At 33.7% G+C, this 72089-nt stretch overlaps 1 protein-coding gene across 6 annotated transcripts; it reads left to right on the forward strand.

The window, feature by feature from the left end:
- Positions 1-7991: 7991 nt before the first annotated feature.
- On the forward strand, positions 7992-16609 carry LOC149567293 (potassium transporter 1-like). 6 transcript variants are annotated; one of them, XM_089820461.1, is made up of 10 exons: positions 7992-8470; positions 8660-8812; positions 12275-12518; positions 12639-12887; positions 13231-13281; positions 13486-13746; positions 13905-13957; positions 14048-14162; positions 14297-14551; positions 14665-16609. In XM_089820461.1, the coding sequence occupies exons 2-10, from the start codon at positions 8780-8782 to the stop codon at positions 15723-15725; spliced, it is 2322 nt and encodes a 773-aa protein (XP_089676587.1). In that variant the 5' UTR covers positions 7992-8470; positions 8660-8779; the 3' UTR covers positions 15726-16609. The 6 variants fall into 6 exon arrangements, with proteins under 6 accessions (XP_089676587.1, XP_089676588.1, XP_089676586.1 ...); XM_089820462.1 differs by having other exon boundaries at positions 8329-8470; positions 8674-8812; XM_089820460.1 differs by having other exon boundaries at positions 8330-8470; positions 8654-8812.
- Positions 16610-72089: the final 55480 nt, after the last annotated feature.

The raw sequence follows: 72089 nt of genomic DNA on the forward strand, positions 1-72089 counted from the left end.
ATATATTTTATAAGGGGATGAACCTGCTTGCAAGGCAACATTTAAAATAATAGTCCAGGCACCTATTAACCGTGTAGTTTTGTCCAATATGCCATCCATTGAAGAAAAGATTGATGGAGCTTCTAAGATAGTGTCATTTGAAGAATCACCTCTTATGTCAACATACTTGGTGGCAATTGTTGTGGGGAAATTTGATTATATAGAAGGAACAAGTGCAACAACAAATACAATTTGTGTATATACAGAGGTTGGAAAGACATCTCAATGTGAACTTGCCCATATCATTTGTTGGTTTGATCCATGGGAGATAAGGGTGCCCTTGAGAAGAGTTTAATGGTGGCTAGAAAATTGAACCAAGCTATTATACAACAAAATTCAAAGCTCCAACATTTAAAAAAAATAAAAAAATCAAATCACAGATTTGAACCTCTACTTTTAGTGGCAACAAACAAGAAACACTAGTAATGTGTTTTAATAGTGTCATTTAAATTTTTTTGGAAACCCTCTATACCCATATTTTTTAAACAATAGAGTTTTCAAAACCACAATAGCAAATCATGAAGCTTCATTTTTGTTTCATATCAGCAATATGTTTTAATTGTGCCGTAAAAACCAGTGAAAACCCTTAAGCTCTCACAATGGCGGCAGTGAATCATAAAAACAACAAATCTCACATGGCGACTGCAATAGAAATGTGCCCAACAAGAAGGAAAAGATTACTGGTCAAGCATATACCTAGCAAGAAAATCCGAACAACAAATCCAATCATGATAGATCAAACATGACTTCAACATAGTGACTAAAAAAGAGTAACAAAATCAAAGGTATTACCTTTAAAGAAGCGGAACCGCAACAATAAAATCATGACGGTTTGATCCTTTTTCAGTTTCCAATCACGAATCATGGAGTTGGCCATCAAAATATTAGAAGAAAAAAAACCATGACTAGTAGCTAGGGTTTCAAAGAATTTTCTTTCCCTTCTTCCTAGTTGCCATTCGAATGGCACAATGCCTTATGTTTTTAGTTTTTTATTTGCCCCTCAATCATTTTAAAATCTCATATCAGGTCCACTTATATGAGCTTGTTAAGACAATTTCATATTTAGCATAGTTTGTATATGTTATTAAATATATTTTATTTTGTTGCATTGATTTCAAATTTGTAATTGTTATTATTTAGTTGATGTTTTTATAAATCAACTAAATAATAATAAATTCTTATGCAACAAAATAGTGATTAGGAGGAAGATTTGAATTTAAAATTCAAATTTAATGCATCTTGTGAACAATTAAGGGGGAAGTCAAATCTGTTTGAGGACAAGTGGAGGGAATCTAGGGGATTGTTGAGTCAGTTTAGAAGTGTTTTTGACTCAGTTTGAAGACTTTAATGACATTATTAAAAGTGTTCATGATGGGTGATGAGATGGCTGGACTATGTCATCAAGTACATGTCTTTTGGAGTCATTTTAGGTGCTATTTTTGGGGCTATATTCCTGATTTCACCCAAGTCGGCTAAATTAGCATGTATTTAGTGAGTTTTTTTAACTCATTTGGAGGGAGTTCTCTCTTATGCAATTTGGGCTCTTAGTGATTTTTCTATCCTTTGGCATATTTTTGCATGATTCTATAATTCATTTTTTTGATATTCAGAAGCTATCTTGGAGATAGTTTTGGCATAATTCTTATCATCTTCTTGTCATTTGCAGAAGTGTGTTCGTGTGATTTGATAGAATTGTTTGTGAAAGCTTCATTTTCCTTTCAGTTTTGTCTCACTTTTGTATGTATTCTATGATAAATGTATGGTACAGGTTGCAGGTTGTGTGAGCAGATGTAATGTGTTCTTCATCATGAAAGTTTATTTTCCTTTGTTGAGCAAACAATCATGTCAACCTTTCTGCAGAATATTTATGTGCATGTCTATGTTAGGCAAGTTGTGTGAGTTTGAAGATTATTTCATTGTTTTCAATTGTAAAAGTTCTCTGAATATCACAAATTCTAGGTGCATCGCCATCGGTTTAGTTTTTCTTTTCAATAATCTCTATCCTTTTTCCCAGAAGTTTAAATTAGGTTTATGGAAATGTCACTGAATATTCAATAGGAGCCGGCCTAGAAATTGGAGGTTTCACTTCAATCGCTTCCCACCAAGAAGTGATTCCCATGTTATGCCAGAATTACTGAACTATTTCAGTTCAGTAGTAGGTGCAAATTTTGGAACTTGACAGTTCCAATTGCTTGTGAAACAATTGTCCTTGCCCGAGTTAATCTCTCAATTTTGCATAGGGGTGGGAATCCTTCCCAAGAGTCTGTCCAGAATCTAACCTCCTTACCATTTGCTACTTGCCATGTTACTTTGTTGAGAATAATATGATGACATTTCAACATAAAATTCCAAGCTATAGAGCCTTGGGGGGGAGATTTAGTTCTAAGGATACTTAGGGGATCAGAGGAATTGAGATATTGTTCTGAGAGAGACCTAACCCAAGAAAGTTCAGGATTACAAATCATTCTCCAAATCAGCTTTACTCCTAAAGAAAGAGCTTGAAGTTTAATATTTTGGATACCAAAGCCACCTTCCTCCTTATCTTGGCAAATTTTGTTCCAAGCCATTAAGTTGAATTTCTTTTTATTATTAGCTCCTTGCCAGAAGAAATCCTTCAAGGATTTGTTTAGTGAATTTCCCATACAAGTAGGGGGATTTTGAAGTGACAATTGATAGATAGGTATGTTAGATAGTACTAATTTTAGCATAGTAGTTCTTCCTGCTAGAGAGAGCCATTTTCCTTTCCATGATTGAATAATTTTTTTTTTAAAAATTCCTAATAGGGGCTCCCATAATTTAGCTTGATTAGATGAATCATTTTAATTGGAAACCTAGATATCTACAGGGAAGGGAGACTGTTCATATATTAAAGATGGAGCTAATCCTCTTTTGAGTTACTACCTTTGTATCAAAAAAGAAAATTTTAGATTTAGCTCTATTGATTTCTTGTCCACATACCTTTGTATATTCTATTAGTTTACAATTAATTATGTTAGCTTCTTTTTCACTTGCTTAACCATAGAGAAAGGTATAATCAACAAAATTTTGATGGGTTTTTGGTTTGTTGCTATTGGCAATCTTGAGCCCATTTAGGGACAATTCCATCTTCTGTTGTTTAAGGGACCTGCCAAGTGCTTCAAAGAGTAAAATGAAAAGAAAGGGTGATATAGGATCTCCTTGTCTAATACCTCTAGATGGGGAGAAGAAACCTTTCGGGGTGCCATTAATGAGAATCAAGAATTTTGGTGTAGAAATACATTAAAAAATTAAGTTAATCCAAGGTTTTGTGAACCTAAAGGCCTATAGGAATTTGCATAAAAATCTCTAGTTAACTTTACCATAAGCCTTATGTCCAGTTTGATAAGCATTCCTGGTTTTTCACTTAATTTAAGTGAATGAATTGTTTCTTGGGCAATGATCATACCGTCATAAATCGATCTTCCTTGAAAAAATCCAAATTGTTCCTCACTTATGAGCGTAGGGAGGAATGTTTGAAGTCTTGATACTAAAGTTTTGGTTAAGAGTTTGTAGAGGGTATTATAGAGGGCAATAGGGAGTCACTAAAGTCCTTACAATGATCTAATTTTAGAATGAGTGCAAGGAAGGTATGGTTGATATCTTTTAAGTATTCTTCCAGAATTCCTCATACTTTCCAAAGCCTTTGCAATCTCCTCCCCCATGAAATGCTAACATTTTTGAAAAAATAAAGTTGGAAAGCCATCAGGTCTTAGGGCTTTATTTGGATTCATATTAAAGAGGACCTTAGTTACTTAATCTTTAGAGAGTTTATTCATTAGAAACTGATTTTCCTTATCACTACTAATCTTGGGAATGGTTTTCAGAAAATTTCATTTGTCTTTATACGATGACTCTTCATTTAAAATATTTTGAAAATAATTTAGGGCCTCTCTTGATATTTCCTCTTTATCTTCTAAGATATGGTCTTCTTTTGAATGAATTTTGGTTATACTATTGATTGATCTTTTGACCTTGGTGCAGTTATGGAAAAATTTGGTATTCTTATCCCCTTCTCTATGCCAAACTTCCCTTGATTTTTGTCTCTCGTATATTTCTTCTTTTGCCAAAATATCTTCTAGTTTTAGTCTTAAATTTTTTTCCTGGATATATATTTTTTCATTTATTTCGTTGTTCATTATTTCTAGGTTGATGTTGTTTAAGGCTTCTTCAGTATCTCATTTTAGCTCAAAGATGTTTTCGAAATGATGTTTATTCCATTGTATTAAGTTAATTTTAATCATTTTAAGTTTTTGGACTACTCTAAGCATCCTATATCTCTCTAGTATTGTTCCACCAGAGTTCTAATAGGTTCAAAAGGTTTTCATCTTTGAACCACATTTGTTCCACTCTAAAGGGTTCCTTTTAGGTGTAGCTTCCTTTTCCATTCTTAGGCAAATAGGGAAGTGGTATGATCCCAAATAAGGGATGGTTTTTGATGTGATTTTGGAGATATTTGTTAGAAGGTAGCCATTATAGAAGAATCTATCAAGTTTCTCTGCTACTTGGTTGCATCCTTGTCTTCTATTGTTCCATGTGAATGCATTATCTTTAGATGGGACTTCAATTAACACTTTGGTTTGTATCCATTGATTGAAGTCAGATGCTGCCTATGGTAGTTTATCCAACCCTCCTAATTTCTCTTTTAAGGATGTAATAACATTGAAGTCCCTTCTTAGAAAGGTGAAGGTACTATATTGATGAATATGTTGACTAATGTCAACCCATACCAATTTTTTCCAAAATTAGTTGTAGGGCCATAGATGTTAATAAGCTTAAAGGTTAAAGAACTATTCCAATCAACTACTTAACCAATTATTTTCATTCCTTAAGGTATCAACTTGGTAAGATTTAGGGTTCTAGATGACAACTAGCCCTCCGGAGGCTCCTTCTGAAGGGACTTCTATTGCTTTCCTACAACCCAATTTTTCTCTAAACTTTTCTAATTCTAAGTTACTTAATTTGGTTTCTTGGATTAATGAAAAATTAGGTTTATATTTATTAATAGATTTTTAAAAAAGGTGTTGCTTGCTAGAGGCATTAAGGCCCCTAACATTCCATGATAGAATCTTCATACCTCTTTGGGAAGGCTCTTCCCCTTTCCAACATCAAAAATGTCAATAAGCTTTGTTTGTCCTTTTGTTGTTGCACTCCTATTTCAAAGTTCCTTGTGTGATTTTCTTTCTCTCTTCTTATGGATCTTTGTAACATTTGGACTATTAAGAGTCAACTCTGATTGTTCTATTCCTCAAGTGTCTCATTCTAGATTGAAAGCTTCAACATCTCTTCTTAGGTCTTCAAAGGTGTAGTTCTCACCCCCTAGTTCTAGGAGTTTTTGAACCAAAACTGCATTGTGTTCTTCCATTCCTTCCTCATTTATTTCCTCGCAAAATGCTTCATTAATTTCTTCTGTCAGTTGGTCTAAGTATTCCATCTTATCTTAACTTGTTCTGAGATTTCATCTTCTTGTGGAAAGATTTATCTTGCCACCATCGTCAACTCCTTTTCCTCTGGAATATTATTGTTGTCCTATGCAATTTTGTCCTTTATTGTCCTCTTCTCTGGTGTTTGCCAAAATTTTGTGAGATTTTTGTCTTCTTTTGTTGGGGTTACCTTATCCTTATTATCCTTTGTCATTGCTTGTTCTCTATTTAGACTGTCTCTTAGTGACCCCTTTACATTATTTTTTGAGACTGGTGCTAAAAAGAGTCTTGCATTCTCAATTTCTTCAATAGTGGTTACTAATTCCTTAATCTTATTATGAGTAATTGCTCTATCAACTTTCTAATCCTGTTTGCATGAGGTAATTAGTTGGGTTTTTCTCTTCTGATTCTTCTTCTTTTTATGATTTTTTATCTGATGGCTATCTTTCTTGGTTGTGTCCACTTTACTCTTTTCTTAAGTTTTCTGTTGAGCTAATACTATTTGGTCAATAGTAGCATTGATTCTTAGTGTAATTTCTTCATTAAGAGATTTAATGCTTGATATATTCTCTATAATTTCTGATATCTCTTCAATTATTTCCATATTGCTTTCCTTTAAGAGTGAGGTTTATTGATCCAGGCCTTTTAAGAATTCTAAACCTTCATTATATCTTGTCTGGGCCACTTGGTTGAAATCTGCCATATGTTTGATTTTCGACAATTTCCTTATATTTTTGTGGTAACTTTGTAGAATTGTCAATTCAGTTACTTTGCCTTTCTTTGGCACTTCCTTAATGATAGAAGAATTTAGGGCTTTTGTAGTTTCTTCCTCTAGAACTTCTTAAAACCATCTATGGGATGGTTTTTCTGCTACAGTCCTTATTTCTGGGTATTGTTTCGCCAATCTAGTATCCACATTAACTTCTTCAAAGTTAGAAGTATTAATTGTTGCAATCTGTCTAGCTTTAATAAGCATTATGTTGTTAATTATTCCTTTGTAGATTGAATAATGAACTCCATAAATAGATCTGTTAGAAATAACTTTGACTACCCTCTGATAGTACATATTTGGTTTGAGACAGACCAAGAGCTTTATTGTGCTAGTTTTATCATTATGAGGTTCATAACCCAATAGTCCTCCTAGAGCTTCACCAATTTGAATAAATAATTTTATGTCATTGAGCTTCGAGGAATATTATCTAATGTAATTCACATTGGTAAATTTAGGGAAGTTGTCGATTCCTCATTATAATTTGGAAACCATTTTAAGAAATTTAAACTATGTCCTCTAAAAAAACAAAGAGAATTTTATAATAAAGATTTTTTTATTTATCTTCCTTGCTTTCTAAGTAAGTTAAAACATCAGAGATAAAGGTCATACTTACTTGTTCGTCGAAGAGGGTTTTAAGCCTTTCAAGCATATCTAATTCGGTCGATTTTGGTCTAGTCTAGAGGGCATAAATCCCCTTTTTTCCATAGTCAAACCAGAGCTTCTCGCTTACTTCATCGCTAAAGATTACCGTGGGTGCTTCAGTTTCTTCCTTTTGGTTGCCCTAATTTGTAGTTGCCATATCCGATTTTTGTTTGGGGAAATTGCCAAATTGAAAAATGGGTTTTGATGATGGAGTAAATTTTGATTGCAGTGTTAAAGAGGGTTTTTTGGTATTTGATATAATCAAAATATTGTTATCTCCTAAGATGAAAGGGGGTATAGGGTAGGGAGTGGAGCCAGATCTCCAAGTTTTTGGACTGTATCTTTGTTGGTTTTGCGCCTTTTTTGGATAAGCCCTGATATCCATTGAGCTCCATATACCGTTGGTTATGGCCTAGTGGTACTTGGTTTACTTCTAAGATTATGCTAGGCTGCATAATCTTATTAGCCATAGCTTTTACAGGTTGTCCTGCCCTTTCTAGGTTGTTGTCGATTTACTCTTGATTTTTTGCATATCGGGTTTGGCTGAAGAATATCCTTTGTTTGTTGGTTAATTTTGTTGCTCTTGATCTTTCCCAAGGTTTTGTTCAGGGATTCAGTTTCGTATTTTCTGATATTCTTCTTGTTTATGACCTGTTGCCATTCTCTCCTTCCTTGCTGGGTATTGCCCTGATTTTTGCTACTCTAGATAATTCCTTTTGTCTAGCTTTGTGTGTAGCGATTGTAGCCTTAAAATTATTCTATGTTTTTTCTGCTTTCTTTTCCTTAGCTAATGCATCAAATATGTTGCTCACCAGCAGAGCAGGGGGTCTATATTGATAATTGCATCGTGGTTTAGGGTTAAATATTTCACAAGATTTTTTCACTAGTTTTTTCGATGAGATGTTCACATATTCCTTTTCTTATTTATTAATCGCCGAACTTGCTTTTTTCGCATTTTTCACTTTGATCACCATTTTTTGCTTTTTTGATATAGAATGATCACTTTTTTTAACCCTTTAACACTTACTAAATTCTTCAAGAAACTTCATTAAAACAAATTACATAATCTAATATATAATTTAAATTCTATGACTACTAATAAGCTTACCTAATTTTTCTCCCATCAACATTAGAATGTCCTAATGTTAAGTCAATATTAGAGTAAGAAAGAAAAAACGGGGCAGGGTAATTCTATCATTGGATCTTTGAAACGATGACTAAGGATCATTTGACCCAAAAAGGGAGTCGTAAAACACGCGATGGATTCGGTAAAAAAACATGAACTCGGGAGCCAATGACACGTGTCTGCTGCTAACCCTAAAATCCAGAGTGTCCTAATCAGAGCCAGAGAGGACGGGGACCCGTACAACACCACGCACACGTGCCAATATCTCATTTACCCGCCGTCGCCAGACCCTTTAAAGTATTTTGGGAAACCGCCGAGCAATTTCAGTTTCTGCTTCCATTTTATGTTTTTGGTTGTGTGAATGGATCCAATGCTGTTCTATCTCATTCACCGAATTCTTCCCATTTGGACTTGGGAAGGAGTTAAACCGTCTGTACACATTTTGAAGAACAGGTAACTCAAATGATTCCATTTCAGTTTTTTTCCCTGTACTGTTGATTTTTTTGGTATATAAATGATAAAATCCCCCCTTTTTTTCAACCTGGATAAACCCATTTGCCTGTTTATAGTCTTGCCTTCTACTTTCTGCTTATCTTCTTTGCATGAATTTGGGGATTCTGTACTTTGATTTTTGAGGGTCAGCGTGGTATATTCAGCGCACGCGAGTTGATTTAGAGCCAGGGCTGGAAGTAGTTTTGTTGTGGTGGGTTTTCATATATGGTGGAGATTATTTAGTAGGAGTCGGAGTAATCTCTGAGCAGAATGGATCTGGAAGCAGGGCCACATGCCACCAAGGTACAAATGAATTAGCATTCAATTTTATTTTTTTTAAATTTAAGATTTTTTTTTGTATTTCAGTTGCAATTTATCTATGTATTCAAAAGGGTCTGTATCTATTGTACAAAGAGAATTCCCCACCGACAGTCATATTTACCAGGCATCATGACTAATGGTATCTAGCTGGTTAGCGCGTGCTTGATTTCATGTTGAAGAAAATCAATTATCTGTGCAAGTGGTTCTAAGGAATGTTAAAAATCTTCAGTTATAAAAAAGCACTTAATCTTTCCAATCCCACATGTGACATACCACAGCCCATGCTGAGTTTGCTTAGAACTAAATGAGTGTCAGCCAATTTTTAGTGAAACCCCAGTAAAGAAAATTTTCATCTTCTCACAATTGTTTGTAGGTAAATTTTGTCTGTAAATTGAAAAAAATTATCAAATTTTGTCCCGTAGTGTTTAGGTTTTGTTTGCACTGATAATTTGTGATATTATTGGATTCCATTTGTGCAGAAGTATTCTTTTCAGAGACATTCTCCAATGCCCTAATCATTAGCGAAGTAGCCACTGCCTCCTCTATAAGTTGCCCTGATGGTTTCAGAGCTTGTCTCACATTTGTGACCTGTAAAGTCGATTTGATTCCAAAGTGTTTTGGGCCTTGGGGAAACCATAAACTTCTAGTTACTGAATCCCAGTCTTGATGACTCTGATATTTACCATTAAATGGTGTACCATATAAATAGGTCTAACTGTTCAAGGAATGAAAAATTGCAAGAAATATATGTGTTGAATATGACATTGTCATCAATTGCACAAGAACCAATAACGGCCTGAGAGTAATGGAAGAATACCTCAGCCATGCCAGAAGATTGCATTCACTTTTGCTGAGTTTAAGTCATGAATCTGTTTGGAGCGCAGCTAGATGGAGGATATTTGGCTTACACTATTAAAAATCTTGTATCCAGGTTTCCAGTATCTGCATATTCTAAATTACAACTGAAAGTAAACGTTGATAGAAATAGAACCTTGTGCTTGTGCTGGGAATTTGTGTTTGAAAAATAACAGCTTTGCATCTCAGGTTTCATTCAGAAACATGGAAAAGATCATGTTATTGAGTAGTTGTAACCGTTATCGTTTTTGGTTAGGTAGAAGGGATACTTTTTATCTCTTACAATGTATATTTGAATCTCTGATTGACAATATATGTTTTTCACCTCAGTGAGTATCACCTAGATGCAATGAGCAATAAGTGTTTCATTCATTCTCATGAGAGATAGGTTCTTGTGAACCATTACTCATAAAACACGGGTCAATAAGTTTACATGGGTCAATAAGTTTAACTGGAAAGCTACACAGTTGAATCCTGATAGCAATATCACAATTTGATTTGCAGTGTGAAAAATGTCTCCTACTTATCAACATGTGTTCTGCTCATGATCTGCTAAATTCATACCTTGTTGAAGACCGTAACTAAAACAGTCCCTCTTCCATTGACAATAATTTTTCCAGAGTGATGTGAGTTCACTTTTCACTGTTCACATTAACAGCCCCGATGAATAAATAACTGAATTCTTTGGTTCATGTTCTTGACATTTGATGGTCAAAGTTTGTTGGCCCTACTTATTATTACAGTCTTTTGGGAGAAAAATTTTACATTGAGAAAGTACTAGTAGAAGTGGAAGATGCTTGCTCGTTTCAGAAACCGGTTGGATTTAGTCTTGCAAGTTTTCTCACAAATAAATTTGTTTGAATGATTTTTAATGGAAGTTATTGGTTATACCAAATTTGAAAATATCATTATTAAGATTCCGTTTATACCCCAATTGTTTTATAAAATTTATTACAGAAACATGGGTTGATCAGTTTGATTCAAGAAATGTCGCAGTTGAATCTTGATAGCAATATCACAATCAAAGTTGCACTGACTGTCTCAGGACATCACCTCATATTGTGTAATCTGTATTAGCTGATATGATTTGAAAGTGCCTTTCGGCCTTTGGAAAATCATAAATTTGAAGTTTCTAGTCAGTGAATCCTGATCTTGATGTCACTGATATTGATCATTGATAGGTGCATTCTAGTAAGAGATATGATATTCCAGGAATGGGATTTAAAAGAATGATTCTCTACAAGAATATCAAAATTTTATGAAATCCCTTTGTATACTGAAACTGATTTTTAATGTTTTGGTCTGAATAGTTAATCCCATCTTCAGGTGAAAGATAATATTGATGCACAGTAAAGTCAAAATTGGACTCCCTATAGGGATAAGCTCAGAGAGTGACAGTTTATTCATTAATTACGTCCAATAAATATCTCCAAACACACAAGATGTTGAAAATGAGTTTCAATATATACAGAGATTCTAGTCAGTGAATCCGGATCTTGATGTCACTGATATTGATCATTGATAGATGCATTCTAGTAAGAGATATGATATTCCAGGAATGGGATTTAAAAGAACGATTCTCTACAAGAATATCAAACTTTTATGAAATCCCTTTGTATACTGAAACTGATTTTTAATGTTTTGGTCTGAATAGTTGATCCCATCTTCAGGTGAAAGATAATATTGATGCACAGTAAAGTCAAAATTGGACTCCCTATAGGGATAAGCTCAGAGAGTGACAGTTTATTCATTAATTACGTCCAATAAATATCTCCAAACACACAAGATGTCGAAAATGAGTTTCAATATATATAGAGATTCAAGAAATGTTTTGTATCTGTACTAGGAATGGACTGTACAAATCTATGACTTACTGAATGGTCCTCTGTTGATTTGACATTGTCACCAAATGCACAAGAAAAAATGGAGGTCCTGAGATCAATGGTAGAATGTATCTTTAATGTCTAATGATTTTTTTTTCTTGTGATGAGCATAAGCCATTCATTAGTGAGGAGGCCAGGTGCAGGATCTGTGGATTATGGTTACTGATAACTCAGTATGAAGGACTTGTATTCAGGTTCATATTCTGGTTTTTTTTGATACTTGTTGTGGGTATTGTTGCCATGTTCCAAAAGTCAGAGGATCTTTCACTGAGTAGTTAGTCTTTTAGCTGGGGAGAAGATTAGTTTTTCTTGTAATATATACTTAGATTTCGAACTGAACTTGTATGTAGTGTGTACTGCTCATTATCTTCTTAAAATATCAATTCATGCCTTGAAAAATACCTGGATTACAACAGTTTCTCCACTGAAAGCATCTTGTCCAACATGGCGCTAGTTAAAAAATGGGGTACATTCAGATTTAAAAGGCAATTTTTTTGTCTTATCCTCAACCTTGTATTCTTAGATATAGAACCGGGCTTAGATTTGCATGGCTTTATAGATATTTAATTTGCTGTGAAGTGAAGAAATTGGAATATATTTCCTTGATTGGCAAAACATGTATCAGTAATCAATGGTGTGTGCTAAATGCCCCATGAGACACTTTATTGTTTTCAGGATCTAAACTTTGTCTCCATTTGTATCACAGAATTATCAGAAGGATTCATACAAAACTATTTTGACTCTGGCTTATCAAAGTTTGGGAGTGGTATATGGTGACCTAAGCACTTCTCCTCTCTATGTTTACAAAAGCACATTCTCTGGAGGATTGAAGCTCAAGGAAAATGATGATGAGGTCCTTGGGGTTCTTTCCCTTATCTTCTGGACTTTTACACTAATTCCCCTCTGCAAATACATATTTTTTGTTTTAAGGGCAGATGACAATGGTGAAGGTACACTTTGAACCATGTGCATTTCTCACAAGCAAGTCATAATCTTGATTTTTTTGTTCCTGTGTTTTCTGCTTTGCGTGATTTTCAATTCATGGGATTCATTGCCTGATTTAAGTGCAGGTGGGACTTTTGCCTTGTACTCATTACTTTGCAGACATGCAAAATTAAGCCTTATGCATAATCATCAACCTTCAGATGAGCAACTCTCAACATACAAGCTAGAAAGTCCTCCTCGAGATACATTTCAGAGTTCTGCTATAAAATCATTCTTTGAGAAACATCGTAGAGCCCGCTTGATTCTCCTCATGGTAGTCTTGCTTGGAACATGCATGGTTATCGGCGATGGAGTGCTTACACCAACAATCTCAGGTATGCGTATTCATGATGCTCTTTATTCCAACATGTTGCTCTGAAGCTTTTGCCTGCAAATGCATTTAACAACCACTAACAGAAAAAAGTTATATTTAGGCATTCGGATTTTTTATTAAACCAGTGTTTGAAAATGAATAGATGATATATTCCATTATTCATTCTGCAACGTAGCTTATCCTACACATTTGCATTGATGACCTTGATTGTGCTCAGCTTTCTAACAAGAAAATGTTTTTCAAGTCTCAATCTTATAACAATGAACTGTAAAACCATGACCAATGCTTGTCATAAGCGAGCATCAGAAAGTATTATAACATTTTCCTTTTTGTGAATTTTGCAGTCCTCTCAGCAGTGTCGGGTGTCAAAGTAAAGTTCAGCTGTCTTCATGAAAGTAAGAAGAATTTCTAATTCGTTTTGGATCAACTACTATAGCTACAGTATTCAATTCCAGTTGGGTTTGAACATTATGCACAAATGGTGATATGTTGCGAGTATGCATATTTTGTTTCTTCTTTCAAGCAAGTTCTTTTGCACACAAATTTTGCCATCTATTAAATTAAGTCTGAAGCTTTGATGATCTGATCTGATTTGACAGATCACATTGTTGCCATTGCATGTGTCATCATAGTGGGACTCTTTGCACTCCAGCATTATGGCACACATAGGGTAGGATTTCTCTTTGCACCCATTGTCCTAGCCTGGCTTGTCTGCATCAGTTGCATTGGAATTTACAACATAATCCACTGGAATCCGAGTGTGATCCGAGCAGTCTCGCCATACTATGTGTACATATTTTTCAAGAAGACACGAGGAGATGGCTGGGCCTCCCTTGGAGGTATTGTCCTTTGCATCACAGGTTGGTAAACATTTCTTGCTTGTGCCTTACAATATAGGACAAAGTTGCAAAATCAGTGTACATTTCAAGAGCATTATTGATTCATAGAACTGAATTTGGATTTCTATAGAAACTCCTTACCAGTTGTCTGATATTTATGATTCTAATTTCATTGTCAGGTGCTGAGGCTATGTTTGCAGATCTGGGTCACTTTTCCCAGTTGTCAATCAAGGTAAATGAATGCTCTTTATATAATGCCAAAGTGAAGCATTTAACATATAATAAATTACCAGTTGTCTGACAAACTCATATACCAAGGCAGATAGCATTTACTGCTGTTGTCTATCCATCTTTGGTTCTTGCTTACATGGGGGAAGCTGCATTTCTTACCAAAAACAAGAATGAAATAGAGAGCAGCTTCTATAAGGCCATTCCAGGTAAACAACATTATTTATCTTTCAATTTTTAATAGATATAGCAGCACATATAAAAGTTAGATACAAGAAATAACGATTAATTGAACTTAATTGTGTTTCAAGATTTGACATAAAAGTATTATTTTGTCCTGTAGAACCTGTTTTTTGGCCTGTTTTCATTGTGGCCACCATGGCTACTGTGGTGGCAAGTCAGGCAGTCATCTCAGCAACCTTTTCTATAATCAACCAATGCTCAGCTCTAAGCTGTTTCCCTCGTGTGAAGGTCATCCATACTTCCAATAAAATACATGGGCAGATATATATTCCAGAAGTTAACTGGATCTTAATGTGTCTCTGTCTTGCTGTTACTATTGGCTTCAGAGACATAAGCATGATTGGTCATGCCTATGGTATGTATCAGATCGCTCTCACCTTTGATTTGACTTCTGGTCTATAAGTCCAGATTACCAAAGAGAGTAGGGTTATCAATTATTTTGACTGAAATTACCTTGTTGATTTGCAGGATTGGCTGTCATTACTGTCATGTTTGTTACAACCTGCTTGATGTCTTTAGTGATTGTTACAATATGGCAGAAAAGCATATTGGTAGCCTTGATCTTCTTAATCTTTTTTGGATCTATTGAACTTGTTTATGTCTCTGCATCTTTCATCAAAGTTCCCAGAGGAGGTTGGCTTCCACTGGTGCTGTCCTTAATTTTTATGGTCATCATGTTTGTTTGGCACTATGGCACCACAAAGAAGTACGAGTTTGATTTGGAAAACAAGGTTTCCATGGAAAGAATTTTGAATCTGGGACCTAGCCTTGGGATAGCTCGCGTGCCTGGGATTGGACTTGTTTATACAGATGTAGCAACAGGAGTTCCTGCTGTCTTTGGTCATTTCGTGACAAATCTGCCTGCTTTCCATCAAGTCCTAGTGTTTGTATGTATCAAATCAGTTGAGGTCCCAAGAGTTCCAATGGAGGAGCACTTCCTCATAGGCAGAATAGGTCCGAAGGAGTACCGCATGTTCAGATGCATATTAAGATATGGTTACAAGGATGCGCATTATGACAATTATACCTTTGAAAATCAGCTAATTTTAAAAATTGCTGAGTTCATTCGAAGAGAAAATGAAGATCATGAACTTGCAGATGACAATGAAACTTTGAATGATACAAGAATGACAGTAGTTGGAATGCCTGCACAATCTTTGGCAACAATAGTTACTTCAGATAAAGTAGAGGAAGTCCACTCTCCTTTGGTTAGATCTCCTGTTAGAATATCCCCTGTAGATGACTTTCTACCTAGAAAGAAAAAGGTGAGGTTCCAGCTCCCTATGAGCCCCGAGATAAGTCCTAATGTCAAGGACGAACTTGAGGATCTTGTTGAAGCTACGGAAGCAGGTGTTGCCCATGTGCTGGGTCATACTTACCTCAAGGCCAAAGAGTCTTCTTCCATCCTTAAGAAATTTATTATTGACATTGCTTATACTTTTCTGCGTAGGAACTGTAGAGGGCCTAGTGTTACTTTGGGCATTCCTCACACTTCTTTACTTGAAGTAGGTATGATCTATTACGTATAAGCGCACAAAAGTCCAAAGGTAAGAAAATATTGCTTTTTCAGATCAAATATCCACTCTTTACATTAAATTCCAAAGATGGAAAAAGTGGATTGTTTTGGCAAGATATCTTTTTGCAGGATGACGACAATTGTCTGGTGCAAGGGCAAGATCAAGTTCTTTGAGTTTGATGGAGCTACTATATGTATCTTCTGCAAAAGTATACTGTACATTTTATCTACATTTTGTATTTGTTACTTTACCCACTCAGGTAAAATTATGGAGGGCTTTTGCATCATGTCAAAAAGAAGGAAGATAAACCCATACAAATTGCAAGTTACCATATGCAATGACTGCGATATTCTTTGATTCCTCAATATTTATGCTTCAAATGTGTCAAACGGCCGGACTGATTGCTGTTCAGACAAAATTTCACGAAGTGTAAATCCACTCCAAGGAAGCCTATCAGTGGAGAATGGTATATGTTTAACCCACCTTTCAAAATTTGAAGACCCTCCACACCACAGTGATCCAATAATGTCATCAAATGAGTTTGAAAGTAATACAAACAGTATTAACCAGGAAAAAACACTCTGGTCCATATGCTTTAAAACATTGTAAGTTTAATGCGGCGGTTTAGTTGTTGATTTTCATCTAGTTATGAATGTTGATAATTGCAACTGGCAAGTGGAAACATGTTGAGGTTTTACAAGTTGGATCGCAGTGCGTTTCTGGCATCTGCTTATAGCTTACTTTTTAAGTTTCAATGCTTCGGATTTCTGTACTAAGGGCGTTTAATTTGACATTAATCTCCAGAATACCTGATAACGAGTAAGGAGAGCACTGAGCAAATCAATTGTGACATGAAATAAATACAGTAACAGCTAAAGCAACAACTTTTGTACAAATGTGGAAAGTTATTAATGTATAGAAATAATGCTAAATCACAAAGAATAAACAACTCAACTCAAAACATAAAAATTTGGCATTAATAACGACATTTAATAAATGGTTGAAACTAAATGAATTAAACAATTGGGTTTAATTTTAGGTTTTACGAGGATTAATTGTCATAGATTTTTTCAATTATTGGTCGGTGTGCTGGAAAAGTGGAACTTCACGTTTATCTAAAGACGCAAAATATCAGTTTTGTTTTAGTTCAGTTACACCCTTGAAAATTGATCTTTGCATTCGTAAAATTCAAGCTTATCTGTAAATTTAAAGTGTGCTCTCTCTCTCTGTGGTAACATTGATCTTTGTACTTGTAAAAATGAAGTTTATATCACTCTCGTAACATTGATCTCTGTATTCTTAAATTTGAAGGTTATAAGTAATTTTAAATTTAACCATAACTCTTGTAGTATTGATCTTTGCACTAGTAAAATTTAGCCTTACATGTGATTAAATTGTGCTAAAACTGGTGTCTAGTTGATGCCTGGAATGCTCTACTTGTAAGGAGTGGTGTCAAGTACAGATGTTTTAGAAGTTTTATACTCAATAGATGCTCTCTTTTGGTTAAACGTTTATTGATGATTTTAATAATTTGATAAAGTGATAAAAGTCAAGAAGCAAGCTAATGCCTAGGATATTGATGTATGAAATAATGCGATGTTGATGTTCTATGTTTATGTTATTAATGGATCGAATGAATTATGACCTAGTCCAGAAGACAAATTTTGTATTAAATTTGGTTAGTAATGGGTAGTTGGTCAGAGTTACCAAAGGTGCAAATTTAAATTTGAACTTTTGCAAATCTAGCCTAGGATATCTATTTCCAAATCTACAAATTTGATTTAGGATGGTCCCATATCAATAGACTAGCACTTGCACCAGAAGGAGGTGCAAGGGGTACGCCGATAGTTATTTGATTTCAAAGTATAATTAAAGGTTTGCATAATAAAAGTAAGTTTACAAAAGTGCAGTTCTACAAATATGTATCGTTGTAGAAAGTTGTCTATTAAGTAGTAGCATCAAATAGTGTTTGTGGCTTTTGTAGGTTCTAAAAAACCATAGCATGAACTGCATGAGAAGACAAAAAATTATAGTATTGCTAATTACAAATCTTTTCTATTTCTTTAGAAGGTGAAATGTTATAATTCATAAGTGACAATTATCATGAATTGAGGAAAGAGAGTAATTTAACAACTAGTTCTTTAAAAGTGGGCGTGTAGGTTATTCTCTTGGTGTGAAAAAAGCATTTAAATAAATATAAAATATAAAATCAAGAGGAAAACAAGATGAATCTTAAAACCATACAATGCATGCCAAAATTGATCGCAAAACTTGCAAAACATAAATTAAGACCATAAGCAATAGCTTTCAAGAGTTAAATTGCGTGGATTTCTCTCTCCGTATTTGCCAAACTCAAAATTCTAAATAGGCAAACAAAGCTTAGAACATCTCAGTTTAGAATTGTCTGCAAACACAAGCATGATATTCTGAGTTCAAAATAGTAGTGAAGATTCTGAAAGTAGGTACTTGTAGCGTGGGCAGTTGTGGATTATAGTCAGTGGACTGGCCGAATGCTAAGTGTAGTTGAGTGGAGACGATGAATAATATTTGAGTTCTTTTCCCCACCATGAATCTGATTCGGCTTCCATGGGCTTTGTGGATTGGGGGTTTTGTGGGTAGTCCTAAGATGTCAGCGATTGAGAGTTGTTTCTGCTGGATTTAAGAAAAAAAAAAAAATAGTAACTTCATAAACTATAATATTATATTGTATAAATAATATAACACATTTAGTTTTAAAATTCTTAATATCATCATTTTACTTATAACAACATATACTCACCTCATGCTTTTACATATTAATTAACATTTGAAAATATCCACAACTTGAAACATAACTAGAGCACAATAACACTAAGCATCAAAATAACTGTCTATAAAACCTCTTTATATTTTTATAATTAATATGGGCAACCTCTTCTCTCTTATTTACTTCAAAATTTAAAAGCATATTTCACTATTGCCGCAATATCATATATATAGAATATTTCATAAATATTTTAGCGGAAAGTAACTCCTCAATATAGAATATATAGAATGTTTCATCTATTTTAAGGAAACTAACCCCTCAATATAGAATATTAATGAAAATTTTGATAAATGTTGTTGTGAATGAATATCTTCATTCTTTTTCATCTTATCTCTAACATTATAATTGGATGAAAAAAATGAGCATGATTATTCTAGTGTTGTTTGCATGAAGTATCATCAACTAGATTGTTTTAACAAAACACATAGTCAATAAGGCACATGCTAAGCTCTAGAGAAATAAGGAAAACACTGATATAATATTTATCAAAAGGAATTGCATATGGATGTGGTTTAAAAGAAGTTATTACTATTAACTTTTTAGATGAGAGTTTTCATTTTAAAGCATTATTCTTATCATATGATTCTAAGTAATATTTGCGAGCTTTCAACCTTAACTTATCACATCATCAAAAAGTGGGATCAACATAAATTTTGGAGGTGTCATTCCTAGAGCTAGTAGGAAAAGAAAGGAATCTCATTTGTACAAGGAGTTGGAAGATGTTGAAACTTTTGCTTAATCCTTTCTATGTTATAGGGAATGTAAAATGTCTCCAAAAAAATATAAGATCATTCCTTTATGAAGATTATTAGAAACTCAAACAAACATATCATTTTAAGGATAAAAACTAAAAGAAAGAGATAACAATTTTTAAGGAAATTGGGTTAAAGAGGATTACAAATGATGTTAAGGCCTTTGAAATTATGTTAAGACTTTCAAACTATTAAAAGAAGTTCAACAATATCAAATAGTTCTTAGACTTTCAAACTATTAGGAATCCATGAATATCAAAGAGATTTGAAGACCTTTTAAAATTTTAAAAGGAGACCATGAGTAACAATAATTTCATAGACTTTCAAAATGTTGAAAGAAGTTCATAAATATCAATGAGTTCTTTAGACTTTGAAGCTATTAAAAAAGAGTATCAATGAATCAATGAATTCTTAGACTCAAAAAATGTTAAAAGAGGTTCATAAATTTTAATAAGTTCTTAGATATTATAAATATTTGGAGTCCACTAATATCAATGAATTCTTAAAACTTTGAAATTATTAAAAGAAATCTATGAAATCAATGAGTTCATCCAAAACTGTTGAAAGAAGTCCCATGAATATCATTGAGTTCAAACTTTCAAACTAATAAAAAGAAGTTTATAAAATAAATGAGTCCCATTAATATCATTGAATTTAAAGATTTTCAAACTAATAAAAATAAAAAGGTATGAATGACTCCAATTTTAGTAATGTCCCTTTTTATCACATTTTTAAAATAAAATATTATATAATTCTTTTAGTTAATTTATGGAGTTGTAGAGATATATGAATAATTTGTTTAGTCATTGAAAGAAACACAACAACATTTACACAGTACAACCCTGCCATGTAGAAGATATTAAATTTGAACAATCAGTTTTTTCACATAATTGACAACCACAAACAAATATAGTCAAGTATATGTTTTCCTCATCTTGGAGATATGATGGATAATGTAAATTAAATCAAACATACACTCCTATACCATTGGTATCTTCTGTTATTTACAAATTTGTAATGCAACCGGAATGAAATGTGAAGAATCAATCCGGTGAATGGACATTCCATAGCCAAGTTTTACATCTTTTGTTCTTTACAAATTTGCTATGAAATCAAAATGAAATGCAAAGAATCAGTGATATGACGGAAATTAAGAATCAATGTTATGACAGAAAATTCTCTTTGAGCTTGGGGCTGCCTGATTGATTTCATCTGGTTCAAAGGTCACCAATTTGGGAAGTACTGTGTTAAACAAGATATTGATTGAGTTGGCATTCAAGACCAATTCCAAAACCTCTCTTTGAGGCTCCATACCCTCATCCAATCTGATTCTATGAGCTGGAGATCCATACCCTGATAATAGTGCTTACACTGCTTCAATGGCGGATTTCATTTCTTTGTTTCTTTGTCTTTCTTCTCCAGTTGATCTTTTGTACTCAAATTCAGCTGAGAAAAGATTGTACTTATCTGATAGGGTTGGTGGCCAAGTTGACAATTCTTATGATATTATTCTAAGAATCTCTTTCATGTCCGCATTCTTGTCTACCAAATCTCTGATGCTTTGCCTTGCTGATAAATTTAGCCTGCCCCTATTTTTGAAGTTCTCTTTGTTTCTCTTGCTGGAATCCCTCGATGGTTTGGTGTCAAAACCCTCTTTTCTCTCTAGAAGAAGAGGGGAAATGCACAAGTTTAGTGCTTTTTGGGCCGTTGAATAGAACTCTGTGATTCCTATAGAGAAAAAACATAAAGAATAGTGTGATTTAAACTAAATTTGAACAAACCCCACAAATATAAATTTAGATTAGACTGATTTCAAGCAGGCCCCCAAAGCCTAAATCCAATGAAATTAATTTCAATTAAGGACACCATATTTCTTTGAGCTCTTCATTGGATGTAGCCGATGTATTTTTCTGGATGCATTAGGTGATGATCTTGAAGTTTTGTACAAAGGGGAGAAGGCTTTCGCAACTGTAGAGGACTGTATACTGGACAACTGAGTGGGATTGTATTTGGCTGAGTTCTCTAGACCACTAAGTGCTGGACCACTAAGTGTGCTACATGATCAGAAGGTGCTTGATGCTAAAGTGAGATTAAAAAAAACTACTTAATAATAGTTTGAACCCATTCTCTGGCGGTAGCCAATTTTAGGTTGCAAGCAACCCCTATTGGCTAAAATCATCTTCACCTGCAATGCAAAATCGTTGAGATTCTACTAAACGAAATTAAAGGAGCAGAGGCATGTTTACTAGGCTTTGATAGAGAGATTATATCAATAAATTGATTTGATTGGAAACATCCGAAATCATGTCATTAATAAGGCATTGAATGGGAAAACTTTTGTAGGGAGGAGTCCACCTGGAGTCTGGCTGAACTAGCGAGCCAAACGGCAATAAAGAACTAAATTTCCATGAGTGCAAGTCCTCTATCATTTGAACATTTGTTAAAAAATAGTTCCGTTAGCCCATAACAAAAGTCCCCCACAAGAAGAGGGAGTGGGGACATGAGACAAACACAAAGAGAGAAACTTTCATGGAATTGCAATTGCAATACCAATTCCCCGGTAGTAGGATTTGAGACATGGCATGGGCTTTCAGTAGTTATTGAAACATCAAATGTTAAGAAACTGAAACCCTTTTATCTATTTCAGATATTAACAATGGCATTTTTATAAAGAGACTGCAGAGTAGCAGATTCAGGGTGCCCTTGTATAATTCGGGCAACAAACTTGGTCTCGCTCATAATCAAAATAGGTTAAAGTTGCATCAGATTGACCTTCCCCTCTCCATTATTCATTTCATATCATGCAAAACTGTCTTGCCTTCTACAAACATTGAAAGCATGAACTGAAAAAAATGGCACTATAGAATAAGCATCCACATGAATGCTATTGTAATATCCATACAAAATGCCATAATAGTAGAGTAGCTAAACATCTGTATACTTCTATGCGCTGGAAGATCATAAATAAAATCACTTAATGCAAGTAATTAGATGGTCATTATAGACATCTACAAGCATACCTTGAATTCTAAAGCAACTGCAATCCAAAAAATATGGGTAGTAGTTTGTGAATCAGAGTAATGCATACCAAAATTTGCGTATAATAGGGGCAGGATTGCTTTCCTGAACATTGAGGCGGTTTCTCAACAATAATCAGAGGCCTAACAAATGCTAACAAACTGAAAGCTCCTTCTTTATCTTTCTGAGACATTAGCAATGGCATTTTTATAAACATTCCATAGGGTAGCAGCTTCAGGATGCCCTTGAATGATCTTGGCGAAAAACTTAACCTCGAGCATCATAAACATTGAAAAAATTCGTGTTGGATTATCCTCCCCTGCTCCATTCATTGCTCTCTTATTTTGCAAAATGAAAAATCTAGGCCTCATTACCTTTTCCAAACTCATTGACGACAGGCAGGGATACTTTGCCACAAAGTCTACAGAGAGTTCCATGTGATTGAGCACAAAGTCCATCTTTTTTATTAGAACTTTGATGCGGATCATGACCACTGCACTCACAACGTGTTTGTACATTTTGCTTTCCTTGGGAATGTCAATCCTACGAATGAGATCAAGTTGCTCGGGTGAGAGAGAAGTGTGATCAAAACCCAAGGATTTACTAGCAAAAAATGGTGAGCTCTATTCCACAAAAGCCAAAATCCTCCCAAAATGCGACCTATTTCCTGCAAGTTCTTTGTAACAATAAGGGGGTTACTTCTAATAGCTCTGATCGAAAAATCCTATGTGGGGAATATAGTCTTGAGAAGCTCAAGGTTGGAGCGAAGCATCTCTAGCTTAGCCGTCAAGATCCACAGCAACTTAGTTACAATTTTGCTTATATTTTTGCCCCCAATACCAAAATCTTTAAGCAGTTGAAGCTTGGGCTCCAACGATCTTTTCATATTTGTCACCAAAAATGAGGGTTGAGATCTGATTATGCTTGCAATTTGATGTTTAGTGTAACCAAATCCGTTGAGTATGGACACGACCTCTTCAACATTATCTAGGGATTTCGGTCACCACAATGAGGGCCTCTGTTTCAGTTTTTTTGCAGCATCAGTTGAAGAGATGTTGAATCTAGTGGTAATGAAGTGCAAGAAGAGATTTCACGAAGGGGCATTGTTGTTGTTGGCATCATTATTGCAATTTGCAAGCACCGAGAAATTAGTGAGCGACTGGGATAGGGTTTGGAAAAATAGGCCGTGCCGCACAAGTGAGCAGAAGAAGAGCTTGACAATCATGATGGAACAAAGCGAAGTAGACAAAGAGTGAACAAGGGTTTCCTACAATCAAGGGCTTCAACAACATTGACAAACTAGATTGGATGAATTGTACAGTACAACTGGATTAGATCATTCCTAATGGACTCCGTAGTCATTACATGTTTTCTTCTCCCCTCATCTCCACCTTCCAACAGAGAGTAGAGGTGGTAGATTATTTGCAATGTTAACATGGAGACCAGTAATAAACTGAAACCTGTAATGATGTCATTATAGTTGTTTGCTGAATAATCTGAAACCATGATCTAAAAAGCGTTTTCCAACATGACTTCCCGACGTGAGACAAATTCTGGTTGGAGTGAACTCCAATGAGAAAGCCTATCGGCTAATTAGTAAGAGATAAATGAAAACTAGGGTTACGCAAATTGGATCAAGATAGGTCTAAGATATTTACCAATTAAAATACACTTCTATATTGGTCAGTGCATCAAGGAAAAACATGTCAAAAAGGGCTAAAAAGGGAATGGTAATGTATGTAATTCATGATTTGATTTGTTAGTACTTAGACTTGGTGATTTTTGTGTTCTTAGATTTGATAAGGGCTAAATTGAAGATCAAAACCTCTCTAGCAAGGATTTTATGCTAGTCATTGCATTAATTGGAAGTTAGTGAGAAAGGACCCAATTAAAAGGGACCAAAATAGGGTATGCAAATTTTAGTGTTGATTTTTTTCTCCATTTTGATTTGTGTATAAAGTGAAAAAAAAACATGTCAAAGTAAAATGTAGTAGTCAACATGAAAACAATACACAACAATCTTCTCAAGGAAAACAAGTTTGAAAGAAAAATATTCACTTCAATAAAAATAATATATTTAGAGGTAGTTATAAGTTAAGTTGCAAAAGCGTAGTGGAAAAACATTCACTCACATAACTCTGTATAAGTTTTGTGAACTTAATCTTGAAGCTTGCAAAGAATAAAATGAAAAAATCTAATAATGTAAGTTGAGTAGTTAAAAAGTGGTAATAGCTACAATTTCTTAAAATGTTAATCAAAAAGTAAAATAGTTGAATGGTTCTACTTAACATGGAGATATAATTGATAGGAGGGGTTATTGTCCATAACAATGTAGATTGTGATATTGCTATTAGGATTCAATTGTGTCATTTTTGAGTAAAATTCATTGACCCAAGTTTCATGAGTAGTGGTTCACAAGAATTCATTTATCATGAGAACGAATATAATACTTTTGCATCTAAGTGATGCTCAAAAAGATGAAGTGCACATTGCATCTAGGTGATATTTACAAAGGTGAGGCATTAGGCCTTCTCAGGAAGGCTCAATGGTTCGCCTTTGTGAGCATCACCTAGGTGCAATAGGTGCTAATTGTTCCATTCATTCTCATGAGAGAAGGGTTATTGTAAGTAACTACTTATGAAACTTGGGTCACTTAGTTTGTCTAAAAATTTACATAGTTGAATCCTAATAGCAATATCACAAAGATATAATTATTTGAAGCTCAAATTGTTGTGCATTTATCCTTGAAGTCAACAATAGGAAAATTATTTTACTTGGAGCAAAAGTAATTGTCCAACCAGAGCCAAGCAATCTAATCATAATTACCAGTAAAATACTAGCGACATTATATGTCTCTCCTTATATTAGTTCTATACAAGGATGTAAGATATTGGAGGAGTGGGGGATCAACTTGTGGCATACTGGTGACTTGGGTGTATTGTAAATGGTGAAACCAATGTTCAAATCCTCAATTGGCCCACATAAGGGTTAACATTGGTTTGGGCCATTCTTGTTGGATGTATGAAGAGTGGTGGTTGTGCTATTGGTTGTAGAGAAGTTTGGAGGTAGAGGTCGAGGTTGGTGGTGTAGAGGAGATGCGTAGGAACTTAATGGACTGATGGGTCAAGCTCTCACTATACTAGAGTGGTCGTGTATGTTTTGACTCATAGTTGAGTGTTTCTTACATATCCACATTCTCCTTGTCAAGTGTTGCTTTGTGAACTGTGTTAAACCCACATGGGTCTTTCAGTACTATGTGCATGGGGTCCCTATTGGGTTTCCATGTTTGTGGGTTTGAATTTTTGGGTTTGGGGAGGAGGTCCCCTAGTTGTGGCCTCTCCTGGTGTGGGCTAGACTAAAAATTCCAGTGATTAACTTTCCAAGAAAAAAGGAAGTTGACCGAGAAGAGGATAATTTTTTTTAAAAAGATAGCAATATGACATGATCTTGAGAACATATGAAAGGAGGATAAAATAAACATCTTAATGCTACTATTTAGAAGTGCCTTAATTAGCCAAAAGATACATGAAAAACATGTGAAGGAAGAAATAAGTGCTTCCAATGTTGCCCAAATGTGTATATGCTCAAGCATTAAGATTTTTAATTTCCCAATATGTGACAATGTAAACATAAGATAGACATGATGCCAAAACACATAAATAACACAAGTGGGTATGTAAATTTTCACATATAATGTGTAAGTATTTAGACCTGATAACAAAAGAGAAACATTATATGAATATGATCCATAGGGTAAACATGAATAAAACAACATTAACATTTAACCAAACAACTACCATAAAGAGAATTCTCCCAACTGCAAAATAATGTGTAAGGAGCATTGAACAAGACATCAAACATGATATAAAAGGTGAAATAGAAATAACAAATGTAACAAAGAAGGTGAAAGGAAACATAGATAAATTATTAATGTCCAACAAGAGGCCACAAACGGGCCTAAGGGATTGCAAATACAAGTAGGGGCCAACAGACAACAGGACCACCAAACAGTGTCTGCAAAAGGACAAGCACAAAAACCAAAAGAAGAAGTGAGCGAGAACCACCCCAACAAGGAGTAAGGATCCAAGCTCAAAGAAAGAAAGAGAGAGAGAGAGAGGAGAAGACAAAGAAAGAGGAAAGGCAAAGATGCTGCCACCTAGGAAATGTCTGTAGCCTTTTAAGATCTACTTTGATCTCGAATCCCAACCAGCAAGGAAAGTGTCACAAATCACAACCTTGAGGTTTCTGATCACTGCCCATTTACCTTCTTGTTTGATAGCCACGACGAGAGCCTGAGCCTCCTTAAGTTCTGTCATTCGTGATCTGGTGAGATCCTCATCAAGATAAGTCTTGATGGGGAGAGAGAAGAGTTTCCTCTTTGTCCTAAGTGCTCGAAGGCGGTCAACAAGTGAAAGGAATCAGATAAAGAGGGTATTGTCATGTCCAACCCAAGCACAATCCAATGAGATGTCAGTAATATCTAGTTGGTTCTTAAGGAAGGAGTAGCCTGCTATAAGAGGCTCGAGGCAAGGAAGAGGGAGACCACGGACCCTCAAGTTTAGCTCACAGGAACGCCTGGCCCTTTCATCTTCTATCTTAGTCTGGACTAGCTTCTCAATGCTGGAGAGAGTAGTTGAAGGAGGAGGGGAGGAAGAAATGGGGTTGCTACAAATAGATGCCCATGATTTCAACTGTTGTTCTATTTCAGTCTGTACAGATCATTTTTTCTTATCGAGTTCCTCTTGTTTCAACTTAAAATCATGGATAGCCATCATTTGCGTTGTGTGCTTGAGCGTATCTTGAATTTTATCGAGGTCGGTGACCGGGCTCTGTTGTAGGCAACCATCAAGTTGGTCCTTCAAATCCGTCCATATACCTGTGAGAGAGTTGTCTACGTGTTGTTTCAAATCATTAACTGTCTCGCGTAGGGACTGCACGACATCACAAAGAGTTTGATTCTCAAATTCAACTTCTTTCAATTAATTACAGAGCTTAAGAGAGAGTGAGGATGCCGCAACGTCTTTTAGGGCTGCACGGTCAATCTCAACTTTTGTCATGCGGTCAAGTAGCTGCTGGAATGTGATTGGGTATAAACAAAGGTCTGACAGAATGTCCAAACAAAGGTCTGACATTCTGTCAAATGGTTTATAGGAAATCCCATAGACACAAACACAAAAGCAAAAGCAAACCCTGGTTGGATGATGTTCAGAATGACTTATCAAAAAGCCAAACAGAGGCACGGAGGCACAGTTCACCATTTAGACATTCTGTCAAATGGTTCACATGCAAAGAACCAAACACTGCCTTCTCCCCCAACCCGTGTATTATGGCACCTGCGTGCAAAAGGCCGACAGTCATAGCTCACGGCAAGGAGAGTGGACTGGCCTTGCAACCGGTACTGGCCCTGGCACACAGCTCGGCTCACGGCAACAACTCAGGAAAGAGATGCACTCACGGCACGGTGCATCCGAGAAGCAGAGCAATAGGCTTGATGAGGAGAACAGTTGAAGGTTCACGGCACAGGGTTCTGCAGCAGTCGAAGGTTCATGACCATGAGCGGCGAAGGGCATCACGACCATGAGCAACTGCTAAGGCATCAGGGCATCACGACATTCACGACATTCACATTTTCAAGCACATAATCTTTGTCAGCACATAAGATTATGATAAATTGAAGGAAGGAGATTCACAACATACTTGACAAGGTTGAAATTCAAATAAAAATAGGCTATGTAACCTAGGTAAGTAGAAGATCGATCATGAAAAACATGAGTTACTGTAAATAAGTGCTGGTTTATAAATTTTGCCATCTAATTCTATATTCTTTCACTTGGACAAGCACAAAATTGCTTCAATAGTATATTAGTGTGATGTCCTTCTACACCCACTCCCTCTTAGTTTACAAGGTGCAAATACCTTGTATGCATTTGCAATGAATTAAAAGTATGGATGCTTTAAACCAAAAAGTTTTAAAGGGCATATAATTTAACAAAAACTTGAAAGCAAACTAAACAAAGAATCTTCTAATCAAATCTCACTCTTATGTAATAGTATGATGGGGATGAGAAGAGCAATAAAACAATTCCAAGTATTGAAAGAACATGCCATTAAACATTGATATATACATCGGAAAACATTTCTTGAAAGTAAATAGTTTGAGATGAATTAATACATAAATTTTCCGCACATAATACTAAAATTAAATCCATCCAACATAAGAAGAAAGAAAATCCTTCCACAATAGTACACCTGATGAAGGGTGCTCCCCTACCACAAACACATAGTAGAAACATAGAAACAATAACAGTTTGTGAGAACAAAATATGGGCTTCTTATTATCTCTACAAATGCGGGATTACAAAATTTTGAAATACAATATGCAAATCCACATGGACGTCTTCTTTACAATAATTTGCAAGATAGAGTTGCAAACTATCACTTAGAGTTGTCCTAGAAAATCTATGGACTTTCCTTATATAGGCAAATTTACACCGCTCACAAAGGTTCTAGATATCAAATCCTAACCCTTGAGGCTGACCAATTCTAAAATTACATATTGAGTCAGCTCAAAACAATTATGACATTTATTTTGGAATTTTTAGGTAGCCCAACTTTAGAAGACCATAACCTGCAAACTGTTGAGTTGATTGGCTATTATGACCTCATTTCGAAATCCTTGACCTTTGATCTCTAGCATACAAGTTCTAGTCAGCTTCTTTTTGGAGCCCATCTAGAGCTTCTAAGGTCTTCAAAATTGAGCCTAAAGTTTTTGTACCAAAATTTCACATCAAAAATCTGCAATAACTTTACAAATACCCATGATATGGCAGTGCACCTCAATTGGTTGGCTCATATATCCAAAATGAACCTCCACCTTTGAAATTAGAATATTTAGAGCTCATATGATTGACTTACAATGTAGCAAGCCTCCACAAACTACAACTCTGCACTAAGACAACACTTATTCAAGAAACAAAAAGGAAATATTTTTGGGTGATGCAAGATTGCTCTTACACCCAAGATGCTCCTGCATCAGACACTTGAGGTAATTTGAGAAGTGACCTTGTCATGTATCAGGTAATCGGAGGAAAATCAAGATGACCAACCTCCTCCCTTGCTAGCCATGATGAATTTTGTATTGGCCTCCCTTTCTATTTGACTAGATACTCTTCATATGTTATGTTCCTTGTACTTTTGCCAACACGACTATCTAGTAGCTCCTCAATCTGCTTTGAAGTTGAAGTAGTTGTTGGAATACTCCATTTCACTTCTACAACTTCATCTCCATCACATCCTTCATGATATTCTGTTAGATTTGAGATATTAAATATTGGTAAAATATTTAGCTTAGCAGGCAACACTACTTCATATGCATTTCAAAATCATGTTTTTCCAGTATCTTGCATGGTCCAAACTTCTTCATTTTCAATTGTTATATGTTCCCACTTGAAAACACTCCTCCTCAAATGAACCATGACTTCATCCCCTACCTGAAATTCCTAATACCTCCTTTTCTCATTAGCCTTAGCTTTAAACTATTTTTTCATCCTTGTAATGTGCTTCCTCACCTCCTCATGGATGTTCTTCAAATGTTCAGCAAAATCCCCATCTTCAACACTAGTTATCTCTCATTTATCTAACTTCCTCAATTCAGAAGGATTTTTGGGATTTCTCCAATATACAATATGGAATGGTAATTTACTCGTACACCTATTGACAAAATTATTATATACAAATTCTATTTGTGGTAAAATGAAATTAGACCCTTTTGGCTTATCTCCTACCAAACATCTCAATAAGTTTCCCACACTCTCATTCATAGCCTTTGTATGTCCACTAGTCTGTGGATGATGTGATGTGCTAAACTTCAATTATGCCTTCAACTTCTTCCATAATGCGCACCAGAAATACCCAACAAACTTGGTATATTGATATGGAATTATACTCTTTGGCAAACCATGTAGTCTCACCACTTCTTTGAAAAATAACTCCACCATTTGAACAACATTACTAATATTCTTACAAGAAATGAAATGTGCCATCTTTGAAAACCTATCATCCATCACAAAGATTGAGTCATGCCCTCGTTGAGTCCATAGTAAACCAAAAAATAAAATCCATGGTGACATCCTCTCATGACTTCTCTAGTATAGGTAATGGTTGATACAACCCTATATTCTACTTCACTCCTTTCGCCATTTGACATACTCAACAACTCTGTAAAAAATTATTGACATAGCTTGCTACAATTATGGCTAGTAATAATTCTCATTGACCAAATCAATAGTTTTATCTCTACTAAAATGTTCAACCAATCCTCTACTATGCTTCTCCTTGATGAGATTCTCCCTTATGGAAGTTCTTGGTATGCACAATTGTCTTCCTTTGAATAACATATCTTCCTAGATTATGAAATCCAACCACTTCCTCCTATTAAGTGTAATAGGTTATGTACAAGATTTCCAATCTTCACCAAAATCAAGATCTTCAAGATACAAACGCGTGAGCACTCCCTTGAATCTAACCACCTCAACTTGCATCTCAGTCATCAAAAGTTATCTCCTACTAAGAGCTTCTACAACTTTTTCAGACTTCTCACTCCTGTGTTTCAAACAAATTTATAACTATGCAAATAATCAATTGATTTCAAATGCCTTTGGTTCAATTTTCATTGCCTATTCAAATATTGTGAATCTTGATGATCATTATACAAAATAAACTCCTTAGGAAGAAGTTAATGTCTCCATGTCTTCAATGCTTGAACTATAGTATAAAATACCTAACTATAAACAATATATTTTCTTTTGGCATAATTCAACTTCTTATTGAAAAAAGCAACAAATCTACCCTCTTAACTGAAAACAACTTCTATTGTAGTACCACTAGCATCACAGTCTACTTGAAACACTTTATTAAAATATGGAAGTGCTAAAATAGGTTGTTCTATAACTTTTAGTTTCAACAAATTGAAACTCTTGTCTAGTTCTACAGTCTATTTAAACTCTTTCATATTCCTTCTCATTATTTTAGTCAAGGGTCCACAAATACTACTAAAACATCTGATAAACTTTCTATAAAAAGTAGTTAGTTCCTTAAAATATCTTACCTCCATAGTACTCCTTGGAGTAGGCCATTTGAATATAGCTTTCACTTTCTTAGGGTCCATTTTTAGACCTTTTATTGAAACTAAAAATCATAGACCTGTACACCAACTCCTTTTTCACAAAGCTACACATTTTCAGATATATCAAGAACTTTTCTTCCCTCAACTTCTCAAACACCTTACAAATATTCATCATAAACTCCTCCAATGTCTTACTAAAGAGCTAAATATCATCTAGGTAAACAATGAAAAACTTGCCAAAAAATTCTTTGAGTGCCTCATTCATGAGCCATATGAAAGTGCCTAGTGCATTGGCTAGCCCAAAAGGCATGAGTAACCACTCATACAATCCTTCCCTTGTCTTGAAGGTAGTCTTCCATTCATCTCCTTCTCTGATGCAAATCTAGTGGTAAACAATCTTCATATTTGTCTTTGTGAAATACACAACACCACTCAAATAGTCCATAATGTCATCCATCCTCAACAATGGAAATATGTACTTGATTATGATCTTGTTGATAGCCTGAGAATCTCTACACATCCTCCATTCTCCATTCTTCTTTGGTGCTACTAATACAACACATGGACTCAGACTCTCTTGAATCAACCCCTTCTACAATAACTCATGCACTTGTATGTTGAACTCTTCACTTCCCGTTGGTGTCATTTTGTGCACTATCTTGTTTGGAAAACTAGCTCCTGGAATCAAGTACATCTAGTGATAATCTTTTGCATTGGTGGTAATCCATTAGGTACATTATTGGATACAATATCTAGAAATTCTTCCAACAAATTTGCAACTTCTATAGGTACCTCTTCTACTTATTCTTTACCATCTTTTTGAATTATAGAAAAACACATATGCTCACACCTCATACCCTTTAGGAACTTCTTTCCATTAACAATACATATTATGGTTGCACTACATATCTTTTTTTAAAAACTTTATCCTTCAATGTCTTCAGCTTATGTTTCATATCATCATTTATCAAAGTGTAGGTGTTTACATGGCCATCATGTATAACATGCTTATCAAACTACCATGACCTATCAAACAACATATGACATATGCATATCTTGGTAGCTTCCAATATTGAACTTTACTAGGCACTATTCATTGACTATGACCTTGTGGTCATCCTGTACCTAGGCAATATAGTATGGACGCAAGTGTTTGTGTCTTTTTAGCTTTAACTTAGTGACCATATTTTATGAGATCAAATTGTTAGTTCTTCCACCATCAATGATCACATCATAACACTTATCTTCACACTTGCACCTAGTGCAAAACAAGCTCCTCTTTTGATCAGGTTCATTCTCACCACTCTTTAGTACTCTTTTATTAACTAGGACAACATCTTCAAAATGTGATGATTTGGCATCTTTATCAACATTCACAACTTCTTCCAGGCCTTTGGTTCTCCTATCTGTCAATCCTCAGCATTGGGACATTTAAATGCCCTATGCCCTTCTTGTCTACAGTAAAAACATGTTCCCTGGAAACTTCCTCTTCCTCTTTGATCTTTATTGTTTTGATCATGGAAATGATTGGAATTGTTTCCCCTTTGCTCCTGACTGGTACTTTTGGTCTCATCTTTTTTCTTTAAATCTTCATTTTGACCTCCATAAGACCATCCACCAAAACCTCTTCCACTTTGCTAGCTCTCAAAATTCTTATTCAACTTATCTTCTACTCTTAAGGAAAATTGGTATGCCTCCTCAATACTATTCATTCAAACTGGACTTAACTTCTCCTAAATGGTTGGCCTCAACCCATTAAGATAAGGGGCAACTTTCTACTCATTAGCTTCTGCATGGCTTGTTCCTAATGAGAACTCAACAAAACTCTTTAGTATACTCCTTAACAAATCTTCCTGCTTGCTTCAACCCTTACATTTTCTTCAATGGATCAAGCTCACAATCCATGAGAATGAATTTTTGCTTCAACTTAGCTTTCATATGATCCCATCTAGTGATTTTCTCCTCCCCTCTTCTATTTTGTTCCAATTGAATCTCATTCCACTAGATCTAAGTTGCATGACCTTTAGGTTTGGCCTTCACACATTTGACTCTATTAGGATCCTCAATATCTTCATACTCAAAGTATTCTTCTAATTCGTTCATCCAATCGATCAATTCCTCTAGTTAATATTTTTTGAAAATGCGGGAAGCTCAAATTTAGGTCTTTTTCCAATAATGCAATGATCCTAAAAATCCTTTCTTCTTTTGGGTTTATAACTTTTTCATCTTCAACATTTTCTTCTTCTCTTTCATTTTCACTTTCATCTCTTATGAAAAGATTAATTCCTCTATGCATTTTCTCTTCCACTGCTTGCATTTGTCTCTGGAGGGCTCTAAAATCCTCAAGTGTGAAACCTCTATCTCTAGCACCACACTCTCTTTATGGAGGAATTTTCACATTTATGTTGAAACCCTAGTACAAATTGCCTCACAATCGGTGATATGTCTACACATGCAACCCAAGCCAAAATCTTGATGTAAACTACCTCATAGTCAACAATATGTTTACATACTTAGGAGCTCTATCTATGATACCACTTGATGAAGGGTACTCCCCTCAATACCACAAACACATAACAAAAACAAAGAAACAACAACAATTTGCGAGTACAAAATATGGGCTTCTTATTATGTCCACAAATGCACAATTACAAAATTTTGAAATGCAATATGAAAACCCACATGGTCACCTTTCTTACAATAATTTGCAAGAAAGAGTTGCAAACTATCACCAAAGCTATCCTAGACAATCTACGATCCTTACTTATATAAAAAATTTAACACCACCCAAGAAGGTTCTAAACATGAAACCCTAACTCTTGAGGTTGAACAACCCTAAAATTACATATAGAGTCTGCTCAAAACAATTATAACATTTATTTTGGAATTTTTGGGTGGCCCAACTTTGGAAGACCATATAACTTACAAATCATTGAGCTTATTGGCTTTTATGATCCCATTCTACAATCCTTAGCTTTTGATCAAAAACACTTGACTTGTACAAGTTCCATTTGGCCTCATTTTGGAGCCCATTTAGAGCTTCTAAGGCCTTCAAAACTAAGCCTGAAGTTTTTGAACCAAAAATTCACACCAAACTTAATGATTGCTCACGATATAGTAGTGAACCTCAATTGGTAGGATGATATATCCAAAATGAACCTCCACCTATAAAATTAGAATGTTCCAAGCTTGTATGATTGACTTACTAAGTAGCAAGCCACCACAAACAATGCCTCTACATTGAGACATCCCTTACTCAAGAAATAGAAAGAAAATAATCTTGGGTGATACGAGATCTCTCTTACACCTAGGATGATCCTGCATCAACACTTTCTCTAATCTCAATAATATTGCTTCAAAAATATTGATTTTAAATACATCAAAGTAACTGATTAACACCAATAGATTTTCACAACCCATGTATCTATGCTCTAGCTTCTGGATATGATTGTGTGTGAATATTTTGTATCAACATTTTTTATCACCCTCTATGATCCATCATCAAGATGAAAGAGAGCATAGTGAGTGTAATGTAAAAAATTAAGAGGGGTATGTGAATGTAGTAAAAATCTCTTGAGTTATTGTACACTAGGGAAATCAAAGAGGGACCTTCAAGAATAACCTTCTGAAGGGAATGCACTAGATTAACACTACCCAAAAAGGATGCAAAGGGGTGTCAATGACAAATTAAATTCTTCTTCCAAGATGTATATTCAAAGAATCTCTTTCTATAGAATTTTCTTTCCCTTTAATGTTGTGTGATTAATTGATTTGATTAAGATTTTACTTAGTGCAAGCAAATTTGGCCAATTGGATTGCAATTAAATATAAATCCATTTAATAGCTAACCACATGAAAGTATTAGATCTAAGACATCAAAGTAAGTGCTATCAAATTTCTAGATGAGGAATCAAACTTATGTTGAGAGCTAATAGGAGGGGCCAAATCAAATCTGAAAAATGATTGGTAAACTCTGTTAAAAAATAGAATAGAACTAGATATGGATCCCTGAAACAAAGATCTTCATATCTTTAAAATCTAGGAGTTTCTAGTGAAGTTCTACCTAGAGGGTTGAGGTCAAATTAAGGTCCAGGATGACCTAGGTTGAGGTTGAGGTTGACCTCAACCTTCTCTGCAAAAAAAAACTTAAAATCTAAAAGTCCAATAGAAACCTAAAACCCTCATTCTAGAATTTGAATTTGCTACTCTAAAAACTTGTAGATGTGCTCCTACACACATGAAAATTCTATGGATGGATTTAGATATGATATCCACAAAGTTGTATGACTTCTTGTATGTAGATTTATGTGTATAATGATAATGTCAGATGTAGGATGCCTCCACAAGTGTAATAGATCTATAAGTGTTGAATCATAGAACCATGGATGTAAGTATGCTCTTGAATGCTTGAATGTGGATCTCCTTCCTTGATGGAAAACTCAGCTATCTCTAATGAAGAAAAAATCTATATCTCTTAAATTCCATGTATGAATGGTGACATAACAATTTGGGCCTTCAATCAATTCTTACTTGCTAGAATTGAACTCCTTAAAAGCTTGTTTGCACTTGAATGAAAATGTTTATGGATCATGTGAATTACTTTCATATAGATTGGCTATTTTCCATATAATAATGGATTCTCAAATGAAGTGAGTAAGCCTCCTCTTATAGAGATTTCAGAATCAAAATTGAAAGGTCCAACTGCACAAGGTGGGAAAACAAATTGAAAAGCCCAAGTTGGCCCAAGGAGCCTGGGGAAAAATGCCTTTGTTTGAGGTTGAACTCAACCTTAGAGCAGGAGACATTTTCTTTAGAATGCTCTATAGGATCTTTGGGATGGCTTAAAAATGGTTGGAAAAAGAAAAAACCTCATACAAAAAGTAGAAGATCAAGCATAAATTCATCCATGTTCTATGAGATCACCAAAATGGAGGGCTAAAAGGTCTTGCAAAGTCGTGTACACTTTTAAGATGATAAATTTAGCCCCTACTTTAGTGAGACCTGAGATGAACTAATAGTCAAAAGTAAAGTAGATTAGATGCATAAGATGATATTGTCATGATTAAGGAGACAAGGAAATAATCAATCCCCAAATAGACTTGAGTCCTTTGCACATGCAAAATCACAACAAGAGAGACATCGCTGACAACACAACAAAATAAAAGAGGATTACGATTATCTTGCCTAATAAAATTTGTGTCTCTTACTATGAATGAAATTTATAGTATAGTAGGTTTTTGTGGTATTCTATTTAACCCATCAGGACACACCCTTAAGGATTTGTGTCTTTAAAAAGGGAAATATAACAAAGGACAATCCAGGCATAAGGACATGTATGTCCTTAAGGGATCAAAAATTGAAAATGTAGGAATCAAGCCTCAATGACTCTTAGTAATCCAAGGAGGGATCCAAAAAATATGCAAGGATCAAGCCTTAGTGGATTGTTAGTAATCCATAAGAGGATCCAAAAGGTGCCAAAAATCATAGAACATAGCACATGTGTGTAAAATGTGAGAAAAGTGTATGTGCCCATGTTAAAGTAATTTCTATAGTTCAATGAGATAAAATTCTTTAATAAAGCATATATTCGTCCACTAGAGAAGTTTTCACTATGAAAGTCCTTGAAGCAAGGATACATTGAGGGAAATGAACACATGAAAAAAAGAGTGCACATAAGGGATCTAAAAACTCTAGGGTGAGTATGATCATATGATAATACATGAAATATTTTATCAAAATAAACTCTTATCATTCTGTAAAGGAAGTAGACTAGAACACAATGGAAGAAAGGTTACATAAGAGTTATGAAGAAGAGTCTTTTTGAGCTGATATTGTGGATGGCAAAAAGAATTTTGTGCTGCCATGTTGCATCATCTCAAGCAGACTACACAAAGGCACATGTAAAAAAAATGACACATATATAACACAACACAAAACACCATATATAGGAAGAGAGATACAACTAGAAGAATGATCACAACATGCTTTATTCCTTTATCACCTTCTGCTGAAAAAGAAACAAGGGTCATTTAAAGAAATATAGACAAAACATATAACAATAAACACATCATGGGAGAAGAATGTTGCAACAGGAAAATACATAAATACCACCTCACAAAAGGATCTTGTTAACTGTCTCTCTTGTCCCCCCTTCCCCTATCAATCTATAATATTTAGGGAAGGTGATAAAATTGAATGTAGAGAAACATCAAGCACGATAGAAGGAACATTAACTAGTTCTAACCAAGGATTGTGTTGTGAAGCTAGGTCACTATGTTTATTAATACTAGGAGTGATTGATATTTGTTGCAAAAGTATATATGGTAAATCATGATTAATATCAATAGTCTCATATATATCATCAGAATCATTAGAATGCTTATCATTGTTAATATCAATAACATCATCAAGAGTATCTTCTTCATCTAGATTTATCATAATATAATCTAAAATATGAATAATATTATCATGTTTATTAATTTATCCTTATCCATATCCACCTCCAAAAACTTAGTTATAGGGTTCTCAAAGGGAAGTGAAGAAAAAGGTGTATGAGATGGTGAAGCATTTGTGATACGTAAGTGTGAGCTTTGGATTTAGATTGAATTTTTAATTTATGATCACATACATGGAAGTTATGTTTTTCTTGGTAGATACTTAATGTGGCATAGCATCAATCAACATTGGGTCCTTTTCTTTTATGATAGAAGAATTGAAGAAACCACACTATGTTGAGGAAGAAAAAATATGACAATGGGCTAGAAAAGTTGATAAAGGAGGAATTGGTGGAATGGGAAGAAGATCACAACTAAGGTCAAAGGTGTTTGAAGCTCAAAAATATTCTAGATTTTGAATGCTTAATAATATTGAAAGAGATAATTAAGATGAGTTGGTGTTGTTTTAGATATATAAGGCCAAAAGAAATCAAGGTCAACATAGTTTTGAGGCCTAGAGGGATGATTAAGACTTTGGTTAATGGTCTTGATATCACCATCATGGGGAAATTTAAGATATTTGTGAATAGGAGAAGGTACAAATTGAGTAGCAAAGATCCAAAGAATACCAAGCTTGAATTGATATTGATTGAAAGGAGGAATAACAATGAAGATAATAACCTTAACTCTACTGCAAAGTTCTATAGGAAGAGAGATAGAAACTTGAGGACTATAGAGAAAACCATTACAAGTTAAAATCCATACATCATATGTATCATAGAAATCCATTTGCAAATTTGTATTAAAATTATGTTCTTCAATTATAAAAAATTCCATTAAAGAAGGGTTAACTAAGATAACACCATGAGAAGGAATATGAGCCACCCTACCAATATTGTAAAGATGACCATCTAGTGCTTTAATCATCTCAACATGATAAAAGGAAATACAAGGTTTAATTTCAGTTTGACATTGAATTTTAAGTTGAACATGCTCAACATGGTTAACAACATGTTTGGCTTCTTAAACTTTATCATTGAAAATAATATGTGTAACAGAAGAAGAGGGTTGTGCAATAGTATTGATAGAATGAGATGATAAAGGACTATTGCAAATTTTTAAATTATGATTAGGAGGTGTAATATATTCATTTTTATGATTAACATAAATGTATATAGATATATAATTAGAATCATTAAGATCTTGAATAGAATTCTTCAAAAATCCCCTTTCAATGTGATGACCAATTTAACAATGGTATTGGAAAAAAGTTGCGGATTAAAGGATCTAGGAAAAGGTTTTCTTAGGTCAATTGCTTTGATAGGAGGAAGCTTACTAGTGGTATCATTAAGTAAATTCATCATCACAGTATGCAAAGATTCAAATAATAAGGTGTAGGTATGATATAAAGGGTTAGGGAGTCACATCTTTAGATGTTGCTACCACTTGATCATCTACTTTATTGGACGATTTGTCTATCTCGATGAAGTTTTTAGGCTTCTGAAAATTATTAGGATGAGGGGAAGAACCACTCTTATCAATACTAATAGGGACCATTGGAGTGTTCCTCTCAAACTTACTCACTTTTAGTTAATAATGATGAAGCATAGTCCATAGTGGTGAAAAAGAGGTAAATCTAGTAAAAAGAATCTTATCTCTAATGTCTTTTTGCAAATTAGAAGTAAAGATGAATTGTATATCAACATCAAGCACATAATAAGAAATATGAGAATGAAAATGTTTAAATCTTCCAATAAATTCATTAACCCTTTCTTTAACACCTTGTTTGCAATGCATTAAGTGGGTCAAATAAATTTTAGGAATGGTATTATTTTAAAATTATTGAATGAAATCATTTACAAGTTTTTGAAAGGAATCAATGAAATAAGGAGGTAAGGGGAAATACCATTGTAAAAATTTGTCCAAAAAGTTTCCAGTGAATGACTTAGTCATGGGAAAAATCACCACACGAGAAAATTACAAGATCAACTTCATCACTATAAGTCTCAATATGCAAGAACTTCGCATTTGGAGGAATAAATAGTCAAATAATGTCAAAGAACAAAGGAGTAGAAATGTCACATGTGGGAATTTGAATTCGGATTGAGTCAATGAGACAAGTTGTTGTTTCAAGGAAGAGATAGTTTGAGCTAGTCTATTAATGGTGGGATCACTAGCAGAAAAAAATGGAACATATACATTGGATGTATTTGGAAACCTATGTGAAGTAGAGGGAATGTTGGAAGAAGCATGAAGCATGGTAGAAGTAGTAGGAAGTGGATTGGAATATGTTAAGGGGACATTGTGGTAGGAAGACACAGATGAAGGTAATGGGAAACTTGTGGGAAGAATGTGAAAATCAAGACTCGTAGTTGTAAGATTAGAATCTTGGATTGAAGTGGTAACAAGTAGTGGCACATAAGTAGGAACACTAGGAATAGAAGTGGAAATTGGTGAATATGTCTTGACACTCAAAGGAGGAACATATCTTATCTCTTGAAAACTACCCACTAACCTATTAACATTAAAATCAATAAGATGAGATATGCTACACAGTAAGAGAATATCATGCTCATCATTGTGAATAAGTTTCCTTAAAGATTCTATGGCAAGAATGGTAATGAGATTGTGAATCTCTTGACCTAACTATTTTTCCAATTTCTCAAATTCATTAGTAAGATTTTAGAGTTGAGTAGGAAAATGTAAGACATCATTATTATAATAAGAAGAATTGTTTTCCATGGTAGGATTATATTCATGATGGGGCATGTTCATCTCATCAAGATTTCTAGGAAAGAAGAAAGATTCAGGGTTAAAGAAACCCATGATTCTACAAATTCTTCTAATGGGAATACTATAGGTGGGACTCAAGGTGATAAAGTTCATACACAAATAGATAAAGAAACTAAAAATGTAGCAAAGTTATAATGTGAAGTTTGAAAAAAAACAATACATATAATGTAGATCTAACTAGCAAATGAAAGCAATGAAATGCAATTTTTTTTTTTGTAATTTTCTCTTTTAATGATGAAAAATAATGCTATAAATGAAAAGTAAATCTAATCACTAGATGAATTAATTTTGATATAATTGGAAAAAATGCAAGATCTAATTAACCATGAAAAGGGGAAATACATCACACAATCATGCAAAGTGAGATTGAACACTAATAGAAAAAAGGTGGTAATCCTAAGAGCAAAGGGCTCACCAAAATGTAACATAAAAAATTAAAAAGTGGATGTGAATGGAGTAAAAATCCCTTAATTCTTAATGTACATTAGGGAGAGCAAAAGAGGACCTTCAAGCATAACCTTCCAAAGGGCCTAAATTATATTAGCACTACCCAAAAAAGATACAAAGTGGTGCCAATGGTGAATTTGACTCATTTCCCAAGATGTCTACTCAAAGGATCTCTTTGTATTTAATGTTCTTTCCCTTTAATATTGTATGAGTAACTAGTTTGATTAAGTGTTCACTTAGTGCAAGTAGATTTAACCAATTAAATCTGAACTAAATATAAATTCATATAATATCTAAGCACATGAAAGGATCATATCTAAAACATAAAAGTAAGTGCTATGAAATGAAAAATGAGGAATAAAACTTACCTTGAGAGCCAATAGGAGGGACCAAATCAAACATGAAAAATGAACGTCAAACTATGTTAAAAATTGGAACAAAACCATATATGGAACCTTAAAACTAATAGCTATAGATCCTAAAAATCTAGGAGTCTTTGGTAAAGGTCAACCTAGAGGTTCTAGGTTAACCTGGGTTGAGGTCAAGGTCAACCTCAACATGCTTTTCACAAAAAAACTTAAAATATAAAAGCTCGATAGAAACTTGGAATCCTAGTTGTAGAATATAATTTCATTGTTCTAAAAAGGTGTAGATCTACTCTATACACATGTAACATGGATTGTTTTTTTTTTTTTTTTGATGGGGGGGTGGGGGGGTGTGTGGGGTGTGAGGGGATTTCCTTGGTTAAGCCCTAATTTAGGAATTAAAGTTGAAGTTAGAAAACATGTAAGAGTAACACAAATGTAAATATTCACCTTACTCCAAACCTTTCTTGGATGGGTTTGCATCCGATATCCATAAATATGTAAGAATGCTTGTATGTAAAAGTATGATATAGAATGATAATGTAGAATGTCTGCACAAATGCAATATATCTTTAAGTTCCATATAATAGAACCATGGATGTAAGTATGTTACTGAATGCTTGAATGTAGATATTCTTCCTTGATGACTAGTTACACTGTCTCTAATGAAGAAAGAACAAAATTTCATGGGCATGTATGAATAATGACATGAAAATGAGGATACGAGTGAATCCTTGATTGCTAGACTTGAACTCCTTGAATAAACCTTGAAATCTTGTTTGCAAATGATGACTTGATTGAAAACACGTATGGCTCACATCAATAACTTGCATATAGATTGGATCTTGGGCATATAATAATGAATGCTCAAATAAAGTGAGTAAGCCTCCTTTTATAGTGGGTTTAGAATCAAAATTGAAAGGGCCGATTGTACTAGGTGGGAAACAAAGTGAAAAATCATGACACGAGCCTAGGATCTTGAGGCAAAATGTCTTAGGTTGAGGTTGACCTTGATGTCAACCTAGAATACTTTTTTCATTAGGATGATCTATGTGATATTGGGGATGGAGAAAAAATAGATTGAAATTCAAAAAAATAAGTAGTAGATTGAGCATAAATTCATCCATGTTCTAGAAGATTGTCAATCCTACAAAGAAATTTTAGTACATAATCTAAGATAGTACAAGAAGCATGAATGATCCTTTTGTTCTCTTCCATCTTGATTTTGGATCACAAAGTATGATATGAAATGTTGATGCAAAAAATTCATGCCAATCATATTGAGAAACAATCACATAATCAAAGTAACTAATCAGAACATGTAAAACTTAATGTCTTTTCTAATCCTACCAATGCACCATTTGCATTCAGAAAAGGACCCTTTTCCATTATCTTTCAAAGAATATACAACTACTAAAATATTTTAGTTTTTAGAAGATAATGATTTCTTGAATCAACCATTTTTACATAGAGAATCTAAAAGCTACCCCTAAGTACATGTGACCCGCATGGGTTCAAAATAAGAACTGCAAAAGTATTGTCAAAGAGTCTCAAAAAATATAAACTAGCAAGTGTAATGGTTTTGGAAGAGAATATTGTAATGGTTCTAATTGTTTGGCGGTGAAGTCCAATCATTGCCATCTCTTCATCTTCCATTGAAAGACTGAAAAGAACATGTATAACCAGTTGATTGATGCTATAGTATTACAACTTTTGATTTATTTGAATAAGATAAATTCCCTTGCTTGAAGAGTGATGTAGTCCAAATTAGCTGGATGAACCACTATAAACTCTTTGTCTACTCTTGCATCTTTCTAATTTAGTTTTAGTTTTATTTTATTTTATTTTTAGTATCTTTTATTTAGCTCAACAATTGGTATCAGAGCTAGTTAAGCTCATTTTATTTTCTGAAATTGGTGAAGATTTGTAGGCACCATGGATGAAGCAGATAAGTGGAAAATCAAAAAGTTTATGGAAAGTGCAAATAGAGTCTTTTCTCATCAAGCAAGACTTACAACCTGCATTTCTTAGTAAAGCAAAGGGAAAATGATCATTAACGAATGGAGAATGAGAAAAATTGGATTTGAAAACAAGGGCAACAATTTTGTTAGCTCTCTCAAGTAATGTGTTGTTTAACATTTTAGTTGAGAAGACAACTAGAGAGCTAGTTGAGAAATTATCTCCATTGTATGCGATACCTTCAACACCAAATAAAGTTTTTACAATGAAGAAGCTATATAATCTGAAAATGAAAGAAGGGCAAGTAATGTCAAATCATCTGAATGAGTTTAATACATTAGCTAGTCAACTCATTTTAGTTGGTATACCATTAGATGATGAAATAAAAGTTATTTTTATTATTATGTTCACTTCTAAAAAACTGGGAAGGTGTAGTAATGACTGTGAGCACTTCAATAGCAGCCAAGAGCAAGCTGAAATTTGATGAAGGTGCAACCAAATTACTCAATGAAGACATGCAAAAGAAGCACCAAGAACCCTCTTCCAGTGATGCTCTAATAGTCGTGAGCACAAGCAATAGAGGAAGAAGTCATGAAAGAGGTAGACATAATAATAATAATAATAATGGAAAAGGTAGATTGAATTATCATTTAAAGTCGAGAGGAAGAAATGACACTTGTTTTTGTGGTAAACCAGGCTACACAGAGAAGATATGTTGGAGTTACAAGAAGGGTCAAAATAAAGTAATATAGGATGGCATAAATGATGTAACTTATGGAGCTTTGGTACTCACAGCTGGTGACATGGATTCAAGTTTGTGGGTTCTCAATTCCGATGCATCTTTTCATGCTACTCCATGTCAGAGTGCATTCACAAATTATCATGAAGGTATGTTTGGTAAAGTTTTCTTGGGGTTGACAAAGAATGTGATATTTTTGGAAAAGGGGATATTTTATTGTCACTAAAAAATTATAGTCAATGGTTTTTAAAAGATGTTAGGCATGTTCCTAAACTCAAGTGTAATCCAATTTCAGTTAGTCAGTTGTGTACATAAGGTTGTAATGTTAACTTTGATCTTGATTCATGGAAAGTGTCCAAAGGTCAATTAGTTTTGGCTAAAGGAAAGAAATCTAGAATTTTATATATTTTAGAGTGCAATAGTGAAGTGGGAGCAGCCATGGTGGTTGTGGAAAGTAATGTTGAACTTTGGCATAAGAGGCTTAGTCACATGAGAAAAAAAGGTCTTGAAGTCATGCTTCGAAGAGATCAACTTCCAGGCCTTAAATCTCTTGATTTGAAGTTGTGTGAGCATTTTCTTTATGGAAAGAAAAATCACACTATCTTTGTAAGGACAGATCATGAGAAGAAATCTTCTCCATTAGAGCTTGTGCATTATGATGTTTTCGGTCCTACAGAGGTAACATCAATCGACGATGCTAATTATTTTGTAACTTTTCTTGATGATTGTACTCACAAATTCTAGATTTATATATTGAATAAGAAATTAGTTCATTATTTTTCAAATTGAAAATATTTAAGGTTATGGTTAAAAATTAGGTTGGGAAAAAGATTAAATGTCTACTTATGGAGAATGGTAGTGAGTTTTGCTCTTCGAAGTTTGATCATTTTTGTGCAAATCATGGTATTCAAATGATTAAAAAGTCCCTTATACACCTCAAGAAAATGGTGCACCAGAGAGGCTGAATCAGACTATCATGGAAAGGGCTCGATGTATGTTATCTAATGCTAGTTTGGGGAAGGAATTTTGGGCAAAAGCATGCAATATTACTATTTCTTTAATTAATCAAGCTCCTTCATCACATCTTGCTTTTGGCATTCTAGAAGAGAGGTAGTCTGGTAAAAGGATTTCATTCTCTCATTTATGAGTGTTTGGTTGTGATGTGTATGTTCATGTTCCTAAAGAGAAGCGAATGAAATTGGATTTTAAATCCAAAAGATGCATATTTTTGTGGTATGGTGAAGATCAATTTGGATTTCAACTATGGGATCTAGTCATTTGAAGAGTCATCTATAGTCGGAATGTAATATTTACTGAGAAAACATTCTCAAATCTACACAAAATGGTAACTAATTCTGATAATTATTTTGATTATGATTTATTTGACAATGACACGTATTCTAATTCAAAAGGCCACACTCCAAATGCCAAATCTATTACTTTTGCTCCAACTATGACAATTCCTACAGTTCAACAAATCACAAATCCCATTGCCAGAAGTTTTGTATTTCATCCCAAACCAACAGTCACAAATGTCTTTGAGGAACAATCTCCTCTATTTTCCATGCAGCCATGTTTCTTTCCCAACACTAAATTTTCAAAATACTCCTTCTTTGGAGCTCGCAACTCCTCCACACTAGGCAATGCCTAGTTCCTAGAATGCAATACTATGTTCCCCACTAGACCATCTTCATTGTTGTCTACGCTACCTCTCACATCCCCAATTTGCATTTGATAGCCTGCGATCACATTTGATAGACAACTCGATGCTCTAGCTATTCCTTCCTCATTGTGTGTTCAATGCCCAAATGTTGGCTCTCTACAACCCACAATTCCTTCTAGCTCACACTCCCAATTTTCTTGACACTTTAAGCCACACATGATTTGTCTCTTCCTCCATCATAGACTGGCATGGTGAGCACTTATCGACTATGCAACCCAGCTCACACATTGCACAAGGATTCGCTCCTCCCTTTGATATTTTCTTTGTGCCACATAGTGGATTCCAACTTGAATCAAGTGGAATTGAACCTCGAGAAATGGAAGAGGAGACTAGCAATAACCACACTAATCCACTTAAAATGGCATAGAACCAACTAGACACTCCAAATATATAGATTGTTGGAAACTCAAATGTTCATAATGCATAGAAATCTAATGCTAGTGAACGGGATAATCAACTGCAAAGATCTAAAAGAGAAACAAATTTCCCAAGAAAATTTGATGATTATGAACTTTTATTTTCTTTGTGTTCTGATTAGGTAGAGCCACAAACCTTTAAGCAAGACTGCAGTGATGTAATTTAGTGCATTGGTTGGATGCCATGAAAGATAAAATGGAATCCTTAAATGCAAGTAATATGTGGGATTTGGTACCACTTTCACCAAATTGTAAAGCCTTAAAAATAAATGGGCCTATCAGATAAAAGAGGAAGATGGAGGATGGAAGAGGTGCGGGGCCAGATTGGTAATAAAGGGATTTGCCAGATTGGTGGTAAAAGGATTTTCTCCACAAAAAGGTGTGGATTTTAATGAAAATTTCTCTCTAGTGGTGAAAATGAAAACCATTCATTTAGTTTTGGACATAGCAGCAACTTGTGATCTTGAGCTTGAGAAACTCGATGTCAAAACAACATTTCTACATGGGGATATTGAGGAGGAATTGTATATGGAGCAGCCAGAGGGATTCGTAAAATATGGGCAAGAGCATTTATGTTGTAGGTTAAAGAGGAGTTTATATGGGCTAAAGAAAGCTTTGTGCCAATGGTATTTAAAGTTTGATAACTTCATAACACAACAAGGATTCACTTGTTGTGAATCAGACTTGTGTGTTTACCAAAAAAGGCTTCCTATTGGTGAGTTTGTGATTTTACTACTATATGTTGATGATATATTGACTATTGGAAATAGTATGGAATTCATTCATGAGCTGAAGACACATTTAGCTCTAAGTTTTGCCATGAAAGATTTAGGGGCAGTGAAGAGGATTCTTGGGATGGATATAATTAGAAATATACATAAAAGAGAAATTAGATTATCTTGAGAAAAGTATATTCTCAAAGTTTTAGAAAAGTTTAATATGTCAAATGCCAAATCAGTTGCCACTCCATTGGTTGATCATTTTTAATTATCTTCAAAGATGTATCCTTCCACTCTAGAAGAAAAATGTACGATGGATGGTTTTCCTTATTCTTTAGTTGTTAAGAGTTTGATGTATGATATGGTTAGCGTGTGTCCAGATCTTGCTCATGCAGTGGGAGTTGTAAGTGGTTTTATGATTAATCCATGTAAAACTTATTGGCAAGTAGTTCAATGGATTTTTTAGTATTTCAGAGGCACTTCCTCTCATGTTTTATATTTTAATAGCAAGACCCCTTCCTTTTATTTGTGGATATGTTGATTTGATATGGTTGGTGACTTAGATAAAAGGAGGTCTACAACAAGCTATGGGTTTACTTTTGTAGAGAAACAATTAGATATTCATAAGTAACAATTTGTTGATATTTCCTCTACCGAGGCTGAATATATTTCTCTTACTGAGGGGGATAAAGAGTTGATATGGTTACAATGATTGTTTGGAGAATTGGGTATTAAAAAATCCAACTTTACTCTATTTTTTGATAGTAGGAGTACCATTCATTTGGCTAAAATTTTAGCTTCCCATAGTCACACAAAGCATATAGAAACCAGATTTTACTTCGTCTGTCATGCTCTTGAAGAGGGAAGGCTACAGTTAGTAAAGAATGATACAAAGGTTAATCTGGCTGATGTGTTTACAAATATTGTACCTCGAGAGAAGTTTGAATTCTATAGAGATTCTCTTGACATTGTCATGACATAGCCATAAGAATTCCAAGTAGGGGATATCTTTGTGCAACACTGATTAGCCTTCAAGTGGGAGATTGTAATGGTTGTGGAAGAGAATATTGTAATGATTCTGATTATCTGACAATGAAGTCTAATCATTGTCGTCTCTTCATCTTCCATGCCCTTTTGTCTTCCATTGAAAGACTAAAAAGAACATGTATAACCAGTTGATTGTTGTTGTAGTATTGTAACTTGTGATTTATCTGAATAAGAGAAAGTCATTGCTTGAAGAGTTGATGTAGTCCAGATTAGTTGGATGAACCACTATAAACTTTGTGTCTACTCTTGCATCTTTCTGATTTAGTTTTAGTTTTGGTTTTATTTTATTTTCTGTATCTTTTATCTAGCTCAACAAGGAGAAAGAAAATAAGAAACCCAGTGGAGCCGGTTCCTAGCCATATCAAGTGCAATTTGCTGGAACTTGTATTAATTCATTATTTTCTTCCTCTTCTTCTAATACCAAAATGAATCTAATATATTGTGTTTAACTCTTCTTGCATTTACATGCCAAATATATAAACCCATAAAGGTTTCCTCCTATAGTAAATGAAATTGAGGCATAGTTGAAATAAAAGGGTAGGACCCTCACTTGATAAAACCATCCTTGCATGTTCATATTAATTCTCCCAAACCCTGGGTGCAAAAAAAACTTATTTCTACGTGATGATGATTTTTATGAGATTGCATTTCTACTTCCCTTTTAATATGGAAACTATTCTCTTGAGTTCAACAAAATTGGTATAATTCTTCCACACAAGATCACTTGACTAAGAAATAATCTCAAATTGTTAAACTTATGACCAATTTAAACCAAGTTAAACCAAAAGGATTTGATATTCATGGTGAAGAATTGTGTTGGAGGTATTGATTCAAGTTGAATAAATGCATGAACGTTACTTAAACAAGTTTATATGTCAAGGATTTGGACACATTACCACCTTCTTCTCTTCTAAAGATCATAAATGTCATCATATCCAAACTCATTTTGCCACCTTTTAATTTCCTTTTACCATTTAATCAACAATTAAGAAGATGCACTTTAAAATTATCATATGAACATGATCACGACTTAGAGAATACATAAAAAATGACAACCGATAATTCATCATCTTCTAGGACATTAAAATTAAAGTTCTTGAAAGCTCCAATAGTTAAATACAATATGATCCTAACCATTCTCCACAAATTTTGAACATACATCGACCAATTCAAGATAAAGGAGCATTTATGCCTTCTCCAATCTTGATGTAATGGTTCTTACATTCATTGATTAACCAATTAGATGCTAACTTTCCATGGGAATAGGTCAACACATCAACGAATGAATGAAATATGGACCAAGACATAAATATGATTATTTTTAAATCTCTTTAACAAATGACAACTCTAAAGGTTAAAGGGGAGAAATTTGAGAATTTTTTAAAATTGTAGCTTAACCAACAAATAGTCTAGCAAGAATGATAGAACAAAATATGTAGTTGTAGAAAGAACAAATTCAAAACAAAGATGGAACTTCTCATTAATTACAATAATATAGGCTTCCTCAAAGCATAAAGTAGAGGAAAAACATGAATAAAACCAAAAAAATAAGAATTATAGCTTAATTAGCTTACACACTAAGAAAATAAGCTTTATCGAAAAAAGCATGGATAAAAACAAAAAAGTATTCTAAGTTTTATTTTCTAACACCCCCCTTAAGTCTAACTAAGGAGAAAAAAGCCTAAGAATAGGAAAGAGGAAAGAGGTAAAACCTAGTAGGAACAAAAACCACCCTCAAAATAAATCTACATCACAACAACTATGTTGTAGTATCCGTCATCCCATGAAGGTCTTGCAGAAAGTGAGATAGAAGAGACAATGGACCCCTCCACAAAATATAGTAAATGGTAGATGCTTAGAATTGGATGTAGAAGATGCTTCATGATCATGGAACAACATTCCTCCCTTTAAGAAGAAATAAAACCAAATATGCATGAATGCAATCTCTCAATTCCTAAAAGGAATATGTATGAAGAAAACACAAGATACTTGTCTTTGTAATCTGCTCAGTTGTCTCCATGCTAAAAGTTGTCATAACAAAATTAAGTAGTGCTGAATATGAAAAACCAAAATGTGATAAAGACCATTATAGATTATAGTCCAAAGACTCATATATCTTCCTAGAAGTCAAATAGATCTCCTGAGAATATTGTGTCAAAGTATCCACACTCATATCAAACTGTGAGGAATGATAATATAGAGAGTGAAGAAGAGGATAAGAAGGATCCCCCACAACAACTAAAGAAGAATCACCCTCTTCAAAAAGAATATTTATGTTGTCAATAGTGTCATCTATATTTCAAATAAGGGATTCTACAAAAAAAAATGGATATGTCAGGTGGAAATTGATCCCATTCAACTGAATCCAAAAGACATAAATGATCATGTCGCAAAGAATCATCAGAAGCTTTCAATGAAGCAGCATCAAATTTTGAAGAAGCAATAGTAGATGAGGTATCAACAAACCGATCATCCAAAAATGATGTGTTCTCACAAGTTCGGGCAATAGAAATCTCATTATCATCCATACAAGCTTGGTCTTCCAAGGAAACATCACTTTCAAATGAAGAACTGGTATCTCCATACAATTGTTGGATGATGGTCCAAGCAATGAAAGGGCACTTAGTGTGCTCTATACGATGTATAATATCCTCAAAAATAGTAAGACATATTATTCCATAGACCATGCCATTACTGTTTAACCATGCATTTTTCTACTCAAAGTTGATTGGCTCAAGAACATGTCCAAGGAGTTAGGGCAGTAGATCCTACTCAAGACAATGATTCTTTATCCCTTCTTTCCAAGATAAATAGTTCTCTAAGGTCATCTTGACAATAGAATGATGAAAATAATTACCAGAAGACATGATTAAGTCCATATAAATGAAACTTTATCTTAGCTCATGAATACACAAAATCAAGTAAGAGAAACCTTTCAAGACAAAGAAAATTTCTTTCCTTTTGAGTTCTAATCTTCCATACTTGTGAAAGAAATTTAATTTTTCTTTCTAGCACCTTAAGCTCTGATACCATGTAAAATTTTAGCTTAACCAACAAATAATCTAGCTAGAATGATAGAACAAAATATGCAACTATAGAAAGAAAATTTTACCACATAAGATGAAAAATGAAACTTCTCATTAATTACAATGAAAAGTTACAATAATATAGGCTTCTTGAAAGCACAAAGTAGAGGGAAAACAAGAGCAAAACTAAAAAAATAAGATGTATTCCTTAGTTAGCTTACACACTAAGAAAAGAAGCTTTATCCAAAAAAACATGGATAAAAACAAAAAAAATGCTAATTTTTATTTTCTAACAAATTTAATAGTTGGGAGATTGATAAAATCGAGGAATAGGACACATATAGCTTGAGTCTTGATCTATTATTAAAAATTGACTATGTAATGAGGCTTTGAGAGGGAGGTTTGTTTTTAATAAAACATGAAGAAACATTGCTGGTAAAAAATAGTAGTAGAACAAGAAATTAGATAGAAAAAAGAGAATGTGAATGGAAAAAAATAAAAAATGGATGGATAAGTAGGACATTAAAATAAGTGTCTACCCATGCATCAATGTAAAAATAAAAAAAAAGTATGTTCAAGAAAAATTCAAGGAAATAATATGGATGGGGAATCTTGGGAGGAAGGAGTACTAAATCGATTGCTTCAATTCCATACATGGCCATACTCAAAAGAATAACATAGGAATCATAATAAAATGGAAAGAAAAAATGTTAATTTCCCAAATAAGAACTAGTTCACACCAACTTAAATATGAAACTGGAAGATAGATGATATGTAAAGAAGAGTGGGCATATAGAAGATGTTGTTATTGCTTTCAAGGAGTGATGGAGACCAAATGATATTACATTATAGAGTTCTTTTTTGTGATGTAGAGCCAAACCAGACTCTAAGGTTTATTCGATGTAGTTTCCCCCCAGATTATTTCTACAAGGGTTTGGGGGCAGTGCCCTCAAGACGAGGTCAAGGAGCAACATCCCTTGCAAGGTCTTCAGGTAGCGCCCTAGGTGCACTCCCCATCATAGTACATGGTGGATTCAAGAAGCAACACCCTTGCGAGGGGTTTTGAGGGTAGCACCCTTGAAGCCAAAAATGACTCTACTATTATAAATGGTGTTGGCTACTATTTTCTTAGTGGATGACTTATTCTAGCCCTAATTTTGTAAGTGGCAAAAAGATTGTATAAAATAGCTTAGGGTTAGTGATTTCATAATGTATGATGATATTATAGACTCTTGTGGAATTATTGAGCTATAAGAGATTGCAGATTGTAATCACTAGATAATAATAATAGTGGACTTGTTGTTGGTCAATGTAGCCCAGGGATTGGGAAACTATGTTAAATCTTTGTGTCTTGGGTTCTCTTCTATGCAATTTATTATTTTTTGATATTGGTTATATTTTCATGTAACTGTTATTTCTATTCATGGTTAATCCTAATATTCTCAACCTACAAATAAATTTAGGAGAATTACACTAATACCTTAAGGGCTCATTTGGTTTCCAGAAAAAGACAAGAATTGGCATTTGTAATTTCTAAAAAAATCCAATATATTTTTTGGGTGCACAAAATTGAAATTGGAATTGAAAAATAAATAGAATCTGGTATCCCCATTTACCCTCAAATCCAAGATTTGGTCTTCCATATAAATAAGTGGAACTACTTCAATTCCCATTTTACTTCAATTTGCCAAAAACTTGGATTACATATGAATTGAAATGAAAAACTTTTGAAATTTTCTTTATATAATTTGATCACAAACTCTCATTTGTGTGGGAATGAACTTGTTTGCATTCACCAGTCGCTTTCATGCTATTATCAGAACTATTTTCTAGATTAGTTGGATTGTGCTCTTAACCCTTCTATTGCCCAATTCAAGTACAAAAATAGTTCTTGCAAACATTAAATCTAGGGCCTCACAAGAGGAGTCAGATTCATAAGTCACGAGCCGTCCCAAACAGAGGATGAAAGAGAAGGCATCAAATTTTTGGGGAGGGGAGAATGGAGGAGGAGGAAGAGGAGGCTTTGGATTCTTCTTAGTCTGGCTTGGGAGAGGGGATGAAGGAGAAGAAGGAGGTGTCACATGTTTTGGACACCATTAGGTTGGGGTGTGTGGACTTAACTCGAGATAAGTTCCCCAAAATATTGGATAGAGTGTCCTTCAATATAACAATTTCCTCCCTTGTTAGGGCTTTTTCCAAGGATAATGCTAACCCCTCAATTGTGTAGGATGTTACTATGGTGCAAGCGGATGACTTTCCTAGCGATATGTAGGAGGTCAACATGGAGATCAAGAAGAAGGTTGGTAATGAGGTGTGGGAAAGAATTCATGTAGTGGAAGAAAGAATGCGCTTGTTGACAAAGTTCACTGTCAAAGTGACACATGTTGTTGCCACCACACTTAACCTACTACAAGACACGGAGGGAGATCTACCAAAGGAGTACTCCAAAATGTTGTTTGACTTCCTTGCGAAAGATTGGGAAAACATCCTCTTGGGGAGGAAGGAGACTAAGAAGCCTTAATGGTTATCTCCTTTAGGTTTTCCATGTTGTTTTGTTGCTAGTTGTTGAATTGGGTTGGGTTTAAGGTTGTTATGCTTTTGTTCATATATTTATGTAGCTTTTCTAGTTTTAATATAGGTAGTATGTATGTCAGGCCTATTGATACTCTTTTAATTATGTTTCCGAACTATGTTTTTGTTATATTAAGTGGTAGGGGGTAGTTTTGGTTGTTGGTTTTCTACTGGTAGTTGGCCAGTTTGACTATTTAAGGGCCAAAGCCCAAGTTTTGGATAATTTTAATTCAAAAACATTAAATATCATGGGAAACCATAAGAAACTTGTTTGAAGAAGAAAAGATCACAGAGGTGGAAACTATCCTAACTGAATTGCATACTAGAAGATACAATCTACAAAGAGAAGAAGAGATCTAGTCAGTGAGACTCATAACATTTGGGTCCATTCATTCATTTCATAGATACCTATAGGTCCCATAGGTTGTTTGGCTTCATGGCCATAATTAAAAGGTTTCATTCATTAAATACCAATTAGGCTTGCAATTTTTGCTTTACAATACACATGATCCTAGGGTAAAATAAAATGACCTTTGTAGATTCTTGATAAGGGGAAATACCAGTGCCTATAATAGTGTCATAAGTTTTCATTCTTTATCTACCCTCACTCTCACTTTCAACTTATAGATGATCAAAAATGTGGTTGTTGGTTCCAAGCATAAGAATGAAATGAAATTAGAGCATTGTGTTGTGTATTTGAAGATTTTGTTATTTGATACCATGGAAATAATATCAATTGTGTTGTATATCTCTCTTGCTCTAGTATAGTACCCATATTACTCTTTGAATTCTCTTTACATTTCTAAGAATACCCTTTCATGAAACAATGCAAATCTATCAAATTGGAAAATATTTGAATTCACCTTGTTTCATAAGATCCAACGAAGGATTGAGATAGTTTGGTTCATTTTGGTTGTAATGAAGGAATTTTTTTTTGACTAATTTCACTTCATCTAAGTTAGGAATTGATCTTAAATCATTCTTCATGTGTGGCCTTCAATCATAGACTTGTAAAAATTCACATTGTGAAGACAATACACCTTAAGCACCATACAACAATTTTTAATCATATTTGAATATTTAACTTAAATTTTTTGCTCTTTTTTCTAGATTTTAATTAATTTCCATAAGGTTTTATTTTTTATTCAATATTTTAGAACTCATTCCTCATGATTTTCTCCAAAGTCTTAGTTTTGCATTTAGAATGTTTAAAATTCAAATTTTATAAGCCTTACATGGCACATACATGTCCAGATATGTGTTTGAACCAATCACAAAATTTTTTACCTCCTTTTCTTGAACCGCTTTGATTTGCCTATGTTATTTTTTAGACTTTCTTGTAGATATATTGCTATTGTTTGCACTAACAATAGAAATATTAACTATGAAGCAAATGCAGTGTGTCATTGATGTGATGATTTATTTTCCCTGGTAAAACCTACCTACTTTTTTCATTCTAAATTCGATATCAACTATACTTAGGGTTTTGTTAGCCTTATAAGGAATAATCCTCATAAACAACTTCAACTACACTTCTAGTTTAGTGTTGTCTGTCAAACCCTCGAATTGAGTTTATCCAAGGCTTACATCTAGTTATAGTCTCTCAAAATCCCAAAATGGATTGTGATTTAAAAATCTACTCTAGTAATTTAAGGGAAATGAATACTATAGATAAATAACTCTAAGTTGTTAGTTTGACCTCCTTCCACAAGACAACAAATTTTAGAGCAATCTCCAAAAATGGAATGATCCATTATACAAAACCAAAATAATTTGAACAAGAAAAATGATTCATAGTACTAATTTCCCAATATCTCAACTAACCCACAATCATATTTAATTTTAGTTTCCAAAGGTCTGGATATCCATTTTTCTGTCAATGAACTACACTTGCAACTTAATTATAGTTATTTTTTAATGCTTTGCATCTTTTGATTTTATTTTTTTGAAAATATAACTGATCATTCTAAATGGATTAAGATTTTTTCATGCCTATATATGTGTTGATGTAGTTCTAATGCTTTCAAAGAGCTCATTGTTCCCTTATTGTGGGATCAATATGGGTAACCATGTAAGCAATATTAACAAAATATATACATTCTAATGTATCTAGCCTCCTATTAAACTAGGCCCACACCAATCTTCAATAATAAATAGTGGCTTTAGTGCACCGGTTTATTTTTACAAAGAGAAGTTTGAAGAGGTCGATGCAACAAAGACTAGCCAAGAACATCGAAGTAGAATGGTTGTGATGTAGGGTTGATGCAAAGAATTCCCACAAACCCAAACCACCAACACGGATTCCTTATTTCAACTATTTTTCAAGATGTTTCTCCTTCATTAGTTCATCAATACATTTCCTTTTCCCAAGGTTTCTTAAACCCTATTCGAACTCCCCAATTTTCCTAAGATATGTTTACAAATCCATTTACATCTCTAATCCATTTAGTTTCCCAAAATTTCAATTAATGTCCCCTTGTCTATAATATATTTTTAGGATACTAGCTACACCAACTCTAATCTCACACCTTATTCTCAAACTAGGGATTCTATGGACTCTCTCAACACCTTTTCAAGTCCTTGACAACATTCCAAAGCCTTGGCAATACCTTGAACAAGAAATTTAATCATGTCAGTCCCAATTAACCTTTTGAATCAACATACATTTATTTTGATTCTTGACTGAGTCCTATCCTTTCCCAAAATATCTTCCAACAACTACCCTTTTAGAGACACTTATCTTAACCCCAAATTAACTTCTTAGACGTAACCAATACACTCTTGAATCCTCCCTAAGGAAAAACAATAATTTACTTTATTTTTTATAGTCATGAGTTTATTCATTGGGATAGTCATCTACCTGACTTTAACTTGGCCTTTCTTGAGTTTCCAACCACTTGGTAAGCACGAATACAATTCCTCACACATGTATCACACCAAAACATCTTTAATCTTGATTTATTAGTCATATATATGTGTGTGTGTGTGTGTGTGTGTGTGTGTGTGTGTGTGTGTGTGTGTGTGTGTGTACACACACATATATACATATACACACACGCGCGTGCGCGCATGCACACACACACACACACACACACACACACACACAAAATCTTGTTGTACACCAATAATTTTTGAGTCTAAGATAGAAGATAATGACTTGTCTTCCTTGAAACCACATGGAGAACCTTGAATGATTCCCTAAAACCTTTATGGTGTCAAATCAAATCATAGGATAAATACTACCTTATTTCCAAGTATGGAGATTGGATAGTCATAAAAGACTAGGCTTCTACATTTTTATTTTCTCACTCGTTACCCTAGGTGTGGTTTTACTAGTATTCACAAAAAACTCAAAAACTTTGACAAAACTAAATGAAATATAACCAAACTTGACTCAGAATGAAGGTATTTAATTATTCCAACACCCCATTAATAATTAAGGCATTAGGGAATCTACACAAAAGATAAATCAGATATTATATGATGTCTGCAAATAGAAAATGCAGAATGTTGACATATTTGATTGAATATGGATCCAAATCTCTTGTACATCAAACAACCATGACACTTAGAGGAATTTACATCACATTTATATCCTTCCTAACCCACTCTAAGTGGCCAACTAATTAAATGTCAAAATATTAAAAGTTTCAAAGATTTCTTAAAAGTTGTCAAGCAACTTTTCAAAAGGTACAGAGAACATCTTGCAATTTGTGGTTTTAGGGAAGTTCAAATCACATCTTCCATAATCTCTCACTTTTTGTCTAATCTAAGCCTTATCACCTAATAAATTTTTTCACAATCCTAATCCAAGGATTAAGAAATCCTAAACCAACGCCAAAGTCAACACAAGTCACATCCTTCCAATCCCTAACCATGTGAATTTAAGTCTTATTTAAATGCTCTTACATATCCCTTACACCTTTAACCATATTCTTAGACATTTTCCCCCTCTCACACTCCCCAAAATGGTCATAATCCTCAAGGTTTGTCCTTTGAATTTTAGACAAGATGTACCTTAATGGAAGATCTCCCCAAACCCTAACCTCCTCTTAAGTTTTTTCCCTGTGACACTTATCACAAGGCTATGAGTTTAAAGAAGCATAATCCACATGCTTTCCTCCAAATTCATCTTGGGCACTCCTTAAGCTTGCACATTGATTGTCCATTTGACCCTCTCCTTGCCTAAAAATTAAGCCCCCATTCCTTTACAGGTCATCCACCTTTTAATGAAAATTTATTTGTTGGAAGCATGAATGCTAATGATATTCCTATGGGGAATTATTATAGATATGTTACTATGATGATATGTTATATTCATTACTAAGTTTTTCATTGATGTCAACATAGCAGTCTTCTATGGTATTTGACAAAAGAACAACAGAAAGATCAAGTTGGTACGGATAGCTAGTTGAGCATTCTAAATATCTGAGGTTATGGGAGATACTTTTGAGTATCTAGTATATGCAGTTGATGTCAGAAGAAGAAATTATAAGTCTAGAAGAAGTTATGTAAGTTTTGGTGATGTCTATTTTGAGATAGATTTTACAGAGGCATGTTCTGGTAAACTTGTTATACCTCTTAGCAGACTTATTATTCTGAGAATCAAGGTTGGGAATGTGAAGAAGACAAGTTGATGATGGCATGGATAAGTTTAATCATCATAATAATATGTGTACTAAAAGATATTCAAGTTGCAAGACGGAAGATTAATGTTATCGCTAAGTGTAATGTGTTCTTAATGTGGTTCTATAATGATTAATTGAGGTATAACAACCAGCTCAGGGAATTGTTTTATGGACTTAGTATAAAGGAAGGATATTTTCCTTTATCATGAAGTATGGTATTGTATGGAATTTTATTGATGTGAAGTGATTGCAAGAAATAGAGAGAGTAGAATGCAAAGTTGAGTAGATTAGAGTGAAAGTGAAGGAAAATTCATTGCCAATGCTTTGTTGAGTGATCTGAGGTTTGATATTTAGATCCAAGGTTTGTGACCTAGTATACAAGGTTTGACAATGATTGGTTTAGTTGACAGAAAAAAGGAAAGAAGAACATTACAATAAATTTCATGTTTGAGTAGTGAGCTCTTCTTGTAATTGAAATTGCATGTTTGGGTAGTGGGCTCTTCTTACATACATTGTACCACAACTCCTAACAGGGTTGGAATCTCTTAACAGGGATTCAAAGTCTCCTAACAGGGACTCATATGTACTAAATTTTGTAATAGACTCCTAATAGGGTCCATCCTCTAACAAAGAATATTTATATTAGTACAACATCTTGTGGGCATCATTCCCACCGAGGTTTTCCCTCTGATCAAGAGTTTCTCTAGTCAACATATTTGGTGTAATTGTCTATGTGCATCTTATTATGGTTGTTGTTTACTTTGGTTGAATTGTTAAGTTTTTTTAAAGAATATTAATGTTTTAATTGTTGGATAACTGATTCACCCTCCCCCCTCTCTCAGTTATCTTGGTGGACTATTGTTTCTAACAATTAGTATCAGAGCATCAAGTCCTTAAAGGTAAAGCTTAATAGCTTTGGGAGATCAATGGTGAGTTAATTTAGAATAAATAGTCCTAAGTCTGATGGAGGAAATTTCAACACACAAAAGATGGAGCTTCTTGGTAAGAGATTAGAATTGTATACTGAGTTAAGCTTAGAGTTTCTGGATAGAGACACATGTAATGATAGATCCAAATCTGAAGAAGACATGAAGATCAAGGAAGGTATTGATCTAGTAACTATTGTTGATCAAAGGCTAACCATGAAAATGTAGAATTTATCACTAACAATGATTTTTAGAATGAACGAGAGCCAAGGAAGGAACAAATCTCAAAACTTTCAGTAGAGCCAAGAGTTGAGATAACAACTCCTACTTCGGGAAAGAATATGATAAAGAATCACCCATTCAAGCAGAAGAAGTAGAGTCGATGAAGAACTATGTTTGATATCTCAAGTTGAACCTAAGAATGAAGATGAAGCATGCAAAGATGATCATTAGAAACAAGCTATGAAAGAGGAATTGGATCAAATAAAAAAGAATGAGACATGGGAATCGGTCCCCAGACCAGTAGACAAGAATGTGATAGGAACTAAATGGGTGTTCAGGAACAAGATGAATAAACAGGGTAAAGTTGTAAGGAATAAGGCAAAATTGGTATATAAAGGTTGCTCATGGAAAGAAGGAATAGAATATGATGAGACCTATGCTCCAGTGGCTAGAATAGAAGCAATAAGATTATTCTTAGCCTATGCAGCACAAAATAAATTCAAAGTGTATCAAATGGATGCAAGTCAACATTTCTAAATGGAGAACTTGAAGAAGAAGTGTACATTGAGCAACCTAAAGCTTGTCATTTGACAAATGATAAGGACATAGTATGCAAATTGAAGAAAGCATTGTATGGCTTGAAGCAAGCACCTAGAATCTAGTATGCAAGGTTGGACAAGCATTTGACAAAGCTTGGATATAGCAAAGGTATGATAGATAGAATCTGTATTGGAAAGAAATTAATGATGGTTTGATGATTTTGGTAATATTTATTGATGATATCATATTTGGAGCAAATGATGATGCAAGTGAAAAATTTGCTGAAGAGATGAAGAAAGAATTTGAAATGAGTATGATAGGAGAAATGAAATATTTTCTAGGATTATAGATTGTACAGAATAAAGAAGGAATATTTATTTCTCAGAATAAGTACTTGAAGGATTTACTGAAAAGTTTTGGTTTGGAAAAATGTAAACCCATTGGAACACTTATAGTAATTGGACACAAGTTATCTACAAAGGATGAGACACCAATTTTTGAGTAGAAGAAGTACAAATCTATAAATCGAGGATGGCAATATTTGACTCATACAAGGCTAGATATAGAAAATGCAATTGGAATTGTTGCAAGATTCCAAGTTGATCCCAAAGAAGCACATTATGTAGTAGTCAAAAAGATATTAAGATATCTGAAAGGAACATTAGAGTTTAGATTGTGGTATGAAAGATCTAATGACATTACTCTAAAAGCTTATACTGATGTTGATTGGGCAGGCGGTATAGATGACATAAGAAGCACGAGTAGTTGAGCCTTCTTTCTGGGAGGAATATTAGTTTCTTGGTTAAGAAAGAAGTAGGATTGTACAACACAAAGTACAATGGAAGTAGAATATGTTGCAACCAAAAAAAATTGCAATCAAATTGTTTGGATGAAGCAAATGCTGAAGGATATAAGGATAAAAATCAATGAGCCTATTGTCATACATTGTGAAAACACAAGTACAGTAAATATGTCTAAGAATCTAGTGTTGCATTCAAAGAAAAATGACATTTCTATTAAGTATCACATGTTGAGAGAGAAAGTAGCAGAAAAGGAAATTGGATTGGAATATGTGAGCACTAAAGAGCAGATTGAAGATATATTCACTAAGCCTCTTCCCAAAAAGACTTTTGAGTATTTGTGAGGTATGCTAGGGGTTATGCCCCTTCCTACATCAGAGTAAATGATGCAAGAGTGTATCAGTCCAGTGTAATAGAGCACCATTATTGTTTGGATTGAATGTTGATGCTTCCTGTATGGGGGAGTATATGTGATGGACAGAGTCATCTAGAACTCTTGTTGGATTTTTTTTGAATAGTGTCTTTGGACAATTGAGCTAAGAAAGAATCAATTTTTGTAGAGTTTGATGGTTTCTAAAACCTTTGACATTGATGTCAATGGGGGAGAATTTTGGCATGAAAAACATCATGAGGAAAAAACATAATGAGAGAAGATCATGAGGAAGAACATCATGGGGAGAAGCAAAGACAAGTAAGAATAGGTACAACATATTCAAAGAAGTACAAAATGGAATGATAGTTTAACAAAAAGCACATTGAGGTATATCAATGGGGGAGAATGATTAATGAAGAGGATTTGAAAAAGAAGATTAACAGTCTTGTTGGTATTCTTGGAACTAGATGTTTTTCATCTGTGTTTCCATCAATGCCAAAGGGGGAGATTGTTGGAAGCATGAATGTTGATGATATTCATATGGGCCGAGGGGGGTATTGTAGATATGTTACATTCGTGACTGAGTTTGTCATTGATGTCAACATAACAGTCTTCTATGGTATTTGACAAAAGAACAAAAGAAAGATAAAGTTAGTACATATGGCTAGTTGAGCATTCTAACTATTCAAGGTTATGACAGATACTTTTGAGTATCTACTGTATGCAGTTAATGTCAAAAGAAGAAATGATAAGTTTGGAAGAAGTTGTGTAAGTTTTGGTGATGTCTATTCTAAGATAGAGTTTACAGAGGCATGTTCTAGTAAACTTGTTATATCTCTTAGCAGAATTATTATTCTGAGGATTGAGGTTGAGGATGTGAAGAAGACATGTTGTGATGACATGGATAAGTTTTATCATCATAATATTATGTGTACAAAAAGATATTCAAGTTGCAAGGTGGAAGATTAATGTTATTGCTAAGTGTAACATGTTCTTAATGTGGTCCTATAATGATTAATTGAGAAGGTCTAACAACCAAGTCATGGAATTCTTTGATGGACTTGGTATAAATAAAGGACATTATCCTTTATAATGAAGTATGGTCTTGTATGGAATTGTATTGATGCGAAGTGATTGCAAGCAATAGAGAGAGCAGAATGTGAAGTTGAGCAAAATAGAGCAAAAGTGAAGGAAACTTCATTACCAAGGTTATACTAAGTGATCCGAGGTTTGATATTTGGATCCAAGCTTCATAACTTAGTCTATAAGGTCTAACAGTGATTGGCTCAGTTGAAAAAATAAAGGAAAGAAGAACATAACATTAAATTGCATGTTTGAGCAATGAGCTCTTCTTGTAGTTAAAATTGCATGTTTGGGCAGTGGGCTCTTCTTGCATACATTGTAGCACAACTCCTAATAGGGATTCAAAGTCTCCTAACAGGGACTCATATGTACTAAATGTTGTAATAGACTCCTAACAGGGTCCATCCTCTAACAAGGAATATTTATATTAGTACATCATCTTGTGGGCATCATTCCCATAGGGGTATTCCCTTTGATCAAGGGTTTCCCTAGTCAACATATCTGGTGTAATTGTCTATGCACATCTTATTATAGTTGTTGTTTACTTTGGTTGAATGGTTAGGTTTATTTTAAGAAGATAAATGTTTTAATTATTGGATAATTGATTCACCCCCACCCCCAACTCAGTTATCTTGGTGGACTATTATTTCTAACATTATCATGCTCTTTTGAGAATCAAATCCATAGCTAAGAAACAACCTAATTCCAAACTATATTGAATTCAATCCATTTGCATATATATTGGGCACACATTCAATCTCTTGGACATTTTTTTACATCAAGAAGGATTCTTGGGTGTCATTTGATTTGCATTCTCGTGTATGTTGATTTATTTTTCTTCTCATGTATGTTGTAATTCATTAGTCTGTTGAATGATTCAACTTGTTCTTGCATTCATTTACACACTAGTTTTTATTGTATACAACATTGAGAAAGAATTTTTGAATTCATAAGAATTATAAATAATACAAACTTGAAATAAATGTAATCAATGCTTGCATGGAAGAAATGCCAACTAGAACTTGGTTGTAGCATTATATATATATATATATATATATATATATATATATATATATATATATATATATATATATATATATATAATGGCTAAAGAAGAAAATGTGTCGTCATCTTTTGACAATATTTATTGCTCACAATGTTTTTTTCCATTTCCACAAAAAATTGCAATGTGTAAGAATTTGTAATTTTGTTAAATAAAATTTCATCTGAAGTTAACTAAACCTTACTCGTGTGTGTGTGTGTGTGTGTGTGTGTGTGTGTGTGTGTGTGTGTGTGTGTAATGGCTAAAGAAGAAAATATGTCATCATCTCTTGACAATATCTATTGCTCAAAATTTTTTCTTCCATTTCCACTAAAAATTGTAACGTGTAAGAATTAGTTATTTTTTAAAATAAAATTTCATGTGAAGTTTCCTAAACCTTACTTATGCAATGGAAAATTGTTATGCAAATTCAAATCAGAAGATTTAACAAAATGAGATGGTCACAAACTAGGGATAGCTCAAGAGCACATCCAAATCCTTTTCCTTTTAAAATTTTATTTTTCACTTGAATCTACTTCATCTTGCTGCCAAATGTGTCTTGCATGTTGGAAATAGTTGATGTTGTTTTTTTGACCCGTTCATTCATCTATATGCCACTAGTTTCCATACCTAAAAAACTATTGCATGAAGCTTATTCAAATAGATTGGTTTGAAGCATCACATCCATTTTGAGTGATTTCATATGATGAGAGGATCATGATATAGACCAACACTTGCACCTTTGAAGGGTGCAAGGGTTAAGCTGATAGTCATGTATGTCTTTTATAATGTTCTTAAATGGTTATTATTTTGTTTATGCTTATAATTAAGTTTGCTAGTTCAAGTAAAATTCTCTATAAAACATTTCCATCTTTATTAAGGGGTGAATTTTAGTGAAATAGATATAAAATATTGATACTAAGCTATATTTCTGGATCTCTATCTCTCTTTATTTCTACATCAATAAGTTTCTTTATAATTCAAAGACTTTGTACTAAACTCCCCCCAACCTTTATATCTTGTTTTCTCACACACATAGACACTCATTTCTCTCCCACTATCTCCATATTATCTCCCCTCTTTGTATTAAACCTCTGTATATATTCTAATTTCTATGATTATATTTGATATGTTCTATATAGATATCTAGCTATTTTTTTATTCATTTATCACTTCATAGATCATTATCATTCTACCTCTTCATCGTGTAGTGCCTGCCCCTAGTCTACATTTTTCTAGTTACATTCCTGATATCATTGCCAAACTCTTTTAGGCCAAGTTTTAAGTTTGATAATTAGAGGCATTATCTTGAGATTATTAGATGTTTTTTTACACTCAGTTTATTATATGATGAGATTACTTGGTACTCTATATTTCAGGCATGTATGATGATTATTCAATGTTTTTAGTTATCGATGATGATTAGTTAGATGGTTTATTATCACATGTGCTTTCTTATGGATACTTACCCCATACTGCATGTGTATGGTGTGTGTGTTTGTTTTCTTTATGTATGGTGTTTCTGATGTGGTTAAGGAAGGGAGTCATAGTCACCTGCTAGTCAGGATCTACAGAATGCACCACTTCCTGCCATTGTCTGTTTAGCTTAGAATATTGTGTTTGTACATGCGTGGATTTTATGCAGGTTGCAGGTACTGGGTATCGACTTCCCTGAATCGCCAGGATGAGCGTACCCTATCGCATTATCTCAACGGTAAGAGAGGGGAGATAAACTCTTAAGTCCAAATCCTAAACCCTTTAGCCAATTGTCCTAATTGATAATTAGGACAAGTATCTGAGTTAAGTACCCTCGGAATGCATCAAATGATGTAATTTCATGATTATAACCCTTTTTGTTTGATTTAGTATGTGTTTTCCTATGATGGGTTTTCGTATGTTGCTTTATGAGTTCTTGATGTATTTTCTATTAATTAAGTCTAATTAAAAAGATTAATTAATGATTTAATTTAATGGAAAATTATTATGACATTTTCATATTTAATTAATTGAGAAATTAATTAAATAAAAGAATTTAAATTGGAGATAAAAGTTTAAAGATAAATTTAGAACACGATAATATTTATTTTATTTAATAATAATATATTAGAGTTCATTTTTTAAAAATAAATACTAAATAGTATTGTTATTTAAATTAATTAAATATTTTATTAATTAAGTTTCTAAAATAAATTAAAAGTTGAAAGATATTAAATTAATAAAGTTCTAGATCGCATGATGCGAGCGTGAGTTGAAAATAAAAGAAATTAATTAAAAAGATAAAATAAGTGAAAATAATAATGTTATTTTAATTTCATAAAGTGCACATGAGATTAAAGTAATAAATTAATTGAAAATAGAAGTCAAGTGGAATATTAAATAAAGTTATTTAATAATTCAACTTAATGTGCATGAAAAGATGAATGCAAAATAAAAGAAAAGATAATAAAAGTTAATTTTGAGTTAACTCAGTTGAGCAAAGAGTCTTCTCGGGTGAATGCACAATTAGTGCCCTGATTTGAGGAGAAAACTTCTTATCACAACTTTGGGGTTCATTTTTGGGGGGAGACGAATTTGGACAGGAATTTTTGGGAGACAACTTTTGGAAGCGAATTTCAGAAAGCTAATTCCAAGAAAGATTTTCGGAAGAAGATTATTGAAGAGGAGCGAATTCTCTTACAGTTCCTGGGGATTGCATAATAGCATCAGGATCAGATAGGGTCTTGTGTTTTGATCGTCGATTAAATATGCAATTATCCTTTCCTGTCTTTTTCGTGCCTGTGGATTGTATAACTAAATTCTCTGTGATGAAAGCTTAAATATTTTGATATTGTAAATTATTAAATACTTGTCAATATATTCAACATACGTAAAAAATTAGAAGAGTGGTCAAGAATTCTTATTTGATAGATTAAAGAAATTTGAATTTAATCGGGGAAGGGTTAAATTTTAAACTTATAAATGAAAATTGTAGATTGAAATTTGAATGGTTAATATTATTTTCTCTATCAGAATATATTTGTGAATGTTTATAAAAAAAAATAAATATATATATATATATATATATATAAACATATATTACTAAAATCTAATTAAGTGAGAATTGTTTTTGATAAACAAAACTATTTCTCTTAAAGAGGGCGATTTTAAAATTAAGTTTTGAAGTTCTTTAAAAAAAAAAAAAAAAACAAAATAATAAAAAAATATATATATATGTTGAAGGTATGGGGGGGGAGGGATTTACCCCGTGCCCCACCCCCTTGTTGCCGTCGGCGACCAGTACTCTGCGTCGTAGGTACTGCAATGGCAGGGTACTTTGTACTCGGTCGTCGCAGGCCCTGCGAAGCAGGTACTACGGCTTTGAAGCCGACAACCTTTTTAAAAAGGCTTTCCTTTTTAATTTTATTTTGTTTCTTTTTGCGTGCATCTCAAAACATAATTATTTTATGGAATTTTAAATAATATTAAATTCATAATATTAATTATTAATAATTTTATTAATAAATTTATATTATTATTAAATCAAATTTTATTATTAAGTTATATTATTAATTAATAATTAAATAAATTATTAATTCATGAATAATAGTTAAATGAATTATTAGTTAATTTAATTATATTTGATTTAATTAAAGATTAATCCTAAACTATTTTAAGATAGTAAATTTAATATTAAGGATAACCTTATATGTATTTTTGAGCCAACCAATTAATGGGTTGATTTGTAAATTAAGCGGAGAATCTCATGTACTTAGAATGTACTTTGAAACGCAAACTGAACTTTACTGTTAACCCTGTTATGTTTTTTTGAAAATCAATCCAAACTATGAACTGTATTGTTTTGTTTATGTTATCTATGTTTTGGAGTTGATTAGATGTTGACCAGTCTTAGGATGTTACCAGAGGTTCGAGAGTTGTGCGATTGTGATGTTATGGTGAGTTGTTCTCGATCTTTATACCTGACCTTGGTAATGTGATGCTATGCTTTATTATGGATGCCTTTACTGGTTGTTATTGCTTTCCAATTTCCTTGTGTGAAGCTGAGGTGTTTTTAAGTGAATTGTTCTTGGTGATGTCACGTGACATGTTTTGACTTGACCATTTTGGAGTCTTCGATCAGTATTGTGATCTATTATTGGGATACTTGTTGGTTGCTTGTTGCAGAACCATTAGATGTTGTGACTTATTATTGATGCATTCAGTTGCTGATGATCATTATGATTATCATTTGATGCTTTCTAGTCACTTGTATAGGGCTGAGGTGATATTTGTGATTTGTGATTTCATGAGCCTAGGGTAGGTTATCTATGTGTAGTGTCGGGAAGTGGCTTGCGATGGGGGCCGGGGCCTTAAGTGGCTACCAGGGTAACTCATTGTAAGTTGTTTTAATAAGTGAAAACATATCACCTAAATACTGACTTAAATGAATCTAATAAGATAACTGTATGTTCTCTCCCATGCCTTGAGTGCTAGTACATACTAGGATGGGGTAGAGAGAACACTTGGTTGCAACCTTGCATTCCGTAGTGTGCCTCGTCAGTACGAGAGGATACTAGTGGCCGCAGGATCACAGGGGACCCGAGATTCCTAAGGGATTACTCGGGTAACTTTCGACGTGACTTTTTGCGATGACACTTTCCCGCTTGCATGGTAGATTTCCTACGTGTCTTTGTGTGCCTCTGGGTTTAGATGTCAATCTATTTTTAGGAACCTTTGAGTTAGTATACTTATAGGATTTCCTGGACTTAGAGAGTATTGATGTTACATGTTTTGTTTCCATTGGGACTTGAGACTATCTCCTCAACGCAGTGGGAGTGGACCATTTAGGTTCCACATGGTCGGGTGGTAGTGTTTTTTAATCTTACCATTGAGATCCGTCCGAGACACTATGGCTAGAGTATTACTGTTGGCATATACCTTCATTCTGTTCATGGATCATTATGATAGATGGTTATATTACATGTTGGATGTAGTATCATTTTATGATGTATGTATATCACTTGATGTATGGATTTATTATGTATGATGAATGATTTCTTTTATTTATTGCACGTGTATCATGGATCCAAAGAGGATGATGTATATTTATCTTGTTTATGTATATTCTTTTAAGCCTTTCATACCCTGTGACATGTACAGTGGATGAATGAGCATTCCGAATTAATTTGCCAAGAGGCATTCAGAACAATTGTATATTTTATGAACATTGGAATTTTCATTATTCCTTCATATGGATGTATTAAATGATGGACTTGGTTTTAGATTAGATTTTACATGTGATTCAATGTCATGGGATCTTTAAGGAATGCAACCTGTTATGTATGTTATTGCTTCCGCTACTTTGTGTTTGATGTGTATGTTATACTTTCTTTCTTTTAAAAGAAAAAAGCTATCAAACTTAGTCAAACTTTAGGTTATTTCTTTTGGATCCCTTGGCGAGGCGTTACACATCGTTTCCCTCTCATCTCTCCTCTTATTTTTTCTTCCTCTTCCACTCCCTTCACATCTATCTCGCTTAAACACATAGACACACACCTCTCTCTCTCTCTCTCTCTCTCTCTCTCTCTCTCTCTCTCTCTCTCATTCATATCTCTATCAATATTTACACCTTTCTATCTCTCATTATCCCTCTTTGTCTTATTAATATTACTTGTCTCCCCCCTTCCCTATATCTCCTTATCCAAATATAATTTTCTATATAAAATGGACAAACAAGCTTTTTGACATTAATCATTAAAAATTGGTTGAATCTTATCATATCTATTGCTTCCTCTCCATCTCACCCTATATATCTATATCTCCATTTCTCCTTTTTTATTGTTATATCTCTCTATCTTAACCTGTCCCTGAACCTCTCTTCATCTATATATATATACAATTGAATGATTTCAAAAATGATTAGACTACCTATCAGATTTTAAACCAAAGAAGAAATATTAGTGGGCAATATAGTAGGATCACAATCTTATGAACATGTACCTTTCTATCTCTCATTATCCCTCTTTTTCTTATAAGATTGTGATCCTACTATATTTCTAAATATACTTCCTATATAATGAAGTTGTACATGTTCTTCTAACAATATTGAGTCTATGAAGTTGTACGTTGACATTACTTGATCTTACATTTGTAAGAACTTTAAGTTTACACACATTACCATTTGATTAAGATCTTTATAATAATTATTTTTTCATATTGGATAGAGAATTCAAAGAATTATTTCCCTCATACAAATATGACTATTATTTAATCATCAAGAAAAAATAAAATTTAAGTATAAATTTTTTAATATTCTAATTATCATTTTAAAAAATTGATATAGAAAATAAAATTAATAAGAATTTTCTATCAACTACATCCACTCATAATCAATAGTTTTTTATCTCAACGCTTCTCACTAATTCTATACTTAATATTGATCACACCAATTATGTATTGTACTTTGAAATTGACCACTTACCCTAATAGAACTAAAGTACATTTATAAAAAATAAAATCACTTCCCACTTGAAATCCTCCATTATATAACTTTCCTCACAACTACTATATTTACTCTCTTACTTTGTAAAACACTCACCCCATTTGATAAAACCTTGTACTTAAAGGGCACCTCAAATATGGAAAGTGAGTAGGAATTATGTAAAATTATAATTTCCTAAACTAAAATTTCATTTGGTAAGACCATTTTCCATTCAATAGACAAACGTTTTGAAATGGTAAACCGCCATTAAAACAAACATGGGTATTTAATTTAATCACTTGCAAATAGTATTGGTTTTATTGCAGGGCATTGTAAAGTAGAATCACATGTGGAGATGGGTATTATCATTACCAAGCTTAATATGTCATCAGTAGTCTTTCTAAAGATAAAAATATATAACTAAAAGCAGATGTCCTTATGGAATGGAAGGTGATGCATTAGCTTATCAATTATTTAGGGTTGTATGATTCAACAAAAATAAATTAAAAGCCCCACTTTTGGATAGTAAGGAAACACACCAGTGAATGCCAACGTATGACACAATCTAGACTTTGACCTTCAACCCCTGCCATACACATGCATTCTCAACTTGTGTGCCATCCCCCATTTCCATGTTGTTTTCTAGTTTTGGAGGTGCTGACAATTCAAAATTTTCTACCATTTTCTATTTCCCTAGCGTCCAACAACATTGGAAACTCAGAAAATTCTGATGCAAGTCTCCTAGGGAAAAAGCCTATTAGCTTAAATATAAAAAAACTTTTATTTGTCTACATGTTTTGGGACAATGCTTAGTACAGGGGGCATATGATTTATTCTTATCTTTTAGATATTTTTTATATGATCTAAATAAATTAGTGTTTATATTTTGTGTTAATTAGGTATATAATCTATACCTTTAGGTGGTTTATGCAGAAATATTGTCTAGTAAGGGTTATTAAAGTTAGTTAATATGGTAGGTAGATAATTTGATTGAGAAGTTATTCATTATTTTATAAACAAGGTTTTACCTTTTTCTAGGAAATAAATTATTTTCAAGTAATTTTTTAGATATATAGAATATAATATTATGTACTCTTATATCATCATTTTGGATATGTAGGTTAAATCACTATGTTCATGGTGTGGGTGATCGCATTGTTCCATGTATAAATTATGTCTATTAGAGTTGGTTTATGTAAAATTTTCAAGGGCTCTTTTATGAATTTTAAACATATTAAGTGGTGATGCAACATCTAAGTTATTGGTGCACTGTGACATATTTGGGCATCAAGTTACATTCTCACCTTACAATCTAGTGAGTGTATGACTTGACATAGATAAAAAAGTGTCTCTCTCATTGAAACCTAGATTCTTGTAATGTATATTCAAAACAATGAGGTCATTGATAAGAGGACATTATTAAAAATGTATAATATTTATCCCAGTAAGAAGAGATGCATATTATTTTACTACACATCTTGATTCTAATGACACTTGTGGCTATCTAACATATTAAACCTCATCATAGATAAGGGCAATTAAAAAAATACAAGTGTTCCATTCATAAGGAATTCTTTTTAGTTTGTTGTTTAGATTGCCACATTAACTGGGTCAGTTTTAGGCTCTGATATGATAAATAAAAAAGATAAATTATAGAATATATTAAATTTTTTATTTTTAAAAATTCAAATCCTCTAAATTTTTTGGAACAACTTACTAACTTCTAAATTTTAAACAAACCAAAAAACCTAGTAAATATGCATGTCAATACATTTACTACTACGTTATAGCTAACAAACTACTTTTGACTTTTTACCTTTTCACTGCACCTACTGCACAATAATGAAAAGGTAATTTAGATTTCACTCCCCATAACAATATTTCATTGCAAATTTTTTTTTTTTTCTATACATAATATTGATTTGGTAATTGATGTACGCACATGCTATGCCAACGAATATCACTATGAACATAACAATTGTGTTGGGCTTACCATATGTACCAATAAATTATGTTTTTTCTTAGTCATTTCCTCCATTGAAAAAGGTTTTTATCTTGGTGAACAAAATAGTTTTTGAAGGCCCTACCATATGTACCAATATGATATAGTTTTGCTTCATAGTATGTGGGCATTTTCTATTAAGACAAGTTGTTGCCTTGGTGAAATTGAACAATATTGATAGTATTTACAGATCTTTGTCAACCTTGTACCACTTATTTTACACCATGTCTTACTCCTCTTTGTTTTTATTCATTACTAGTTTTAGTTAGACCTACTGTAACATGCCAAAAAATGGAGTAGAGTCAAATATCATACTATTAGTAATCGAGATTTAACAATTTTGGGATTCATGACAAGTTCTGAT

The sequence above is a fragment of the Cupressus sempervirens genome, chromosome 3, assembly GCF_028749045.1.
Source record: "Cupressus sempervirens isolate cs-2001-9-10 chromosome 3, ASM2874904v1, whole genome shotgun sequence".
NCBI classification, from domain to species: Eukaryota; Viridiplantae; Streptophyta; class Pinopsida; order Cupressales; family Cupressaceae; genus Cupressus; species Cupressus sempervirens.

What these genes read in the sequence shown, in the direction of transcription:
- LOC149567293 (XM_089820461.1), top strand. Translation starts at nt 8,780, where the DNA reads ATGGATCTGGAAGCAGGGCCACATGCCACCAAG. An exon ending in GGCAGATGACAATGGTGAAG is followed by an intron (nt 12,519 to 12,638) that starts GTACACTTTGAA and finishes ATTTAAGTGCAG; the next exon opens with GTGGGACTTTTGCCTTGTAC. An exon ending in GCTTACACCAACAATCTCAG is followed by an intron (nt 12,888 to 13,230) that starts GTATGCGTATTC and finishes TGAATTTTGCAG; the next exon opens with TCCTCTCAGCAGTGTCGGGT.